Source organism: Caretta caretta, chromosome 4 (assembly GCF_965140235.1).
Source record: "Caretta caretta isolate rCarCar2 chromosome 4, rCarCar1.hap1, whole genome shotgun sequence".
NCBI classification, from domain to species: domain Eukaryota; kingdom Metazoa; phylum Chordata; order Testudines; family Cheloniidae; genus Caretta; species Caretta caretta.
Genome location: NC_134209.1, coordinates 117683482 through 117739219, shown reverse-complemented (window position 1 = coordinate 117739219; position 55738 = coordinate 117683482). Strand labels below are relative to the sequence as shown.

The 55738-nt window shown below is 41.6% G+C and overlaps 2 protein-coding genes, 1 long non-coding RNA gene and 1 other non-coding gene across 5 annotated transcripts in view; 3 read left to right on the top strand and 1 right to left on the bottom strand.

The window, feature by feature from the left end:
- Positions 1 to 7663, top strand: part of ZCCHC4 (zinc finger CCHC-type containing 4) — a 19605-nt gene extending 11942 nt beyond the window's left edge. Inside the window, exons 9-13 of the mRNA XM_048848692.2 lie at positions 1837 to 1958; positions 2180 to 2255; positions 2812 to 2863; positions 3698 to 3842; positions 6542 to 7663. Coding sequence (XP_048704649.2) covers positions 1837 to 1958; positions 2180 to 2255; positions 2812 to 2863; positions 3698 to 3842; positions 6542 to 6683 — 537 coding nt within the window. The 3' untranslated portion in view covers positions 6684 to 7663. The remainder of the gene's footprint in view (positions 1 to 1836; positions 1959 to 2179; positions 2256 to 2811; positions 2864 to 3697; positions 3843 to 6541) is intronic.
- An 8583-nt stretch (positions 7664 to 16246) lies between these two features.
- LOC142071941 (uncharacterized) lies at positions 16247 to 21746 on the top strand. The gene is made up of 2 exons (XR_012668199.1): positions 16247 to 16723; positions 17524 to 21746. It is a non-coding gene; the product is annotated as an uncharacterized LOC142071941 (long non-coding RNA).
- Positions 21747 to 23221: 1475 nt separating this feature from the next.
- TRNAE-UUC (transfer RNA glutamic acid (anticodon UUC)) lies at positions 23222 to 23293 on the bottom strand. The gene has a single exon. It is a non-coding gene; the product is annotated as a tRNA-Glu (tRNA).
- A 4565-nt stretch (positions 23294 to 27858) lies between these two features.
- Positions 27859 to 54749, top strand: ANAPC4 (anaphase promoting complex subunit 4). 2 transcript variants are annotated; one of them, XM_048848689.2, is made up of 28 exons: positions 27859 to 28059; positions 30086 to 30191; positions 31124 to 31256; positions 32866 to 32940; positions 33100 to 33126; positions 33214 to 33258; positions 34854 to 34938; positions 35791 to 35901; positions 36396 to 36479; positions 36706 to 36792; positions 39298 to 39362; positions 39457 to 39499; positions 39597 to 39673; positions 40159 to 40259; positions 40333 to 40384; positions 44657 to 44712; positions 45371 to 45420; positions 47081 to 47137; positions 47343 to 47399; positions 48043 to 48136; positions 49304 to 49401; positions 49929 to 49990; positions 50086 to 50124; positions 50210 to 50311; positions 50927 to 51004; positions 51912 to 52082; positions 52849 to 52972; positions 53436 to 54749. In XM_048848689.2, the coding sequence occupies exons 1-28, from the start codon at positions 27952 to 27954 to the stop codon at positions 53649 to 53651; spliced, it is 2403 nt and encodes an 800-aa protein (XP_048704646.1). In that variant the 5' UTR covers positions 27859 to 27951; the 3' UTR covers positions 53652 to 54749. The 2 variants fall into 2 exon arrangements, with proteins under 2 accessions (XP_048704646.1, XP_048704647.1); XM_048848690.2 differs by having other exon boundaries at positions 27860 to 28059; positions 45371 to 45417.
- Positions 54750 to 55738: the final 989 nt, after the last annotated feature.

The window sequence follows — 55738 nt, the reverse complement described above, 5'->3', positions numbered from 1 at the left end:
AGCAGCGTGTGGAGCCCCCTGGCTGCCCCTACGTGTAGGAGCCAGAGGGGGGACAAGCTGCTACTTCCAGGAGCCATGTGGAGCAGAGCAAACCCCTGACCCCGATCCCTGGCTGGAGTGCCAGAGCGGGGCAAGCCCCGGACCCTGCTCCCCAGCAGGAGCTCAAGGGCTAGATTAAAATGTCTGGAGGGCCGGATGTAGCCCCCAGGCTGTAGTTTGCCCACCCCTTCACTAAGTCAATGGGAGAGAGCTTTCCCATCAGCTCAGTTAATCCACCTCCCCGAGACTATTTGGTGTCTACAGTGGCTTAACTCCATCAGTGCAGCTGCATGAATGCAGCACTTAAAGTGTAGACTTGCCCTGAATATCCCTTTGTAGACAAGCTCTTTGAGTTACTCAAACAGCTCTCTTAAATAAATAAGACCCAAACAGTTTTGTTTTCCTAAACGTGGAATTTCTCTTACCCATTGGGCCAGTGAAGTTTTATAACTTTAAATCCTGGACCAATGAAAAGCTGAAGGTCTGTTTCTCACAACCCATCAGGGCTAGAAATGGGATCTGTATACCACTGCAAACATTCTTTTTGCAAATGCTTGTTCGAAGCGTCAGGGATAAAGCAATGAAATGGTTTTGGCTCCATGAGTGGATAGATGTAATTTGTAAAATTGTTTGTGTTGTACTATATCAAAGGATTTGTATCTGTGAGGTCAATTGTGTTGTATGGATGTCTGTTAGAAATATATTAAAACATCTTTCCTTGTGAAACAAATGTTTTTATATTCTGTACTAAAATTGGTGAACTATGCGTATCCGTTTTTTATACCATTGTGTAAAATGACTTGGGTGTCCTAACAATATTACATTTCTATTGTACTCATCACTATATCATCTGAGTACATCACACTACTGATACATACAATTAAAGCTAGGAAGGTAGAACTCGCCTTACTTATTCAATTAAGCCAGTTTCCTAGTAACAAGGGCTGGTGTTTGCTTCTGCATTGAGTTATGACATGGTGGTTTGGGAAAATGCTTATTTAAATAAACCATGCAGCACGTTTTTAAGATAGAAAAATTCATTCTGAGCTTCATCTCTTGTGAAAGTCTGATGCGTGATTGTAGTCTATTATTGTGAAATTCTGACACTGACTGCTGAGAGCCCAAGACAAGCAATAGTAAGTAGTTTCCAACCTGTCTTAACTTCAGTTCAATGGCCTGAGGAAAGAAGGGAATATTTTTAAACGCTGTATATGTTTATATGGGAAACAGGTTTACATTTTTGGCTCTGTAATTTTGGTAGTGTCCAAGGTGGCAGTTTCTACAGCAAGGAACCAGTTTCCAGCACTAGGCTCAGAAATAGTAATTGTAATTAAAACTTTTTTATGTGGGATGAGAAATGCTTCTTAGCCTGTGAACTTTCATGCTGCCAGGCTGAGCAAACTGGATGCAGTTTTCATTTAAGTAATGGATTATTTTAACAAAGGAGATATATCTCTTTCCTCCGCAGCAACTGTAAAATAACCTTACCCCGCGCAAAAGTGTAATAAAAAGGGAAGATGCACTAGGTTAAGTGATAGGAACCCTGAGTCACCCCCAGTAGTCTAATCACACTAATTAATAATGATGACCTAATATCTGCTCTAGAGTTTATAATTTAATTTTGCTATTTTGTTTGCACTGGGGATGGAGTCTAACTCATAGAAACATGAACCTCTTGGAGGGTGTAGAAAGGGAGTAAACATGCTAAATGCCATTGTCACTTTTTAGCATAGTACTTGGGAGGAAGTTTAGAGGTTTTTTTAATTAATTTGTTCTTCCTATGCCTTCATTTTCTAGGTAGACTATGATAATCATGCACTTTATAAACATGGAAAGACGGGCCGTAAACAGTCTCCTGTTCGTATTTTCACCAACATTTCCCCAAGTATGATAGTACTTCCTGTGGAAGAGGGTTACAGGTAAAGTATAAACGGATTTGCTTACAGTGTATGCGCAAGTGACTCCAGCCAGTATTTAAAAAAAAACAAAAAACAAATTGATTATTCCATAGCTTGATAGTGAGATTTTAAATTTACCAAACTAAATTTGCATTCCTCGTGCAACTTTTTGTTGAGTTGATCCATTGATAAGGTTCTCTGAGCAAACAGCAGACCAATACTTTTGTAACTGCTTGTTTCAGGTTTTGCTCTGTGTGTCAGCGATATGTTAGTTCAGGGAACCAGCACTGTGAGATCTGCAATTCATGTACATCAAAAGTAAGTCCCTCTTTCTGGAAGGGAATTTTAGCACTTGTAAAGTGATGTATTTGCATACTTTTGTTATAAACCCGTCCTGATATTGACAGTATATCTTTCGTGGCAGGGAACTGAGTATGGGAGGCTTTCTGTTGATTTGGGCTATTGATCAGGTCCTGTGGGATTTTCTGTCTCCTCTTTTTGATTGATTTTGGGTTGGAAGAAGGACACCAGAAGTTTACACATTTGCCCTTCACCCTCATGACCCCATTCATCAAAAGCATGCTTCCATGTACCATTTTTCCTGTGTTTGGAAAGGTGGAAAAATATGCTATCCTTTAAGGCACATCAGTTCTGCTAACAGCTGCCAAAGGATGCTCAGGATATGTGTTTTCAGGGTATCTGTGTATGCCAACTATGTACATGCATGTGCCATATTTTTGAAATATTTCAGTGATGTATGCCAGGAAGACTGGGAGTACAGTACAGTTTAAAATTATAGTACATATTTCATTAGTAATGTTTGAAAATATTTGTGTTTAAAATTAACAAATTACTTACAAAATCTATTTCACAGGATGGAAGGCGATGGAAACATTGCTTTCTTTGCAAAAAATGCGTAAAGCCCTGTAAGTACAGAAAATATTTTTCTAAGTAATACAAGTACATTTACTATATAAGTTATAGTCCAAAGAAGTCAAAACAAAAACTAGAAATGAAAATAGTAAACTATAAAAGACACAATGATTCCTTGCAAAAATACCAAACCAAAAAAAACAACTTCCATAGACAGCCCCCAAAATTCAGCTTGTCTGAGTGGATTTCAGCTGCGCAAAAACATTTTTGTTGTTGAATCAAGGCACAGTAGATTCCTTCTGTATTAGTTATAGAAGAACTTAAATAGTCTGATTCCTGTATATTGTAGAATCATGAAAAAATTCTTACATAGATTTCTCAGCTGAATTCTATAAACATATATAAATGGTTCTTAACCTAGTCCCCTCTCCCTGCCAGGTGTTTTATCATTTCAGATACATGAAAACAGCTCAGCAACTCTCATTTGGAGCTGTCTGTGCATACATAGGACTAGTTTATCAATTCAGAGCCAAAGCTTCTTGGTTACTTTAACTACTGTATCATATTTCCAAGATTAAGACTGTCATCCCTGTGATGAGCTTAGTACAATATAGTACTACTACATCAGAACAGTTTTATCAATTTATTGGATTTACTAAAAGAAAAGCAATGAATTAATGGGGAAGTCCCTAGTTCCTTTTTTCTTTTCTCCCAGCACATTTAGTGAAAACAAAAAAATGGCTGGTGAAATAGAAACTAAACGTAAACCTTAAAATACCTTTTTAAATTGCAAGCAATCTGTAAACTTCTTGATGTTAGAATCATGTTTCAATTTTAATATATTTTTGTGAGTCTTTTCAAAATCATAAATCCCTGTTATTTTTCAGCTTGGATTCACTGCAACACTTGCAATCGCTGTGTTCTTCAGGGTCACACTTGTGAGAGTGCTAAAGCTGTCTGCTTTATTTGTAGTGGAGCAGGTCACAAACGCAGCACCTGTCCTAATCTTTCTGTGACTGAAAGAGCTGGCAAGTAAGTTTGACACTGCACCTCTCAATTGTGGGACGTGACTATTATTTCATGAAAATGATTTGATAGAAGTAGGGAAACAGTTGTTCAGTAACCTCAAGTTGTCTGTGATAATGAATAAATTGAGGAAGTTCTGAGAGTGTTTTCATTTCACATGCTGTTTGCTGCTTGCATCCTTTGTGACTTTGGCCAAGTCATTTAATCTCTGTTTCAGCCTTGTCTATAAAAAGGAGATACGACTACTTCAAGTGTTTGTCCACATGGATTGCCTCATGGATTTGGGGTCATATTTTGGCCAACAGTGTCCATTGGGACTGCACATGCACCCTGTCCTTGAGCCCCTCACTCAATCTATTTAACTTTTGTGGGGAATTTGAGAGAGACTCTGCCTGTTTTGATAAAGTGCTGGGTTTTAAAGAAGCTTAGGAGACCCATGATTGGCTGAGCCAGACTTAGCTGTCTACACTTTAACATGAGAGTATAATTCCCAGCTCAAGGAGACATACTTGCACTAACTCTGATTGAGCTAGTGTGCTAAAAATATATGCCCATTGGAGGTGCTAGGCAAGTACTTGGCGCATCTAGCTGCTCACAGTGCCTCAGCTTCATTTTATTTTTAGTGTGCTAGCGTGATCAGAGTTAGCATATGTCTCCTCAAGCTGGGACTCGCACCCCCAGCTAACGTGTAGATGTGACTTTAAAAGAGACAGGAGCTTCTTTCTAGAGAGCTCAGTCTCTCACTTGAAGCACTCTAATGAAAACAATTTTAAATAGATGTGTTTGGCCTTTCGTGGGTATGTTTTGAAAAAAGATCTGCATGTTGAGCATATTCCAGGCACATACCCCTCTCTAAGGTAATAAAGGCACTTTAATATGTCCATCATTGAATGGCCTCGCAGACCAGACAAGTTTCTAAGTCTGGAAACTTAGACTCAGTCATAGTCACTGCCTTAACACCAAGGTAACTATTAAAAATGGGGGGAAAGATTTTAATTTGTCAACAAGCTTAACTAGCTACCAAATAACTAACACTAGGTAGAACTAAACAATAAGAGAAGATACAGAAGTGGTTCTCAAACTTTTGTATTGGTGACCCCTTTCACATAGCAAGCCTCTGAGTACGAACCTCCCCGCCCCCTTATAAATTAAATGCGTTTTTGTATATTTAACACCATTATAAATGCTGGAGTCAAAGCAGGGCTTGGGGTGGAGGCTGACAGCTTGCGACCCCCTGAGGGGTCCTGACCCCCAGTTTGAGAACCCTTGAGATAGAGCGACAAGGACACTTGTGTTCCATCTTACTGTCATGGGTGGTAAGAAGGAACTGAATAGCAGTTGGGACTGTGTTGCTTTTATGCATTTGAGTGAGGGACTCTCATTGGATGGTTCCATGGTCATCAGTTGGCCAAAAGAGTGATTTTGTGTACATGGGGTTCATATTCACCTAGAGATGTTTTGTCCACATGGATCCCGCTCTAAGAACCACAATTACTGTAAGGTTTTAGTTTTTTGAGTTTAAATCCATTATTTTTTGTCCAAAGCAGAGCAACCAAGATGACCATAATAAGATCATGCAGTTACTGAAGTTTAGTAAGGCATGTGCACTTATTAGTGGATGATGTAGTGTTTTAACCTTTCCTTTTTATAGGTGAGATGGCAGAAATTGTGGCTCTATGAGTAGATGCCTCTGTATATACAGTCCAAAAACTATATTAGCATTTTGTGTCCATACTACATCAGCTCAGGTGTAATTTGCTACCTAATATCAATGCAAGGCTTAGCTGAACATTTCTGTTTTCCAATCATTCTAATTATGGATAATATATAGCCAAAATGTAGGGGAAATCCTCATTCATAATTTTTTCCAAAAATATTTTTCCTCAAAGAAGTAAAATCTACATGAAAATAAGTGTGACCTTGCTTTTCCATGAAACTTTGCATGCCGGCAGGTTTTGGTGAGATCAAAGACCTATATCTTATTGAAATACTGTAGTTCTTACAGACCACTGTTTATTATTATTCTCCACATGTTTCTAGTGCATTGAATTGTTGGATTAACATGGGCTTCCTTTGCTAGTTAATGTAAACACCTGCAAATGTATGCAATTGTTAGTACAAAGATTGTGTAGTTTTGAGTTGATAGCATGTTGGATGCCCATGACAGATGGAAAAGAATCCACTTGTTAATTATTTAGGTTTTCATTCCTGTATTCTGTGCAGATTATTATGTTTGTTAAACATTGTGTACTTTTTTCAATAGTAAAGTGAGCAGAGAAGTTCAGTATTGAACATGCAGTATCAACAATTGCCATGTTTTATATTTGATCTGTGATTATATATATATATACACTTTTAAATGTTTATAAGCATTTGGATCTAAAATTATACGACTGAGTAAAGATTTTATTTACATATATATATATATATATATATATATATAGTGCAAAATAAATGTGATCCTGTGTCAGTGTTCGAGTTAAAGTGGATAAACTTATCCCTGGGGAGATTAAACTCTCACAAATCCAATTTCAAAGAAAATGTTCCTTTTAATAGCTGTTTTTGTGATGATACTTCTGAGTTTTTGCTCATGAACAGTCCAGTCTTTTAACTTGTATTTATGTATTTGTATATGACAATGTATAATTCCCTGTACTTTGATAGCATGTAGTAATGGGTTTGTCTATCTTTTTTTTTTTTTCCAGAGCTGACAGAAATCACAGGCTAAAAAAGAACAAGAAGATAAAAATGGATATCGTTAAAAGATCATATGTGAAGCACGCTACATTCTCAAGGAAAAAAATAAAGAACAAGAAAAAGAAAAACAAAAACACTCTTGCCTGTTAATCTCCAGTTACCTAAAACTGTGAATGATTTTACAGCCAACTTTTGCTTCCATTTTCTGTAAATGTTTAATATGATCTTTCAGATAAAATCTGGTTGAATTAAAAATTACTACTTGTAATTGGCAGTAGGACAAAACTGCTATACAAGCTGCTCTTTCAATTTGTGTACATTTTCAAATGCAAAATAGAAATCGGTGTATATACATTGTAAACCATGTCTGTGCTAAAATAAAAAGTGGAATAATATTACACAGGATGATTTAAGTTAAAGGGACAGGGATTTTAATAGCTTTCAGTTAACTTGGTATTGACCTTTATACAATAACACATACATTTTGATCCTTTTTTACAAACATTTTCACTCAAATCTTACACTCTCTCAACACCATCCACTGTGGCCATCTGTCTAACAGATATCAAGTCATCCTTTTGTTATTTATCTAGTGGTATGTTGATTGTCTCACCCGCAGTAATGGAGACCAGTGCTTTATAATTTCTAGATAACTATAGATGTATGTAGTTTTTAAATTTTAGCCACAGTGGACACATTGTAGACAACAAAAATTCAGAGGATGTTCTCCAGCTGTTACAATATTTTTAGGATTTTAGTGATAAACTTAACAATCGATTTATAGATTCTAAGGTGAGGGACCATTGTGATCTTCTAGCCTGACCGCTATAGCCTGTGCTATAGAACTTCCCCAAAACAATTCCTAGACAAGTGCCCCTTGTTATAATATTTTTAAATCAGGGATTTTTAAAAATAGCTAAACTTAAATGTGTAACCTCATTTACTAGTGGTGATGAGTCTGCAGTTCAAGGAAACTCATACAAATTATTCTTGATTCTGTGCTAGACATGAATATAACAAATTCAGAGGAAAATGAAATGAGAAATGCAGAGTCTTTTTATAACTGTACTTGTTTGATTCAAGAAATTGATTTTCTACTTAGTATTAAATATCAAAGATGTCATTGACAATTTTTTCACTGTCTATCTTCTCCCATCTGCCAATACACAAATTCATTGTGCTAAGGTGTGCAAAACAAAATCTTCCGCAGGGATAATTTGTCAGGTTTATGAAATCTTGCAACAGGAGTTCCTCTGCTAATTTCAGACCCCAGTCATCTTGCTCTGTTTCTTGACCACAGTGATTGAAAGAGAAGATGAGAGGGATATAGAAAATGCAGTCATAATTTGTGTAACTTTTTAAAGCTCACTAAATTTCATAGCATATATGCTCAATTTGTCTGCAATTATCTGCAAAATATCTGCAGTTATAATAAATCTGTTGATGTGCAAAGAAGAAAAATGAATTTTACTTGCCCAGAGCTGTGTTGGTTCTGCAGGACTAAAAAATACTAAATCATATGGTGTTCTGAATTGTCTGTTCTGTTTCTGTATTTCCAAATAACATTATTTATTCAAACATTTTCTGATGTGGAAAATGATTGGGCGTAGAGGGGTTGGAAAGGTAATTACTTTTTCAAGTTGATATATAAAGCTTAAAGTATCGTAGAATTTTTGGACTGGAAAGGACCTCGAGAGGATATCTAGTCCAGTCCCTTGCACTCATGGCAGGACTAAGTATTATCTAGTTGCACTGTATGTAAGAGAGCAGTATGATTGCTCAGAGCTCAAGTCTGAAACTGCAGAAAAACCTGAGAGTCTCTAGATTAAGTTTAGAAGTGTGAGCAACAAGGGTGATGTCGTGGTGGGAGTCTACTATAGACCACCGGACCAGGGGCATGAGGTGGACGAGGCTTTCTTCTGGCAACTGACTGAAGTTACTAGATCGCAGGACCTGGTTCTCATGGGAGACTTCAATCACCCTGATATCTGCTGGGAGAGCAATACAATGGTGCACAGGCAATCCAGGAAGTTTTTGGAAAGTGTAGGGGACAATTTCCTGGTGCAAGTGCTGGAGGAATCAACTAGGGGCAGAGCTCTTCTTGACCTGCTGCTCACAAACAGGGAAGAATTAGTAGGGGAAGCAAAAGTGGATGGGAACCTGGGAGGCAGTGACCATGAAATGGTCGAGTTCAGGATCCTAACACAAGGAAGAAAGGAGAGCAGCAGAATACAGACCCTGGACTTCAGAAAAGCAGACACTGACTCCCTCAGGGAACTGATGGACAAGATCCCCTGGGAGAATAACATGAGGGGGAAAGGAGTCCAGGAGAGCTGGCTGTATTTTAAAGAATCCTTATTGAGGTTACAGGGACAAACCATCCCGATGTGTAGAAAGAATAGTAGATATGGCAGGCAACCAGCTTGGCTTAACAGTGAAATCCTTGTTGCTCTTAAATACAAAAAAGAAGCTTACAAGAAGTGGAAGATTGGATAAATGACCAGGGATGAGTATAAAAATATTGCTCGGGCTTGCAGGAGTGAAATCAGGAAGGCCAAATCACACTGGGAGTTGCAGCTAGCAAGAGATGTTAAGAGTGACAAGAAGGGTTTCTTCAGGTATGTTAGCAACAAGAAGAAAGTCAAGGAAAGTGTGGGCCCCTTACTGAATGAGGGAGGCAACCTAGTGACAGAGGATGTTGTTAGCCGACGGCCAAGGATGTTTGGTGAGGTGCCAGCTATGCCCGTTTATACCATCCGTGACTTTAACCGCTAGGACGCACTGTCCCTTTGCGGCAGGCAGCCCGGGCTAGGCTGACGGATGCCCCAAGGTCCTAACCACCTGTGACTTTAACTGCTAGAGCTCAGAGCTTCTTCGCAGCGGGCAGTCAATACTGACTGACAGGTGCCCCAATGGCAGCACTAAGAGCCTCTCCACACCCGTGACTTTAACTGCTAGAGCTCAGAGCTCCTTCACAGCGGGCAGCCAGGATTGACTGACAGGTGCCTCAAGAGTTTGCCCCGTGGAGGCGGCACAACTCAACGCTAGGCTCTTAGTACTCTCACCTAATGCCAGGCTTTAGAGCCAAAACGGCTGAGGTTCTTTAATTGTGTTGGCTGCTTTACAGTAAACCAGAGAAAACAAGTCAGGCTTATGCACAAATGGTTACCAAAATTTATTAAGCTAGATTCTAATCATGTGGTTACAAAATTGCTAGTGCCTACTTATTTAAATGTAGAGATGTTACACACACACAAACAAGTTACAAAACTGAAGCCACAATCCCAAAGAAAGAAAACAAAGTATAGAGCTCTTTTTCAAAATATGTGTACACTAAAGATAGGAGATCAGGTGTGGGTGCTTCTTACCCTCCTTGCATCTCTCGATTCCAGCGGTGCCAAGCCAGGATCGGTCACTCAATTCCGCGGAAAGACGAATAAGGGACAAGGCGTAGGGACCCTCTTAGCTGCAGAAGCCTCGGGAGGCTGTCACTTATCTGACCAGCAGATAGATAGTGAAAAGCACTCAAAAATCATGGTGCTGTAGGTCCCCTACTTATACCTCTGTACTCCTTTATTCTCTTTCTCCTTTCTTATGCCAAATTGAGGCTGGTCTGTCTGGGTAACGCCAGCTTTCGCAAGAGTAGTTTACACTTGCAAGGGAGAGAAACAATAAGTGTCGACTACTGGACATTTCTTTTATCAGGGTAAATATTTTCCCACCTAGGATGTTGGTGTGTGCATCACGCTATTTAGTAGGGGCTAAGAGCCATGTCTGTCACAGGGCCTCTGCCCGCTGTGAGCTTAATTGTTGTATCTGTTCCCAGAGGCACATTGTAGCAGCATACCTGTGCTTTCACAGCTTCAAAGGCTGTGCTGGAATATATGTTAAGTGCCCTGTTCCGGCTTCCTCCTGTGTTTCCAGCAATGCTGGTCTGAGGGGGGGGGGGCTGGCTGTCTGGCTACAGATGTGGAAAAAGCTAATATACTCAATGCTTTTTTTGCCTCTGTCTTCACGAACAAGGTCAGCTCCCAGACTACTGCACTGAGCAGCACAGCATGGGGAGAAGGTGACCAGTCCTCTGTGGAGAAAGAAGTGATTCGGGACTATTTAGAAAAGCTGGACGAGCACAAGTCCATGGGGCCGGATGCATTGCATCCGAGAGTGCTAAAGGAGTTGGCGGATGTGACTGCAGAGCCATTGGCCATTATCTTTGAAAACTCATGGCGATCGAGGGAGGTCCCAGATGACTGGAAAAAGGCTAATGTAGTGCCCATCTTTTAAAAAGGGAAGAAGGAGGATCCTGGGAACTACAGGCCAGTCAGCCTCACCTCAGTCCCTGGAAAAATCATGGAGCAGTTCCTCAAAAAATCCATTCTGAAGCACTTAGAGGAGAGGAAAGTGATCAGGAACAGTCAGCATGGATTCACCAAGGGCAAGTCATGCCTGACTAATCTAATTGCCTTCTATGATGAGATAACTGGCTCTGTGGATGAAGGGAAAGCAGTGGACGTGTTGTTCCTTGACTTTAGCAAGGTTTTTGACACGGTCTCCCACAGTATTCTTGCCAGCAAGTTAAAGAAGTATGGGCTGGATGAATGGACTATAAGGTGGATAGAAAGCTGGCTAGATTGTCAGGCTCAACGGGTAGTGATCAATGGCTCCATGTCTAGTTGGCAGCCGGTATCAAGTGGAGTGCCCCAGGGGTCGGTCCTGGGGCCGGTTTTGTTCAATGTCTTCATAAATGATCTGGAGGATGGTGTGGATTGCACCCTCAGCAAGTTTGCAGATGACAGTAAACTGTGAGGAGTGGTAGGTACACTGGAGGGTAGGGATAGGATACAGAGGGACCTAGACAAATTGGAGGATTGGGCCAAAAGAAATCTGATGAGGTTCAACAAGGACAAGTGCAGAGTCCTGCACTTAGGATGGAAGAATCCAATGCACTGCTACAGACTAGGGACTGAATGGCTCGGCAGCAGTTCTGCAGAAAAGGACCTAGGGGTTACGGTGGACGAGAAGCTGGATATGAGTTAACAGTGTGCCCTTGTTACCAAGAAGGCCAGTGGTATTTTGGGATGTATAAATAGGGGCATTGCCAGCAGATCGAGGGACATGATCATTCCCCTCTATTCGACATTGGTGAGGCCTCATCTGGAGTACTGTGTCCAGTTTTGGGCCCCACACTACAAGAAGGATGTGGAAAAATTGGAAAAAGTCCAGCGGAGGGCAACAAAAATGATTAGGGGACTGGAACACATGACTTATGAGGGGAGGCTGAGGGAACTGGGGATGTTTAGTCTGCAGAAGAGAAGAATGAGGGGGGATTTATAGCTGCTTTCAACTACCTGAAAGGGGGTTCCAAAGAGGATGGCTCTAGACTGTTCTCAGTGGTAGCAGATGACAGAACAAGGAATAATGGTCTCAAGTTGCAGTGGGGGAGATTTAGGTTGGATATTAGGAAAAACTTTTTTACTATGAGGGTGGTGAAACACTGGAATGCGTTACCTGGGGAAGTGGTAGAATCTCCTTCCCTAGAAGTTTTTAAGGTTAGGCTTGACAAAGCCCTGGCTGGGATGATTTAATCGGGGATCGGTCCTGCTTTGAGCAGGGGGTTGGACTAGATGACCTCCTGAGGTCCCTTCCAACCCTGATATTCTATGATCTAGACCGTCCCTGAGAGGTGTTTGTCCAACCTGCCCTTAAAAATCTCCAATGATGGAGATTCCACAACCTCCCTGGGCAATTTATTCCAGTGCTTAACCACCCTGATAAACCACCTTTTCCTAGTGTCCAACCTAAACCACCTTTGCTGCAATTTAAGCCCATTACTTCTTGTCCTATCCTCAGGTCTTAAGGAGAATAATTTTTCTCCCTCCTCCTTGTAACAACCTTTTATGCACTTGAAAACTGTTACGTATCCTCTCAATCTTATCTTCTGCAGACTAAACAAACCCAGTTATTTCATTCTTCCCTCATAGGTCATGTTTTCTAGACCTCTAATCATTTGTGGTGTTCTTCTCTGGATTCTCTTCATTTGTCCACATCTTTCCTGAAATGTGGTGCCCGGAACTGAACACAATACTCGAGTTGAGGCCTAATCAGCATGGAGTAGAGTGGAAGAATTACTTCTTGTGTCTTGCTGACAACACTCCTGCTAAAACATCCCAGAATGATGTTTGCTTTTTTTTTTTTTTTTGGAAAGTGTTACAAACTGTTGATTCATACTTAACTTGTGATCCACTCTGAGCCCCAGATCCCTTTCTGAAGTACTCCTTCCTAGGCAGGCATTTCCCATTTTTTATGTGTGCAATTGATTTTTCCTTCCTAAGTGGAGTACTTTGCATTTGTCCTGATGGAATTTCATCCTATTTACTTCAGACCATTCCTCCAGTTTGTCCAGATCATTTTTAATTTTAATCCCATCCTCCAAAGCACTTGCAACTCCTCCCAGCTTGGTATTGTCTTCAAACTTTATAAGTGTACTCTATACCATTATCTAAATAATTGATTATGTTTATTATGTAAATCCTTCTAAGCATTTATATTGGCAACACAGTAGTGTAATGAAATTATCTGCCTAAAACTGGCAATTTATCTCTGAGGTCAGGAAGAATCCTGAGTTTGAGAGGCTGTTTCAGTAGAGCAAATAAGATATTGACATGCATGTTGAAGTGTAGGTCTGAGGTTACAACCATTGGTGGTGGGTATCAAAGGCCGAGGAAGTCTGATCCTCCCCAAACAGCTTTGTGTAGCCCTGCCCACGCTCCAAATCCCGACCCTTTCCTGCTTCCCATCGCTGTGTTGTAGAGGGCTATTCCCCCCTGTGGCCAGGGCCCAGGCTGGGCTAATGGGGGCTGGCCTGAGCTTTGGGGGTGGAGGTACATGCCTCCCATCCGGCACTCTGGGGCTGGGGATGGGGGAAGCGTGCTGCTTGCCCAACCGTCCAGAACTCAGGCTAGGGGAGGAGGGCCATATTCCCTGCCCACCCACCTGGTGCTCTGAGGCTGTGGGGGGGCTGTGCCACCAGCCTGGGGCTTGGGGTGCTCAGACAGCTGGGGAAGAGCGAAGGCTAGCAGCTGCATGAGGGGACCTCTGCGTTCCGGTGAGAGGGGCAGGGCCCGGGGTTCACCCACCACCCATGGTTACAATCCAGGTTCACTCCACTTTCTTGATTGAAAAACATCAGTTTGCATTTTATACTACTATTTTTTTTATTGATACATAGGTTTAATTATATCAGATATTCACACCAATTTTGTTTTGTAGCAGTGTAAGGTTCAAAGTTGAGTGCTAGGCTGAATTTAAGGTGGTTTTTTTTTTAAAGTTTATAAAGTAGTCAAATACCTTGTTCTGAATGCTCAAACCTTAAAAGGAGAGAGTTATCAAAAAGTAATTTTCCTAGTACAGTGTTTATCGCTCACTCAAATTCCTTCACCTATGTGAACACAGGGAGAATATTATCCTGGGACAGGAAGAAAAAATAGTTTGATAAACAACTAAGCCCTGGTCTACGCTATGGGGTTAGGTTGAATTTAATCGCGTTAAGTAGATTTTTAAAATGACTGCGTCTACACAATCAACCCCGTTCCGTCGACCTAAAGGTCTCTGAAAATTGACTTCTGTACTCCTCCCTGGTGAGGGGAATAGCGCTAAAATCGACCTTGCTGGGTCGAATTTGGGGTAGTGCAGACGCAATTCAACGGTATTGGCCTTCAGGAACTATCCCAGAGTGCTCCAATGTGACCAACTTTGAACTCCGATGCACTAGCCAGGTACATAGAAAAAGCCCCGGGAAATTTTGAATTTCATTTCCTGTTTGGTCAGCGTGATGAGCTCAGCAGCACAGGTGACCATGCAGTCCCCCCAGAATCGCAAATGAGCTCCAGCATGGACCGAAAGGGAGACACTGGATCTGATTGCTGTATGGGGAGACGAATCTGTGCAGGCTGAACTCCAATCAAAAAGAAGAAATGCTAATATATATACCAAAATCGCACACGGCATGGTGGAGTGAGGCTACAACAGGGACACACAGCAGTGTGAAAGTTAAGGAGCTCAGGCAAGCCTACCAAAAGACAAAGGAGGCAAACGGTCACTCCGGGTCAGAGCCCCATACATGCTGCTTCTACAATCAGCTGCATGGCATTCTAGGAGAGGACCCTACCACTACCCCACCATTGTCCATGGACATCTGCAAAGGGGTAGTCTCACTCAACAGGGAGGAGGATTTTGTGGATGAGGAAGAGGAGGAGGAGAATGCACAGCAGGTGAGCGGTGAATCCATTCTCCCTGGCAGCCAGGACCTTTTCATCACTCTGGAACCAATACCTCCCAAGGCAGGATCCCCAACCCTGAAGCCGGAGAAGGCAGCTCTGGTGAATGTACATTTCTAAGTACAGTACAGGGTTTAAAAGCAATAGTGTTTCATGTTTGATTTGCCCTGAAGAATTGGGATGCATTCGCGGCCAGTACAGCTACTGGAAAAGTCTGTTAACGTGTCTGGGGATGGGGCGGGAATCCTCCAGGGACATCTCCATTAAGCTCTTCTGGAGGTACTCTGAAAGCCTTTGCAGAAGGCTTCTGGGGAGGGCTGCCTTATTTCGTCCTCCACGGTAGGACACTTTACCACGCCAAGCCAGTAGCAAGTAGTCTGGAATCACTGCAGCACAAAGCATGGCAGCAAATGGTCCTGGGTTTTGGTCACATTCAAGCAACATTTGGTCTTTATCTTTCTGTGTTAGCCTCAGGAGAGTGATATCATTCATGGTCACCTGGTTGAAATAGGGGAATTTTTGTAAGGTAACAGTAAAAGGACCCTGTTAATGCTGGGTTGTTTGTGCTTGGCTAAAAGGGATCATCCCACAGAATAGCCATGTTGTGGGGTGAGGGGAGGTGTGGACTGCACATCCACCCGAAATCCGCAGGCCCTCCTTTTTAAATGTGAAACCCAACCGGCATTGCTTGCTATGGGAAAGGATGGCGCTGCAGTTTGAAACCATTCCGACATGTTATGAAGGTGGAAGAAGCCAACCCTGAGTACCAAAAGGCTTACCTTGGCTGCCTAGAAACCAAATTCTGTTGCCCAGCCATTTGTGATGTGTCACCATACTGGCAGGTGCTCAATATAAAAGGCAAAATGCGACCTTGTACCTAAAGCACATGTGCTGTGTGCTGTGAATTGCTTGATTCACTGTGAAAGAGTCTCCCTTTTGTTCTCAGAAATGTATCATCTTAAATTTTACTCTCCCTTTTTATCTCCTCCCAGGTGCAAATGTTTCTATGCTCCCCCTATCATCTCCGTCCCTGAGGTTTTCACAGATTAGAAGGTGGGGAAAAAACGCACTCACGATGACATGTTTTCCGAGCTCATGCATTCCTCCTGCCCTGATAGGGCACAGCTTAATGCATGGAGGTATTCAGTGGCAGAGGCCGGGAAAGCATTAAGTGAGCATGAAGAGCAGAGGCAGGAGGTGATGCTGAGGCTAATGGGGGAGCAAACAGACATGATGAAGCATCTGTTGGAGCTGCAGAAAAGCCAGCAAGAGCACAGACCCCTGCTACATCCATTGTATAACTGCCTGCCCTCCTCCCCAGGTTCCATATCCTTCTCACCCAGATGCCCAAGAACATGGTGGGGAGGCTCCGGGCACCCAGCCGCTCCACTCCAGAGGATGGCCCAAGCAACAGAAGGCTGTCATTCAAACATGAAGGGTTAATGTTTAGCTAGTCCACCTGGAAGCAGGCGGGGCACACCCTGACTGTTTCGTAGAAGCAATGCACACATTGCTCTATCCAAGGACAAGGGCTAGATATGAACCATGAGAACTTGATTGTTTGGACAGCAATTGTGGGAGGCTTTCTTAGCCTGGGCTCAAGGCCTGAGAACCAGGATTGTAGTATATAAAAGATGCAACTAAGTATATTAATCAACGTCATACATTCCTTTGTGTATCTTTTTGCGGTAGCAGTGTGTAATGCTTAGGGGGGAGAAATATAATAAAAGGAGAAGGTGGAAGGCGGGGGGGCAGAGAACGCCCATCTCAGCTGACCAGCCTGCCTGCTTGCAAAAAGCTGTGTTCTGTCTCATCATTAAACCGCCACAACTGGCGCCCAAACGTGGGGCCCTCAGCACTCACCTCACCCGGCAAGGGTTTCAGACGCGTCACTCATCCGCTTCGCGGATCCCGGTGAGTATTTTTCATTGTGGTAAGTATGGGAAGCTCCCTCTCTGCTTTGCAAGTGCAACACCGCAATGAGCTGCAGTATTTGCTGCGTAAGGCTCAGCATGACTGCCCGGCTCGAGCACTTACTCTCCTGCTACAGGAGGTGTGTGCCAAGTGCCCGTGGTATCCTGAAGCCGGAAGCCTTAAGCTAGCAGACTGGGAGCGATTGGGCCAGACATTGCACAAAGAGCCTCGGGCGCCCGTGCAGGCTTTACATGCCTGGCACCTCTGCCGCGATGTGGTACAGCGTGTCGCCTCCGACAGGCCCTCCCTCGCGAGGCTGGTGATCTCACCACGCCCGTCTGCTCCTGCAGCCATCCCCCCTCCTGGTGATGCGACACAGCGTGTCGCCTCGGAAAGGCCCTCTCCAGCACCAACAGAGGGGCTGCCGATCCCGCCGCCCCCGTCCGCTCCTGCAGCCATCCCTCCCCCTGCTTCGCCCCCAGTGCCTCTATTACCACCGCCTCCCTGGCCTTCCCCACCGGAGCCGGTGTGTGATCACCCTCCCCCCGTGGGGTCATCTGCATCTGCTCAGAAGCTTTCGCTGGTGCAACAAATGGTTCACGCAGCGAAAGCTCGATCAGATCTTACAGCAGAGGAGCTGGCTGATCTGGTCTCAGTTTTCTCGGTGACCTGGCAGAATGATGACCAGGGCAACCCCGTGGGCACCTGGACCACTTTGTCATACTCGGTGGTTAGAGAGGTGAGGAAAGCAATTCGTGAGTTTGGCCTGACTAGCACCTTTGTGCGTGGTCTCGTTGAAGGGATAGGTACTGGGTACTCCCTAATCCCTGAGGATTGGAAAACGCTGCTGCGCATGATGTTGTCACCCAGTCAGTATGTTATTTGGCTTAGTGAGTATCGGCAGATGGCAGAACGCCAAGCTCAGGTACATGCAGCGCACGGTATCATTTATGAGCAATTGGCAGGGGAGGGCCCGTTTGCTACTATTCAGATGCAGTCTCAACTCCCTCAGGCTGTCTTCCCCATTATTTCCACCTGTGCCCAGCATGCTTTCAAGAAGGTCCCGGATTCAGGCAAGCCTACCAAAAGCTTTGTCAGTATCCGTCAGGGTGCCTCAGAGTCCTTTTTGGATTTTACCAACAGATTGCATGAGGCTATCCTCCGGCAGGTGGATAACACTGAGGCAGCTCACGAGCTCCTGTTAAAATTGGCAGTTGAAAATGCAAACGAGGATTGCCGCCGTGCTCTCCAGGCAGCACAAGCCTCTGGTATTTTAGAGCTCTCAGACATGCTGTGGGCGTGCCAGAACATTGGCACACAAGCCCACAAGGCTGGAGTTCTGGCTGCCACCCTCAGAAAAACTGGGAAGGAGGGGAAGCGTTGTTACCGCTGTGGTAAGGAGGGTCATTTTCAGCGGGAGTGCCGCTCATCTAAGGCAACAGCCCGACCCTCAAAGAAGTGCCCCAAGTGTGGGAAAGGTTATCACTGGGCTAATCAGTGTCGTAGCGGGTCGGGAAACCGCGCGACGGGTCCCCCCCGAACCCAGGGCCAAACGGGGGTGTTTCCTACTCAGGCAATCGCTCCTCTGCCTTGGAATCCGTAGACTCTATGAGGGCGGCGACTCCTGGAAGTGCAGGGCTTGATTTGATCATGCAGGAGGACACTGACTTTCGGCTGCCAGGGGAGGTCTGTGCCATACCTACACAGGTGACGGGACCTCTCCCTGCCGGCTTTGTAGGTCTTGTTCTCCCTCGCTCACATGCTGGGGAAACAGGGCTTTTTTGTCATTCCAGGGGTCATTGATGCTGATTACACTGGCATTATTAAGGTTCAGGTGTGGACTCATCTTCCACAGTCGCTCCCGCGTGGACGGTCAATTGCACAATTGATTTTAGTCCCCTATCAGGTGCCAGCTGCCGAGGATCGAACTTGGGGCGGAGGCGGCTTTGGATCGACGTTGTCTCACTTGCCGTCTCACAGCGCGTCTTCTCCACTTGTTGCTCTGACAATGTCAGTCCGCCCCTCGAAGCCTCAGTTAACACTTCTCTTAGATGATGTTCCTTTTACAGGGCTGGTGGACACTGGAGCTGACGTTACGGTGATTCGTGATTTGGAGTGGCCGGTTAATTGGCCTACGGTTCCTTCTAAAGAATTGTGGGGGATCGGGGGTAGCAAACCCGGGCGCCAAAGTTTGTCTTGGGTCACGGTCTCTAAACCGGGAGGCCGTACCCTTGCTACTATCCGCCCTTTTGTGCTCCCTGTCCACCTCAATATTTGGGGCCGTGATTTACTTACAAAGTTAGACACCACCCTCGATATTAACATTTGATGGCCCAAAACCCTCCCTCACCCACCGTGCCCTCCGCCTTACCCTTGGTATGGCAATCCTTAGAGCCCGTATGGATTGCTCAGTGGCCCCTCCCTCTAAAAAAGCTAAAAGCACTTCATTCGCTTGTGCAGCAGCATTTGCAAGCACAGCGACTGGAGAGCTCCACTAGTCCCTGGAACACCCCGGTGTTTGTTATTAAGAAAAAATCGGGTGCTTGGCGACTGTTACATGATTTAAGGGAAATAAATAAACGCATCCAACCTATGGGCCCCTTGCAATTTGGCTTGCCAAATCCAAATTTAACTCCTCAAACCGATCAACTTTGTGTGTTAGATTTAAAAGATTGTTTTTTTTTTACCATCCCCCTTTGCCCTCAGAATTAGCTGCTGTTATTTTGGCCTTTCAACCTTTTGCTGATTGTCCCTTTAATTTAATTGTGGATACCTATTATGTTTATTAGGTAATTGATCATTTACCCCTTGCCCTCATTACCCCTCAGGTTGATGCAGACCTCCTTTGCCTGTTTTTGTTTTTGCAGCACCTTTTTGCCACTTGTCATTTCCCTTATTTTGTTGCTCATATTTGCAGTCATACCCCTCTGCCTGGGCCACTCACTGAGGGCAATGCACGCGCCGGTCGCGCGTTGCGTGGTCAGGTAAATTCCCTTTTTTCTGACCCCATTGAAAGCCATGCCTTTTTTCATCAGTCTGCCTCTGTTTTGGCCCGGCAGTTTCACATTCCTGCTGATCATGCACGTTCCATTGTTGGTTCCTGCCCCCACTGTGCTGCTGCTGCTCCTACTTTTTCTTATGCCGTTAACCCCCGAGGTACCGCAGCAAATCAGCTGTGGCAGATGGATGTTACTCATGTGCCACAATTCCGCCCCTATTTGTTTTTACATGTTTCCGTTGATATTTCTTTAAGTTTTTTTTGGGCTTCCCCACAACGTGGGGAAGCCACTAACAAAGTTATTCACCATTTGCTGGCCTGCCTTTTTGTTATGGGTCGCCCCTGCCAAATTAAAATAGCTATGCCCCAGCCTACTGCTCTGCAGCCCTCTCCACCTTTTGTGCCCGCTGGGACGTCCGTCTTACACACGGAATCCCTTATAATTTCATGGGCCAAGCCATTGTTGAACGTGCCAATCGCACACTCAAAACCTTGCTAGATAAACAATTAAAACAAGGGGAGCTGCGTCTCCGAACCTTAGGAGACATTTAACAACAAATGCATATCCTCTTGTTTACTTTAAATAATTTAACACTGAATGCAGATCAGCAGACCCCCGCGGATCGGCATTTTCACAAATCTGAGGTACTGGAAAGACCACGTGTCTATTACTGTCAGCTGCCCGATCCACAGTGGCTGGGCCCAGTACCTCTAATCACTTGGGGTCGGGGATATGCTGCTGTGTCTCTCCCTGCAGGACCGTTGTGGGTTCCAGCTCGGTGTGTGCGACCGGCACTTAAACAACATGGCATGGCACCAGGGACTGTCGAATCCCATACCGGAGTTTCAGCTGACCTTGGAGGAGACCGCGTTGCCCCCCGAGTCGACAACGACGGGACGGAAACGGAGGAGGCGTAGCGTCCCAAGCCAGCCCGTGACATGGGGAGCAGTAAAAGCATTGGTCGCCGCGGCTCAACGAAGACTGGCAGCAGATCAACAGCCAGAGACTCCTGAGACTTTGTTTGTGGCGATTCTTGCCCAAATCACTGCTAATTCTGTGATGATTGTGTGCCTTTTGTGCCTGCTATTTCCTGTAGGGGTTGGCTCGGAAGCGCCTCCCCCGTTATAAGCCCGAATGACATATAACATATGGGAAAGATTGGCTTCAATAGCAAATGTTACCTGTGCACGTGTAGTTAATTGCACTAGTACAAAGGTGCCCTTGGGCTGTCGAAAAATTTCTCAACCCCTTTTAAATTGTTCCCATGCTGTTAATGTTTTATATAATTATGGCCATATCATCCTACCATCAGGATGGGTTTTTACTTGCGGTTCACGCACCTTTAATTACATTCCTGCAAATGTAAGTGATGGCACCCTTTGCTGTTTTAGTAGAATGATATTTATATTGCCTTTTGCTGGTGACAATTGTAGTAAAAGAAGTGTACCCCTTTTAGATGATTATATTGCAGATGTTGAGCTTTTGGTTATTTTGTGTTTGTAATCATTGGGCTTACTTTTTGCTGCTGCTGTGTACAATGTATTCTTTCCTTGTTAAGATTTTGTAAAATTTTGCCCTGGAAAGCTCCCCAGGTTATGTCCTTGTCTGTCTGGGAGTTAAATAGCATGCCAAATATTAATAAATAAAAAACGGGGAGATGAAGGGTTAATGTTTAGCTAGTCCACCTGGAAGCAGGCGGGGCACACCCTGACTGTTTCGTAGAAGCAATGCACACATTGCTCTATCCAAGGACAAGGGCTAGATATGAACCATGAGAACTTGATTGTTTGGACAGCAATTGTGGGAGGCTTTCTTAGCCTGGGCTCAAGGCCTGAGAACCAGGATTGTAGTATATAAAAGATGCAACTAAGTATATTAATCAACGTCATACATTCCTTTGTGTATCTTTTTGCGGTAGCAGTGTGTAATGCTTAGGGGGGAGAAATATAATAAAAGGAGAAGGTGGAAGGCGGGGGGGGCAGAGAACGCCCATCTCAGCTGACCAGCCTGCCTGCTTGCAAAAAGCTGTGTTCTGTCTCATCATTAAACCGCCACACAAACAGCTTTGATTTGTAGTGTGGCTACAATAAGCTATGTGGCCTTGTCCTTCCCTCCTCCTGCACCCCACCCCACCTGGGCTACCTTGTCAGTTATCTCACTTTTTAAAAAATTAATGAAGAAAGAATGCATGGTTTCAAAACAATAGTGACTTTATTTCCTTTGCCAGCTGTGATCGAATGGGGGAGGGTGGTTGGCTTACAGGGAATTAAAATAAAAAAAGGGGGCGGGTTTGCAGCAAGGAGAAACACACACAACTGTCACACCGAAGCCTGGCCAGTCATGAAACCGGTTTTCAAAGCCTCTCTGATGCGCAGCATGCCTAGTTGTGCTCTTCTAATCGCCCTGGTGTCTGGCTGCTCAAAATCGGCCACTAGGCAATTTGCCTCAACCTCCCACCTCGCCATAAACGTCTCCCCATTACTCTCACAGAGATTATGGAGCACACAGCAAGTAGCAATAATGGGAATGTTGGTTTTGCTGAGGTCTAACCTCATCAGCAGACAGCACCAGCGAGCTTTTAAATGTCCAAAGGCACATTCTACCACCATTCTGCACTTGCTCAGCCTATAGTTGAACTGCCTCTTACTACTGTCCAGGCTGCCTGTGTACGGCTTCATGAGCCATGGGAGCAAGGGGTAGGCTGGGTCCCCAAGGATAACTATTGGCATTTCAACATCCCAACATTTCAACATTTAATGGACTGGGAACCAAGAAACCTATAGTAATGGCTTTGTAAAGTATGTATAATTCCTGTATGGACACATGTATTTAAAGAACATTTTGTTATTACCTTTTGAGTTTTTGGCTAGCTGTTCTTCAAACTCCTTTTTGGCTCTTCTTCTTACATTTTTACATTTAATTTGGCAGTGTTTATGCTCCTTTATATTTACCTCACTAGGATTTGACTTCCACTTTTCAAAAGATGCCTTTTTATCTCTCACTGCTTCTTTTACATGGTTGTTAATCCACGGTGGCTCTTTTTCAGTGTTTTTTAATTTTGGGTATACATTTAAGTTGAGCCTCTATTATGGTGTCTTTGAAAAGTGTCTATGCAGCTTGCAGGGATTTCACTCTAGTCACTGTGCCTTTTAATTTCTGTTTAACTAACCTCCTCGTTTTTACATAGTTCCCCTTTCTGAAATTAAATGCCACAGTGCTGGGCTGTTGTGGTGTTCTTCTCACCACAGGAATGTTAAATGTTTTTATATTATGGTCACTATTTCCAAGCAGTCCTGTTATAGTTACCTCTTGGACCAGATCCTGCACTCCACTCAGGACTAAATCGAGAGTTGCCTCTGGATTCAAATGTGCAAGAATTAGTACTTTTCTGCTAAAGTTTTTCAGTCAGATTACACAAGGATTCTTTCTTATTTCATAGAAGATTAGGGTTGGAAGAGACCTCAGGAGGTCATCTAGTCCAACCCCCAAAATTTTGCTGTTCCCATACCGGGAGTTGAACCCGGGCCACCTGGGTGAAAACCAGGAATCCTAACCACTAGACCATATGGGAGCTGATATTTGAGGAGTTATATAGTTACATAAGTATATACAATGTAAATGTTTGCTATTACATTGTTTTCACTTATCTGTGTCCTGTTATAATGTATGTAACATTCAGTGGCACAAGTACAGTGGTACAGTCCAATAGGCCATACCAGTAAGATATTTATAGCTGTACAGCGTACTGGAAAGACAAAGGAGAAGCCCGCCCCCAGCCCCGCTGTGACACTGTATTTCAGGGGAACACCCTGCATCCCCATGTTCATCCTAATGACATGGTTATGTTGGACTAGATTGATAACTGGTATATTTCTGACATGGGCAATGTAAGAAAGAGTGACTCCACAGCAGACCCCAGAATTTGGCCTGACCATTAGAAAGAAATATGTTTCTCAACCACCCTGCTGAGTCTGTGCTGATTGAAATTGCCTGTCAGTTTTACAAGATCAGTGTTAATTGTAGAAGCACATCCAGAGACAAAGAGATTGTTCTAAAAGTAACAAGATAATAGCTGCCTTTATGGCTGGTACAACTTTGTTTTCCTGAACTCTGAATAAGATGTGTGAACCCCTCACTCCTGCATGCTTATCTTGTTCGTTTCCTTTTAGATATAATAAGTGGGATGAATAGACTTATTGAAGTCTGCCATGTCCCACTGATTTTAGAACGGTTTGTTAAAGGATGGGTAGATGATAAAATGCAGATGTGACAGGATATACATTGGAGTGTGAGTGTGATTGTATGCATGTATGTATGATTGAATGAGGAATGAAAGATTAAAGGTTGAGGTGCCAGCCTTAAAATAAGATCGTCTGGCTAAAGAAAGCAGTGGACGAGATAGCCTGATAACCCTGAGGGCATACCTGTGCCAAGGACAAGAGGGCTGAAGAACAAGATAACATACTGTCATTTTGTCATTTCTGTGTCATCTGCATGATTGACTATCACCTCAAACATGAGAACAGTGATTGATTATCATTTCAAACATGAAAACAACATGATGAAGCAAACCCTTTAAACTTGTATGAGAATAAATCCCTATAAGAACAGACCCTGAAGACTGAGGACTTTGGGTTTGATTCTGCAAACCAACCCCCAGCAGCATTGGATGCACATCTGACAAGGCCCTGCTCCACCCTCATGTCCAGGCCACCTGGCCAGTGACTTGGCATGAGCAACTCCTAGGCTGGTAACGATAACAACTTTGCAGAACTTGTGTGTGTATGTGTGTGTGTGTGAGTGAATGAGATGTTATAGCTATAACTGATTGCTTACTCTGATTCTTTCTGTATTCAAAATAAACGTGGCATTTTGCCTTATCCCCTTTAATAAGATCCTGCTGGTTTTTATTTTATTGGTATAACAATTGTGTGGTATCCAATGCAAAGTTTGTCATGTCGGGTGTCTTCGGAAGGCTCACAATGCACTGAGCATTGTTGTTATGGTAATATTACAGGTTGTAATTTCATGTATGTAGTTATGAGGCTGAAAATGTGTCGTCATAGCTTAAAACAAGTCCAGGCAAAACTCCAGTAAGAGGGGCAGTTCACACCTCATCAGGGCATGCAAGGGGCAAACCCAGCCCAGCCGCACAGGAACAAAGGACACTGGCCTAGGCAGCAACAAAGGATCTGTTGGACTCTCAAGTGAGTCACCCCCCTTCCCTTGGTCAGTTTGGGACTACGATGAGGTAATGCTCACCTGACCTTGAAGGGAGGGCAAAGCCAAGAGGGAAGAAAGAACATGATAAAAGGGAGAGACGTTTGCCATACTCTTCTTCTCTCTTCCACCTCCATCTACAGACACCACCACCAAACAACTGAAGCACTGATCAAAGGGGAGAGCCTGGCTGAAGGGCAACCAGCCAGCCTGTGGTGAGAAGCATCTAAGTTTGTAAGGGCACTGAAAGTGATAAGATCAGCTTAGAATCCATTTTGCTTTTATTTCATTTGACCAAATCTGACTTGTGCTTTGACTTATAATCACTTAAAATCTATCTTTTGTAGTTAATAAATTTGTTTGTTTATTCTACCTGAAGCAGTGTGTTTGGTTTGAAGTGTGTCAGAGACTCCCCTTGGGATAACAAGCTTGGTACATATCAATTTCTTTGTTAAATTGTTGAACTCATATAAGCTTGCTGCATCCAGGGGGAATAATTGGACACTGCAAGACAGAGGTTCCTAGGGTTGTGTCTGGGATTGGAGATACTGGCTAGTGTCATTCAGTTGCACAATCCAAGCAGCAGCTGGCCAAAAGTGCTCACTCATGTAGCTGGGAGCAGCTTTCATGCCAGAGGCTATGTGTGAACAGGAGTGGGGGTTCTCACAGCAGAGTAGGGTAAGGCTAGCTCCCAAAGTTGAGGATTGGAGTGACCTAGCAGATCACTGGTCCAGATAACAACAAGGGAACATCACACCCGCCCCCTGCCCTTCCATGGAGCTGCGTCTCCTCCATCTGTACAGCATCCCCGCCGGAGGACAGGGCTGGGGTGGTTCTGGGGACGGTACAGGCACCAGAGGAGCTGCCAGAAGTCTGCTCCTTTCCCCACTGGGGACTGCAGTGGGGAAAAAGAGTAGAACACCAGCAGCTCCTCCGGCACAGCTGTACTGCTCCCAGCTCCACCCTCCGGCAGGGCTGCTGTACAGACAGAGGAGACACATCTCAGTGAAAGGGCAGGGGGAGGGGCTGGGGGCAGCACAGCTGTGCTCTCCCAGGAACCACTATGGGGAAAGGAGCAGAACACGTGGCCGCTGGGCAGCCCCACGCCGGCAGCTCCTCCAGCGCAGCTGCTGTACCACTCCCAGCCCTGTCCTCTGACCGGGCTGCTGTACAGACCCCAGGCAGGAGGACTCAGGAGATGCAGCTGCATGGAAGGGCTGGGAGTAGGGCTGGGGGCGACACAGCCATGCTGGTGGAGATGCTGGTGTGGGACTGCCTGGTGGCCCCATGTTCTTGTGCTCCTTTTGCCGCTGCGGTTCCAGAGAGCCCTGATCTCCCGGGAACCGCAGTGGCTAAAGGAGCAGAATGTGGGGCCGCTGGGCAGCCCCATGCTGGCAGCACCTCCGGCGTGGCTGTACTGCCTTCAGCCCTACCCCCAGCCCTTCCACGCAGTGGCATTTCCTGAGTCCTCCTGCCTGGGGTCTCTCTGTACAGCAGCGGAAGGCAGGACAGAGCCCCCCCACCAACCCCTGGTAATTTGGGATGGATATTCATCATGAGAAGACTGCAGGGGCCCCAGGCTGGGGGGCAGGAGGCAGAGGAGTCACGTGGGGAGGTCATGTGCCCACCCCCACTTTGTGTCACTCCCATGAGTGCAGTGTACCAGCAAGAAATGAGTTCTACTTGCACCACTGGTAAAATTCCATTAACTTTCATGAACTTTAAGCACCAAATACACTCTTACACATTTAACAATCACTTTGATCTATACTAATATACAAATGAATTAGCTGGCTTCTAGCTATCCATCTGTAAACGTTCAGTGAGGCCTGGGGGTTTGGCATGAGCTGGCACCTGGTCTGCTAGCATCAAACAGCACACAATCTCTCTGCCACAAAAAATGGAAGATCAGAAATGAAAATACTCATTCCTATTTAGCATTACAGCTACAACTCCAATCTATGACACCACGGGAGCAAACTACCCCACACAAAAGCAAATGATAATTACACCCCCCACTTACACTAATATTTAAGCAAGTGCTTTATTTTAAGCGAGTAGTCTCATTTAAGCCAAAGGGCCTACTCTCATGATTAATGTTAAGCATGTGTACTTGCAGAATAGGGATCTGAGACACTGATTCAAAATCCAAAAATATTGCTGAGAACAAAGTGATCAAAAGCAACTTGGCCTGAAGCAGCTCTCTCTAGTCTCACTGCACTGAAATCTGCAAAATGAGGGCAAACCCTGGGTTATTTTTTGCTGTCTATAGGGGAAAGCTGCATTGGTTTTTAAACGGATACAGTGAAACTGGCACAAACTTCTGTGTGGATGCTCCTGGTGCAGTTTGAGCGGCTTACTTCTGTTCCACTTCTGCTTGTTCCCAGCTGACTCAAACCCACTTACACCGACGGAGGAGCGTCCACACAGGCGGCTGCAGCAATTGCCTAACCCGGTTTACATTCCCCCCTTAGGCTGCTATCCCAAGGCCCTCCCCGAGATAAGGGGCTTTCTATGGCCCGAGCGGCAGCGGAGGGGTCCCCGCTTGGCAGCACGAGTGGGGCCCGCCCCAGGGCCAGGGCCAGCCACCCGCTCGGGCCTAGGCTGGGGCCAGCGAGGGCGTTGGGCCCCAGTCCGAGAGCGGCCCCCGGCGCAGGCCTAGGCGGGAGGCGCCGGCGGGAGCCTGGCTCCCCGGCACAGGCGGCCCCTGAGCGGCGCACGGCCGGCTGGGGAGGCGGAGCCGGCGGCCGCGCAGTGACGAGGGCAGGGCGGCCGGGAACTTGGGAAGGCGGGAGCGCCGGGGCGGAGCTGCCTCTCGTGGGGGCTCTCGCTGTGTCCCGTGGGCAGCCGCCCGGTGAAGCCGGGGTCCCTGCTGGCTCCGGGCGCGGAGGGGGGCTGCCGGGGGAGTGGGGAGGGTTTAAGGGGGACGGAGATCGGCGGTGAGAGGAGGGGGCTTCCGAGCAGGCTGTGCCGCGAGCCCCGTGCCTGAGGGTGCAGGAGCCCCCCGCCATGCCGGCGTTCCGGCAGGTCGGGGAGAAGCAGCTTCCCCAGGAAATCATCTTCATGGCCTGGTCTCCCAAGAGGGATCTCATCGCCCTTGCCAACAAAGTGGGGGAGGTAAGGCGGGGCCGGGGGTAACGGGGAGCAGCTGGTCGGCCCGGCTCAGCCAGCTGGAAATGGTGGGTAGAGAAACCGCCCCCGGAGACAGGGCTGTTGTGATCTCTCCTGCGAGGGGGAGCGGGGTTCGCTGGCTGACAGCCCGTCTCCGCTCGCAGCGAGGGGCCTGCTGCCTGCCCCTCCACGAGCAGTTCCCTTAGGGCTCACCACACAGGGCTCCGCTCCATGGGTCCAGTCCCGTGCCCTGCCTCTGGCAGGGCCCCGTACCTGGTACTCCAGAGAGAAAGAACTCTAGTCTTCCCCTTGGCAGCTGGGCAGTGCTGTGCCAAGGGGCTAGCATTGGTTACCCTCAATGGCCATTACTGACATACCCCAAACACGCCTCCTTATTCCTTGCGGCCTCTTCAGCCACATGAATAGTGGTGCTTGGCTGTCTCCAGTGTTAGCGTGGCATGTGTCTTTTATGAGTGTTTTGTTTTATTTTAAACCCTTCACATGAGAATGACTTGGTAAGTGCCCTGGGTTTACTATCTTGGCAGTTCCAGGGCATTTTTGTTAGCTGTACAGCTAATTTAGCCAGGAACTGTGTTCTTTCATGCTGGCTGTATGGCACAGTTGCCAGCATCAGTGCAGGAGAGACCCAGGTTTACAGTAGCTGCTTGATGTGTTGCAAGACAGAATTTGGTGGAACAGTGGTGTGAAGAATCTGGCACAATGCCTGAACACGCTGTATCTGAATCTGTCTCAAATATTCAGTCTCTGATGACTTTGGGAAGCATCCTGTTTTCCTAAAGTGTATTTAAAAATTGCTTGCTGATTTTCTTCCTGTCTTATGTTCTCTCACAATCCTGATGTTCTTCAGATGTGTTCTGGAAAAGGGGTATCATTTAAATGTTCATCCCGTCACCATAAGATTCTGTACTCATCTTCAAAATGTTCAGGTTAAGATCCCTGGGAGTAAAGAGCAATAGTTGCTGGTGGGGGTGGAGTGGGTATATTGTCTCTCTGTGTTTTTTGCTACGTATGTCGTCCTTTGTCCACAATATAATAGTTTTAGAATATATTTTGTGATAGGAGAATTTTTGCCTTACTCTTATCCTTTGTTAAAAAACAGAATCTAAGTAAATGGTAATTCCCAGCTGAATACCTGGTTTTTTGTGTGTCCCAGCAGAGTGCATGTTTTTGTGTGTGATTTAACAAGTGTAGAAAAATTAATTTATATTTAAAATCATTTTAAAACCAATAGAAGCATCGAAAACTGGTTAGCGGTGCAGAGGCAGACTGTATGTCCTGAAACAACATGTTGTAGATCTCAGTTTATTTCTTGAGGTAACGTAATTCAGAGCTTCCCTTGCCAGTTTGCTACATATTGCTTCTGATCTTACGGCCGTGCTGTCCGCTGATGACAGGGTAGGGGGGTTGCTTCTGTCAGAGAGCATTGTTTTTTTAATGTCTTTTTCTGGTCTCTCTGTCAGTTCCTGTTTTCCTTGTTTCCCTCTCTCCCTCCACAGCACACATTCTTTTTGCTGTCTACACCAATGGTTTTCAACCTGTGGTCCACAGACCCATGGGGGTCCGCATACTATGCCTAAGATTTCCAAAAGGGTCTGCACCTTCATTTGAAATTTTTTAGGGTGTCCGCAAATGAAAAAAGATTAAAAACCACTGCTCTGCACTTTGGTCTCCTCATGATGCATCTGGCTATGCATGGGAAGATCAACTGCAATGCTTCCACAATACGGTTGCTATCTACCATATTATTCCGATTAGCCAGGTTGATGGTAAACTTCAGGTCTTAACCTAAAACCTCTTTTCATTGCTTCATAGTAGACAGTATGCCCCAGAACTCTGTGTGTGTATGTAGAATGACTGCTTTCTTGATACAAATAGTTCTAGATCTGACTTTCAGGATGTGGGATTTTCTTAAATCTAATAAAAAGGAGTGATACTTTAGTGGCTGACTTACAAAATATTGTTAAAGGAGAAGATGTTCAAGTTTCCTACATTTAATCTATCTGCTTTTCAGGTTTTACTTCACCGACTTGCAAACTTTCAGCGAGTTTGGAGTTTGCCACCAAATGAAAATACAGGGAAAGAAGTTACAGCCCTTGCTTGGAGACCAGATGGCAAAAGTAATGTTAAATATATGATGTTTTGTGCTGCAATAAAAATGGTGTTGGAAATCAGCAGATACCTTTCGTGAACACAGCACCACCTGTCTCGAAAAGAAAATACTCACTACAAAATATTAAGAAAAGGGTAGCTTAATTTTATGTAGCAATACTATTAAAATAATAGTGAAAGGTACCCCTTTGATGTGTGATGTGATGTATAAAGAATGGCCAAATTATAGTGGCACTGAAGTAACAGGTGAAATCTAAAATCTGATTGCAATTATGGGAATATTATTCTTCAAATTGCATGGCACAGCTTTCAACTCTTAATAGTGCAGAGATGTTCCATGTCAATCATCCATCTGCATATGAATGAGCAGAATCTCCAATTATATTGTAACCTGACATTCTTTGGGAATGAATTAGTTCAAAAAGATGAATATACTCATGTAAGTTCTTATGCAAATGTTGCCCAATGAATATTCGTGTCAGTGTTCTAATCAAGTAGGGATGAGTTCTTGTGAGAATCTTAGCATTATGTTACATTGCAATAAAATATCCTTGCTAATTGAACAGTGTGTCTCAAATGTATTTTTGGCACCAAATATGCTAAGACTTTAGTCCATGCTTAGCTTATGTTTTCTCCCATGAGTAACAGAAAGCTAAGCATCGACCTAGGTTAAACATATGTGTAAGTCTTTGCAGGATCAGGTCATTTTGTCAGGTGTGACCCAATATGCCATTTTAAAATAAAAAGGTTGACTTCAAGTGTGCTTTTTAGTAAGATGGTTTAAAATTAGAAGTGACATTAGAAAAAGATCAAATTGTATGTAGTATTTGGATTTAATGACTGAAGAATCACATTACATTTCCTAACTTGTCATATGTTTGAGCAGCTGCAACAATGTTTTGTGTGTTGATTATTTAACATTATTCTGTTACTTCTCTAGTTTTGGCTTTTGGCCTAGCTGATACCAAGCGTGTTATCCTGTGTGATGTAGAAAAACCTGAAAGTTTACACTCTTTCTCAGTGGATGCTCCTATTACTTACATGCATTGGATGGAAGTAACTGAAGAAAGCAGGTAGCTCTAAAAACTTTACAGTTAAATAGTGGAATATAGTAGTTAAGCAAAAAAAAAAAAAAAAAAAAGTAACTCACATAGCTCAGTCACTTTTCCCACCACTTCATTTAAAAAAATCCCCTTTTATTTGTTTCTAGTGTAGGTTTTTCATACATTTATTGATAACAGTGCAGTTCTAGTGCTAAAAGTTTGATATTTTTGTTTTCTAGTTATAAGAACAAGAACACTTTTAATAGTATCTTGTGCATCCATTTATTAATTTATAGTTTATTATAGCTTATTTATTTAGATATATGAGCTAGTATTGACTTGCATAATTGCTGCTCAGTTTACGTAACGGTGTTCTACCAATATCAAATGTATTGCTGTAATCTGCTTCATTGTATCTGGACAATGGAAGGTGATAAATTTAAAATATTATTTTTATCCACATTTTCAAGAATTTTAGTGATTTTGTTTATTTTTAATGCATTGATGGAAAACCCAGAGCTATTGGAAGTGCTGTCTTAATTATGTTTGTATCTCAGGACATAAGAGTACCCCCATTGTCTTGCAAGTTGTGTGCCATTAGTCATAAATTCTGCTTCTGTTCACTCTGACATTCGCACAGATCTGATATGAGCCCTTCATAGTTCCACATGCCATAGGGGAAGTTGGGGGCATCCCTGCCCCCATTTCTGTGTCCTCACAAACCAGTCTACATTGGCTGTATTAAAAAAACAAGAAATTCCATAAACAAAAATTTTGTTTAAAAGGGATTAAGGCTAGGTAAGTGTGACATTCTTCCCCCTCCCCATAAACACAAACCCTGAACCAGCAAGGAAATATTAAGCTAGGGGATATCTTTTAACCGTAGACTAATGCCCTTGTGGCCTGTTTCCACACTCAGCATCTTCATAAGTAATTTCCTGCAGAATATGTTGTGGGCTTCCTTAATCTCTCTTACAGTAATCTCTACATAATTTTAATTGCAACCTCATGCTTCCAGCATAAACATGTAATATGCTGGACACTTAACTTGTGGATATATGTTAACCTGAAATGAGGTTGTAAATAAGGCTTTGCTTTAGACTGACGAGTCTTTCTGTTGACTTCAATGGGCTTTGGATCAGGCCCATAGACTTATGCTAGGAATTATTTAAAGCTGTTTAGGGCAGGGGAAATCTTTCTTTTTTTTTTTTTTTTTTTTTTTTTTGGTGTTTGTCAATTGTCTAGCACAGTGGGGTCCTGTGTTCCACGATCAGGGCCTCCCCGCACTGTAGTAATGCAAATAATTAATAATAATGGAAGATTTGGGAAGCAAACCACTGAATCAGCAAATATAAACTTGTTCTTCGCCTTTCTATGTGGGAAACACTAAGCCAAAAGAAGAGGATATAAAAACAAAAAGAGAGCTCTCTAGCCATCTTGTATTGATGTGATTGTGTTTTTAAAAGACTTTACTTAGAAAACAAATGATATGCTTGTGAGATTTGTAACTCTTTGAACATACATGATATGTTAAGTCTAAATTACTACCTGGCATTTAATTTTAAAAAAAAAATCTTTTACAATTTTTAAAGTCTGGCAGCAAAGGCAAAGAAATTCTTAATGATTATTTTTTTTTCAGTGTTCTCACTTCATTTTATAATGCTGAGGATGAGTCAAATCTTCTCCTGCCTAAATTACCTGCATTGCCCAAAAAGTAGGTGTTAAATTAAAAAACCTAAATATCTTAATTTGTCATTTGGTGTCATTTTATGGGTTCTTTATGTTTAAAAGTACACAACTGTTCTGAAGTAAATAAGAAGACATCTTTACTAAAGGCACTTATTTCTCAAACTTTATTTTGACTTCAATTTAGCTACAGTACCTCTGCAAAAATTTTCAGGTAAGAATTGATGACTTCATGTCTTCTTATAATGATGCTTATGGTTGCCTATGGGTTACCATAATCATACCATTTTTATATTTTTAGTGAAGAAAAATCAGATGAGATTATGAAGCTCTTGGGTGATGTAAGGTAAGTATTGTTCTTTGAAATCCATAAAATAACGGCAAGTTTGGATTTAAAATAAATTGTAACTTTTTTTCTTAATGGTGACCTACAAAAGGGGTGGCAGGAAAGTCTCTTGGCTTTTATAAAGTGCAAAGAAGGATTTAATGGACCCAGGTCTCTCTCTTTTTGCTGGAGGACTTCTTGAAGGAATATAGAACTGAAGTGGGAACTTTATTACCCTTTAATTGAAAGAGAGGGAGAGTTGGTTGAATATTTCAGAGAGCTTTCTTTCAAATTGTCTTAATCTTGAGTTAAATACATGTTAAGCAAAACTAAATCGTTCTGTAGTCGGATAAAGAATCCCTTCACCTCTCAGCTGATAATGTTTAAGTTTTTTGTGATGTCATAGTTCAGCTAATTCTCCATGCCTCCAAAGAATCCATTAGCAAAAAAACCCTAAAGCCCCTGACGTAGTTTATAAGCATTAAGCATACAAATTCTTGTAAAACCACCCTTTGTCTCATTGGCAGTATAATTAGAGTCACTTTAAAACTAGCCTATTTAAAACAAATGGAAGTGATGGGTATTCTTTAAAATCATTTTCCCTTCCTTTGTCTCCCCCATTTGCAGCTTGGATAGGTCCTCTTCTTAGATTAGAGAAATGTGCTATCAAACACACCATAAATGCTTAAAAAATAGCTAACTGCAGCTTCCTCCTCGTCCTCTAATATAATTGGGAAAAAAAGATCTCTATTGACCTATTTTTGCAGGGAATGGTTTGTTTGTTACTTCAGCAGGGCCTGAAACCACTTGGAAATATGGTAAATACTTATTCAATTTAAAATTACAATTACAGGGTCAGATTCAGCCCTATCATAGATCACCTACCCCAAAGAGTTTACAATACAAATGGACAGACAAAGGATGGGAGAGGAAACATAGGCACAGAAAGATGAAGTGAGTTGTCCAAGGTTACACAGCAAGTTAGCATTACAGCCAGGAACAAAATGCCACTCTCTCAGGACCAGTCCAGTGCCCTGTCCACTGGATGGGATTCCCTCTTCTGTTGCTGTTGTCATTGGTGCTTGTTCTCAGGTGCTACATTTGTTTTCAGTTTTCATTGCATTTGAAATTGGGTGGGGCAATGCCATTGTGTGACTGCTGGTGATATATTCAGAGTTATATTAGAGTAAAATTAGCTGAATATAAGAGAAGATTTAAAAGAGGAAATATGCTGTTGTCTACTCTTTAGAAAGAAGATTGCTAGTTAGGGTGTATGTATAAATCAAATTTTCTTTCATCATATATCTATACTAATAGCATTGGTGCTAGTAAATTTTTTGTAGAGCTATTAATTTCTCTCTTTAAACAATATTTTAATGTATTTTAAATTTTTGTCTTGTTTTAATGTTGACTATATATTGGTGATAATCTTCACACTACAGACTTTGATTACTTTTAAATATTAAATCCTAAGAATAGGTATTCATGTGGAATAGAAATAGCCAACTAGTGATTTACTGACTAGGTTTGTCATAATCCAGTAAAATTTGATTCCCCCCCGTCCCCTCCCATTTGGACAACTCACTGAGTAATTTCTGAGTCTTATTTGTTATCAGGCTAAATGCCCTTGTTCTTGGAGGCAGTTCTGGATTCATTGAGGTTTATGCTTATGGAATGTACAAGATTGCTACAGTAATAGGGGTAAGTGTTTTTGTTTTGTTTTTATTTTTAACTTCCCTTGTTATTTCTCCTCTTAAAATACACTTTGTTAGTTAAACACAGTTTTTAGTTCATCTTTGGGAGTGTAAAGTATATGCTTAAAACCCAGAGAGAGGAATAGTTGTGTGGTTTTTATTTTGTTTTTTAATTAGTATTCCATCTGGAAATCTTCAAATCCTGTATCATTTGAAACAAAGTGCACCTTAATTGTACTTGTGGTACTTGTGGTACCTTGGAGACTAACAAATTTATTAGCCCGCTTCATCAGCTGTAGCCCACGAAAGCTTATGCTCTAATAAATTTGTTAGTCTCTAAGGTGCCACAAGTACTCCTGTTCTTTTTGTGGATACAGACTAACATGGCTGCTACTCTAAAACCTTAATTGATTAGTCTCCTTAGTGTTGGTATGGCAACCCCCTTTTTTTCATGGTGTGTGTGTGTGTCTGTCTCTATATATCTTCCTTCTGTATTTTCCACTGCATGCATCTGATGAAGAGGGTTTTAGTCCACGAAAGTTTATGCCCAAATAAATTCGTTAATCTCTAAGGTGCTACAAGTACTCGTTCTTTTTGCTGATACAGTCTAACATGGCTACCACTCTGTAATTTAATACTGATTATCCAAAACAAAACAGTATGACACATTTTTGTTTCCCCTCAATAGCTGAGACGTTTGTTTCTCTTTTCAGGTGATACTTACACAGAAATAGAATGCAGTTTCTGTTTGAAATAAGGGCATGTGTTCAATTCATCAGTTAATAGATCAGTGTACTTGTACCTATTGGGCTATTGAGAAAATGAGATACTTTAACCCCTTTACATTGGACTCTTTCAGGTGGCAGGTTCTTGCCTTGGATTATGCTTTTCTAGTGATTTGAAATCACTATCCGTCATTACAGAGGTGCAAGTTTCCCCAGACAGTGTACCGGAGATTACCTATTTCCAGGTGAGTAAAATGCAGACTGCAAACACACAAATAGTGGTGTTTTCTAAATGTTCTGTTAAAATATTTAAACTATTTATTTTTACTACTCATATGAAACAATTCTAATATATTGTCCTCATTTCTATTTACATAACGATAAAAATATTTTTATTCCCACCTTCTCTAAAGTTCATGTAATATTATTTCGTTTTTTTGGCTTCTCCATTTTGACTCAAATTGTTGTAATACGTGATTGACAGTGATGAAGCTCTGAAGTGTTTGCATTTTTCTGAACAGTAGCTGTATTCTAAAGGTTTTTTATGTACTGTCTCCTTTCTGCCAAACTAACAACTAAATAATTTCATTATTCCCTATTATAGTAGGAAATATATTTTAATATTCCCTATTTTAGTGACTGTGGTTTTTGCCTTAATGAACGTGATCGAGGCTATTGTTACAGAAAATAAAAAGACCATCCATCTGATTATAACTGTTGCTTATCTTGCATATTACAGCTGGACACCAGTCTGCTATCGGTTTATTTACCTGAGGTAACTCGAATGGCCAGGAAATTTACTCATATTTCAACTCTCCTACAGGTACATTTTTGTTATGACTTTTTTTTTTAATTCCACAGTTATTACAGGCATTGGATTTTGTAACCCTATTAGTATAAAACACTTGCTTACTTAGGGATTTAGGTTGATTTTAAGTTAATATAGAGCACCGCTTTAGAAATGTAAGGATAAGAGTCCTCTGAGAACATATGTATGTTTAGTCTGAATTTTAAAAAAGTCATTGCACTAACTTCTCTTTGCATTGCAGTATATAAAGTTATCATTGACATGTATGTGTGAAGCATGGGAAGAAATATTGATGCAGATGGACTCACGTCTAACCAAATTTGTACAGGTATTGTGGTATAAGCAATTATTTGGGGAAGGCAGAGAATGAATAGCTTTCTTATTTATATTAAATTATTTCATATCTCAGTTCTGTTTCTTTCATAGAATCATAGGTCTGGAAGGGACCTTGAGAAGTCATCTAGTCCAGTCCCCTGGACTCCTGGCAGGACCTAGTATTAGACCATCCCTGGCAGGTGTTTGTCTAACTTGCTCTTAAAAATCTCCAATGATGGAGATTCCACAACCTCCCTAGGCAATTTATTTCAGTGCTTAACCATCCTGACAGTTAGGAATTTCTAAACCTCCCTTGCTGCAATTTAAGCCCATTGCTTCTTGTCCTATCCTCCAAGGTGTTAAGAAGAACAATTTTTCTCCCTCCTCCTTGTAACAACTTTTTATGTACTTGAAAACTGTTATCATGTCTCCTCTCAGTCTTCTCTTTTCCAGACTAAACAAACCCAATTGTTTTCAGTCTTCCCTCAAAGGTCATGTTTTCTAGGGCCTAATAACATCAGCCACACTATCAGAGGCTCGTTCACCTGCACATCCACCAATGTGATATATGCCATCATGTGCCAGCAATGCCCCTCTGCCATGTACATTGGTCAAACTGGATAGTCTCTACGTAAAAGAATAAATGGACACAAATCAGATGTCAAGAATTATAACATTCATAAACCAGTCGGAGAACACTTCAATCTCTCTGGTCACGCAATCACAGACATGAAGGTTGCTATCTTAAAACAAAAAAACTTCAAATCCAGACTCCAGCGAGAAACTGCTGAATTGGAATTCATTTGCAAATTGGATACTATTAATTTAGGCTTAAATAGAGACTGGGAGTGGCTAAGTCATTATGCAAGGTAGCCTATTTCCCCTTGTTTTTTCCTACCCCCCCCCCCCGATGTTCTGGTTTAACTTGGATTTAAACTTGGAGAGTGGTCAGTTTGGATGAGCTATTACCAGCAGGAGAGTGAGTTTGTGTGTGTATGGGGGTGTGGGGTGTGTGAGAAAACCTGGATTTGTGCTGGAAATGGCCCACCTTGATTATCATGCACATTGTAGGGAGAGTGGTCACTTTGGATGAGCTATTACCAGCAGGATAGTGAGTTTGTGTGTGTGGTTTTCGGGAGGGGGGTGAGAGAACCTGGATTTGTGCAGGAAATGGCCCAACTTGATTATCATGCACATTGTGTAAAGAGTTGTCACTTTGGATGGGCTATCACCAGCAGGAGAGTGAATTTGTGTGGGGGGGTGGAGGGTGAGAAAACCTGGATTTGTGCTGGAAATGGCCCAACCTGATGATCACTTTAGATAAGCTATTACCAGCAGGACAGTGGGGTGGGAGGAGGTATTGTTTCATATTCTCTGTGTGTATATAAAGTCTGCTGCAGTTTCCACGGTATGCATCCGATGAAGTGAGCTGTAGCTCACGAAAGCTCATGCTCAAATAAATTGGTTAGTCTCTAAGGTGCCACAAGTACTCCTTTTCTTTTTGCGAATACAGACTAACACGGCTGTTACTCTGAAACCTGAAATTAATCATTTTTGTTGCTCTTCTCTGGACTTTCTCCAGTTTGTGTCAGAGTAGCAGCTGTGTTCGTCTGTATCCGTCAAAAGTGCCACAAATACTCCTGTTCTTTTTCCAATTTGTCTATATCTTGTGTAATGAACAGCTATCACAGGATAATGGTCTCTGTAAATTCAGAGGCAAGCTGGAGTCCATTAGTAATTAATGTTTGTCAAGTTCTTTGAAGTTGAAAAAGCATTGTTTGAGAGTTCAGTAGTTTTATCCTGTGACTTTCTAGTCCATTGACAACAGTCAATTGGTATACCATCATCAATCTCATTATTTTAATGGATTCATGTTCATGCAGTAGTGATGGTTGTCCACTAATATAATTATTGGCTGATTGCCTTCTTATTAGATTTGTGTTTTCTAACCCACTGAGTATACTTCTGTTAGTGATTGACCAGCCTGTCCATGAAAGTGTACAACTTGAGCAGTACGTTTACACTCTTAATTTGTGAGTGGCTAAAGTTGAATTTCTTTTTTATAAGCAAATAATTTCCTAGCACAGATTCCAATTATCATAACTATTGAATTGGAGCACCTGCAGCTTGGTTCATCTCACTGGCTCTATGTCAAGTAGGAAAAAGTATAGTAGAATATGTATAAGGGAGCTACCAATGAGGTGCTGTTGGGGTGGCATAAATTTTGTAATCCTTGCTAGTATTTAACAAACAAATTTAAAAAATTATTTGGTAACATACATTCTGAATTAATAAAAATAATGTTCAAAACTCTTATCGCTAATGGAATAAATGTGAAAGTAGTGAATATTTTTTCCTATTTTAATCATTGAGTTTCCAGTGATCAAGAATGCATTTTCAATGTTCAATGATGTATTTTGTTTCTCTGTATTTTAAATGAGGTGTTTGCAATTCTAATGTTGTAAATTGGTAATTAAATAAAAATCATCAGTTTATTTCAGTAATTTTTGATTAACAGGAAAAGAACACAACCACTTCTGTACAGGATGAGTTTATGCAGCTGCTGTTGTGGGGCAAAGCAAGGTAGTTGCTGCTTGGGTTTTTATATTCCTGTTTCAACTTGTAAATGCATATTCAGATTAAAGAAAGAACACTTATTTTAATTTTTGTCACTTAGCCTTGAACTTCAAGCACTTTTAATGAACCAACTAACAGTAAAGGTATGGTAATGTTTACTGTCTTTAAATGGTCTATTTCAGTATCTTTCATAAGTGTCGTATTAATATACTATAATGAAGCACGTCTCTTTTCTATCAGGGCTTAAAAAAGCTTGGTCAGTCCATAGAGTCTTCGTACTCCAGTATACAAAAATTAGTCATAAGTCACTTGCAGAGGTAAGTCATATAACACCTAATGAATTACAGAGATAAATTTATTAGTAAACCTTCGTTTAAAAGAAACTGAGCCCAACGAAAAACATAACCACTTCTTGTCATGATCGTGCAGAGTTTAGTCTGTTATTATTTTGTGACATCAGAAGACTATAAAATGTAATTTTGAATATTAACTCTTTTCTCCCTAAAGTATTGTAAGGGAAGAAATATTTGATTTATTTAACTGATTAGAGCTAGAAAAGTCTAACACTGTACAGGAAATGTGCTGTAGCTAATGTTTAAGGACTTGGGACTGTGATTCAAAAAAAGTAGGTAATGCTTTTGGACAGAACGCTTGCTCTCTGTAAAATGAGGATAATGATATATTTGAAAGAACTTTACAAAGTAGGGATGAGAAAGTGCTGTATAAGAGTAAGATATGTGTAAAATATTTGTCAGTTAAACGAGTCTCCACTTGATTAAGAAATTATGCTTTTCTGTAATAGTGGCTCTGAGGCATTGTTGTACCATTTGAGTGAACTGAAAGGAATGGCATCATGGAAACAAAAATATGAGTCTCTTGGACTAGACGCAGCAGGAATTGAAGGTACAGTAATTGGCTTACTACTCATCACGCTGATGTTCGTTGTGAAAACTAAAAATGGTTGCTCTCTTTGCAGATGCTATTACTGCTGTGGGCTCCTTCATCTTGAAAGCAAACGAGCTTCTTCAGTAAGTATTTATTTGGAGAGTTGCAACACAATTTTATTTTCAATAGGGCTGTCGATTAATCGCAGTTAACTCATGTGATTAACTCAAAAAAATTAATCGTGATTTAAAAAATTAATCGCGATTAATCGCACTGTTAAACAATTGAAATTCATTACATATTTTGGATGTTTATCTACATTTTCAAATATATTGATTTCTATTACAACACAGAATACAAAGTGTACAGTGCTCTCATTATATTATTATTTTTCCTTACAAATATTTGCACAGTAAAAATGATAAACAAAAGAAATAGTATTTTTCAATTCACCTCATACAAGTACTGTAGTGCAATCTCTTTATCATGAAAGTTGAACTTACAAATGTAGAATTAAGTACAAAATAAAACTGCATTCAAAAACAAACCAATGTAAAACTTTAGAGCCTACAAGTCCACTCAGTCCTACTTCTTGTTCAGCCAATCTCTAAGACAACAAGTTTGTTTACATTTTATGGGAGATACTGCTGTCTGCTTCTTATTTAAAATGTCACTTTGTACTTAATTCTACATTTGTAAGTTCAACTTTAATGATAAAGAGATTGCGCTACAGCAGTGCTACTCAAAGTGGTGGTCCGCAGACCGGTGCTGGTCCGTGAGCCATCGGCTGCCAGTCTGCGCGCACATTGGGAAAAAAATTGCTGGTCCCCCCACATCAGATAGCTTGAGAAGCACTGCACTACAGTATTTGTAGGAGGTGAATTGAAAAATACTATTTCTTTTGTTTATCATTTTTACAGTACAAATATTGGTAATAAAAAATCATAATATAAAGTGAGCACCATACACTTTGTATTCTGTGTTGTAATTGAAAAAATATATTTGAAAATGTAGAAAACATCCAAAAATATTCAAATAAATGGTATTCTATTATTGTTTAACAGCGCGATTCATTGTTTTAATTGCGCGACAGCCCTAATTTTCAAATATAAAAATGTAACGTATAGCTGAAATGAATGTTTGAAGATTTTTCTATGTCATTTTATGTATTAGAATAATCCCCTCGAGTAACTGTTCTATGACCTCCTTTATTTAAAACATAACTGAAATGATCAAGTGAGATATTGGAATGATAAGTAGGGCAACCAAAATGGATCTTAGGAAAAGAAGAAATATAACTGGTACAATAGAGGCGTTTTATTCTACATTGTGAGGGCCAGTTTTGTAGACACTGGGGTCCTTTGGGAAAAATAGCATGTGATCATGTAATTGGAGACTGTATCATAATGCACAGGCACATGCACATAATGCAAATGCACTTGACTTTGCAACCTGAATAACGGTTAACGTTAATCTTTTAACCGAGCTAAATTTGTGGGTAATATAAAATTTTTGATATTGTTTAGTCCACAGTTCATATTTCAACAAAATTAGTTCTCTTAATGAGTAATTTCCAATAACCAGAGCAGTTTTAAACTTAAGTATATAGTAACTATCTTAATTTTCCTTTCACATAGTTTATGTATGTGCAATTTCCTAGGTTATTAGAAAAGTAAACTGAAAAAAAATAGAAATTCCAATAGGTGGCATCATCTTGATACTCACATGGGTCATCAGCAGAGTTGGAACCTTTAGATCCTCTGCCATTTGAGGTAATGGAGTAACAGCAGTAGTAAGCTGTTACCCTCTGTATGGACCAGCACTACAAGAAGATGAGAAACACATTTTGCCACTGGGATTCACAGATATTTACTGATGAGAGGAATGGTGAAACTTAGGAATTCTGAGCTCCATTCCAAGCTCTGGAGGGGAGTGTTGTCTAATGGTTAGACCCTTCTGTCTGTTCTCCCAGCTGTGATCCCTTCTGCCCCATCCCCTCCAACCTGTCTCAGTCCTTTCTCTCCCCTACCCTGTCTCCTTGTCCCAGTACCTTTCTCTTTACTTCCCAATCACCACTCCTCAGACTTTTCATCCTAGTCCATCTCCTTGCCCAGCCAATTCTAGGCTCCCCCTCTGGGCTTGTTTTTGGAATCCCATTCTTCCACTGACTACCAGTTTCTCCACTTCGCCACACCTAGTGCCAGTCTCCTTTCCCAGCCAGTACCTCTCTACCTCACCGTAGCCCCTTGTTCAATCTCTCTCCCCCTTTCTGCCCTCCAGCTGGGTCTCAGTCTCCTGCCCCCCATTCTGTCCCTGGTTCACTGTCCCAGGCTTTTTGCCCAGCCAGTCCCTGCAACACCTCATCTGATTTGTGTCTTGTTCCTTCCCTGCAATTTGGCTCCCAGCCTCCCCACCGAACCAGTCTCAGTTTTTCCCCACCTCCAAGTCCCAGTTTCTCTCCCCTCTAGACCTAGTCTCACCAAACTCCTTGTCCCAATCTACTCCTTTCCCTCTCTCCTGTCTGGCTTTTATCCCCTCTGCATCTTACTCCTGCGGGCATTCTGCACCAAAAAATTATAAATTCTGTACACAATATTTTTAAATTGACAAATAAAACTTGCAGAATTTTGCACAATAAATCAATGTGGAGGCTCCGGCATGGCAGTGGGAAGCACAGTCCACTGGCTGCACAGAGGTGGGAGATCACCCTGCAGCCTCCCCCTGCCCCCTCCTGGGACACTGATTTGGCAGTGAGGCTGCACCCAACCCTGACACAATGCAAGGGCTGGGCCTGCCCCCAGAAATACCCCAGGGCTCTGCTCCTTCATGCCAGGCACACTAAGGTAGGGGGCAGGCAGGCTCAACCAGGCAGAATCCAAGTTTGGAGAGGCTTAGTGTGGGGGGGATCCAGGTGTGGGGTGAGAGGGTTCTGTGTGGGACAATCTGGATGCAGACAGCTTATTGTCGGGGTCCAGGTGTAGGGGGATCTGGATGCACAGAGGCTTGTTGTGGGGTGGGTTCCAGGAGCAGGAGAAGTGGGACTCTGCAGGGGGTTCCAGGTGAAGGTGGTTGGGGCTCAGGGGGAGGGTTCTGGGTGTACTGGATGAGGCTTGATGGGGGGGTCTGAGTATGGGGAGGCCCAGATGTAGGGGGTTGGGTGGATGGGGGAGCAGCTTCTCATACAGTGACCCCTCCCCCCGTGGCTGAAGAGTGATGGGGGTAGGAATCAAGGGAGGATGCTGAGCTTCCTGCAGCTGGGGGAGCTTTCTGGGGATGGGTCTGACCCAGCCCCAGCCGTTCCTTGCAGGGGAAGAGGAAGTCCTGTCCTCCCCCCTGCCTCCAGCTCAGCTAGCAGCTGATCCCAGCTCAGGGTAGGAGCCACCAGCTGGGGTGTCCCCAGCCCTGTAGTGATTTACCTCCCCACCGGCTGCTCTGAGTGCCTGAAACAATATACCTGCACTGCTAAGGAAGGGTGAGTGACCATTCTTGCAGCTTCCCTTCTCTTCTCTGTCAGAAAGTAATTTTTCTGTAGGGAAGCAAAGGACTTTGTGATGGATGTGAATTTTGCGCACACACACACCAGGGCGCAGAATTCCCCCAGGAGTAGTATTTGAATCAAATGGCTTCCTCCTCCAGTAGGTGTTAGTAGTGGGATTTTTGAGAGCACAGGAGAGAGATTTCCCTGCTCTCAGTTCCAGTGCGTGGCTCAGAGAGCAGCTGGGAGCAGCAATTACAAGAAAACTCTAACTTCACCACTATAGCCCTGGACTGGAGGGAGCATGCTCCACTGCTCTGTGGGGATGGTACATGCACCATACTGTCATCTATAGGAGTTTTTTGGGGATGGAGCATGCTCAGTGAGGATGGAATCTACAGAGATTTTAGCTGTTAGGGTCTAGCAAGTCTGTACTGAGCATTTGTGAGCCATGATCCCCCCCCCCCCCCCCCCGGCTTATAATTTGGCAAAATACTGGGTGAATTCTCATGCAGACAACGAAAGACATACCCCCTGACACAAGTTTCTGCCCTCCTTCCAAATTTCAAGTCCCTATTCCAAAACATGAGGGTGCTACAATGTATCAAAGAAAAGGTCACCAGAATCTTTTAACTGGGAAACATAGTTTTCACTAGCCTCGTTCTCCAAAATGACTGAACCAGTTTGACTGAAATTTTCCAAAACAATTCAGCCTGAGGCAGACATCTAGTATGGGAAAGTCCAGCTCAAAGAGTTAAAGTTTGGCAAAGTTATAAACAACCGAAAGTAGTATTGTAATGGGAAGCGAAAGGCCAACTTAACAAAACGGCATTGCTGCCATCCCCACCTATAATACAGTTAGAACTTCTGCATAAACTTGCAGCTTGTGACCTTTGTTTACATCAAGTCTTCTACCAATTTGCATTTTTTTTTTATACAGAGTTATAGACAGTAGTATGAAAAACTTCAAAGCATTTTTCCGATGGTTGTATGTGGGTAAGCTTAATTATATCCTAAGTATTTCATATCTCCTTTATATTTTAATTATTTGCTTTGATATTCTATGACAATTCCAGAATTAGTGTAATAATATTTGCCTATGGGTTAATCTGTGGAATTGACTTCTAACAAATGTAGTTTGATAAGCTCCTTGATAGCTTTTTAAAAAAGAAATTAAATGATGAAAAGAGCCAGTATTGTATTTAAATACTGAAATGTTGGCAAAAAATAGATTGACTGACTAAATCCAGTTGTGGAGCTGGCGTTACGACTTTCTATTTATTGCCATCCTGGAAATTCATACAAGTTAAAGTGACTTTTTTTCCTTTATATAGGTGATTGGCGGAGCGGAGGGAATCTTTGGCTATGGTTTAGCTCCGGTATATTAACAGTGGCAGCTCTTGGCCAGTCTAAATGAAGAGCAGTCACTTAATTGAGGAATCATTTCCTCCCCTCATTTCAAAACCTATATTAATACTGAATCATACTAATAAATAAAACCTAAGAATCTTGATTCCTTGTCCCCTGCGCTAGTCAATATTGCATCTAAAGAGTAAACTTTCCTGCTCTGTCATCTGTATCTTAATATTTTACCTTAGGAAAATTTTAAGTGTATTGGAAAAATAGCATTTTCGCTGTTCTTATTTTCCCCCAGCCATGCTGAGGATGTCAGAAGATCATGTTCTTCCAGAGCTGAACAAGGTAGTAGTAACTTCTTCCGATTAGATGCTTTTTATAATATTGTAATGTAAAATCTAATTCTGAAGGTAGCCAGTGGTTTAGTGCAGTTAGAAACAAAAACCAACCTTTTAAGGTTGTTTCTTTAAAGTAAATTGCATTTAAAGAATAATGCTGTCCTGCTAGCCCTTTGGGATAGTTAGGGCATGAAATGCCCTCAGTTGCACATTATCGGCTGTAATGTGGTCAGCCTTATGTCTATTACTCTTCTGAAAAAATTCTCACTTTTCTCTTTGAAATTGAGTAAACTATATGTTGACCATTTTAGTGAGTAGGCTGTATCGTGGATCTTTTCACCTCTTGAAGGAGGCTTACTCTCTGCTCCCCTCTCTAGTGGGCACCTTTGCCCTGACTGGGGTGTCTACTTCCACCCCCCACCCCCCCCCGCCCCCATCAGCATTGCTTCTGTTTCTTTGGGTCTAAGTTAATATCACTGCTGTTGCATGATCTTCTCTGCAGCAGTCCTTTAGACACTATATAAAAGCAGTTGCTGCCCATCTAAACTTTTACTAATGTGAAGCTTTGTGTTTGATTTGTTCCGAAGAAAATTGTTGCTTCCCAGTATTCTTCACTAGCAAAACTAGCTCTAACTAGCTCTAACTTATTACCGTATTATCCTCTAGGTGCTTACAAATTGATTGTTTTAATAATTTTGTTCCAGTATATTTCCAGATATTGAAGTTAGGCTGACTGGTCTGTAATTCCCCAGGTTCTCTTTGTTCCCCTTTAGACAATGATATGTTTGCCCTTCGTCAGTTTTCTGGGACATCACCCATCTTCCATGAGTTCTCAAATATAATTGAGAATGGTTCTGTGATTTTTTTTTTTTTTCAACTAGTTTCTTAAATACCCTAAGGTGCATTTCATCAGGTCCTGCTGACTTGAATTCATTTAACTTATCTAAATATTCTTGTTCTTTCCTTATTTTGGCTTGTGTTCTTTTCTCCTGGTTTAATATTATTTGTTTTAGGTATCTGGTCATAGTTTACCTTTTTAGTGAAGACTGAAGCAAAATTTGCATTAAACACCTCAGTCTTCTTGATGATGTCCATTATTAACTATCCTTCCCCACTAAGTAGAGGACATAAACTTTCCTTCCTCTTCTTCCTAATGTACATATAGAACCTCTCTGGATTGCCTTTTATGTCCCTCACAAGGTACAACTCATTTTGTCCTTACATATTTTGTGCTGGTTTTTTTTACTTATCCTTAGCAATTTTTCCATGTTTCCACTTTTTGTACGATTCCTTTTTGATTTACAGGTCATTAAAGAGCTCTCAAGGGAGCCATATTGGCTTCTCTTCTATTCTTTGTATCTTCTTCCTTCACATCAGGATAGTTTACTAATACTTTCAGTTCTTCCTGTTTATTCCCAATACTCTTTGCATTTGTGTGTAGACATCTGAAATGGTAAGCAAAGTCCCCCACTTTGCCCTGTTGTTGCTCTTATGACCGTCTTGTAATTTTCCATTTCTCTCTCCCAACATTTAGCTCTCTGTTAAGGTCACCTTTTTTTTTTTATATCTACCTGTAGGCTTTTGTCACCTGCCTCCTTGGAACCTATTACATTCTATATTTGTTTGAATTATGGTTATTTTATAGTCTTTCCCCTTTTTATTTCCATTAGATGACTCAAAAAGATATCACATTTGTTGCTGATTTTCTTACTGAACACTTCAATGAGGTAAGGTATTTCAGTTTACTGAGGGCTTTTATGCATGCACCCTAATTCTGTCTTCAGACAACTGAACTGGAAAGGCTGGTTAAACTAAATTGTCTTTTGTTTTTTTTTTAAAGTGTCTCACTATGAAAAATCATCTAATTTCCCTTGTCTTAAGTACTGTCAAGTCAGTATTTTGTGTTTAAAATTTGTTTTATATTTGGTTCAGGCACCAGAGCTCTACAATCGTAAAGGAAAATACTTCAATGTCGAGAGAGTTGGTCAGGTAAAGTATCAGGCTGTATATTGAGATAAGAGAGACAAAGTATACAGACAAGCACCAGCTGGGGAAAGAGGGACAGGGGAGCAAGGGCTAGAGTATTAAGATGATGTAGTTACTAAAGAGCACTCCTTCTAACTCCCTTCCTGCTGCTCAACACACACACAGGTGTTCAGAGTGGAGGATACTATTTTATCTCCCTGATTATTAGGGAAAATTAATTGGATTCATATCTTATAAATTATTTCCTTCATTTGTGTGGTGTATTTAAAAAAAAAAAAGTGGAACACGGTTGAAACTAATGTTGATGGAATGAAATTGAAATCTGTTTGCTTGATGTCCTTCAAATCCTGGGGCACTAGTATTAGAATCTAAAATTGCAGTTGCAAAGAGAAATGGTTTATAACTATCTCTGATAAGAAGTTCCACAGCATTTTGAGTAACCTGTTATAATCTGATTTAGAATGGACAATAAAACATTTTCTAAAGATGTGGGAAGAAGGCCCAAAAACTGGGTTATTTATTTTTTAAAAAGGCCAATTAAATGAAGATATTATGACACATATTCCTCTCACACAGTCCTTCAGTGAATGTGTCAGAAGTATCTTGTTCTTAAATGTTTACTGCATGGATCTGTCATTTCTTGCAGTACTTGAAAGATGAAGATGACGACCTTGTATCCCCACCTAACACAGAGGGAAATCAGTGGTTTAACTTCCTTCAAAACAGCACACATCTTAAAGGTATTGCATGCTGTGCAATCAAAGATACATGTGCAGATTTGATGATAATAATCATACCTGGGTAGGCATGAGTGCAAGTAGATTATACTGTGTCAGTTGCGAAGAATATCAGTGGTGTAGAAACAAACCTGCAGATCTCATTGCCCTATAAAGATGTTTCCATACAGGCCCCTGCTCAATCTAGAATAAGATCACAGTTTTGCAAACTGTTTTTCCTCAGGCATTATGGAATCCCTCTCCCTTTTATATTCTTCTCTCACTCATGTAAATTAGACATCAAGTAGTTGATGCTCATAGTAATTGTTTTTGATTGTCTTGGTGGTCTAAAACTCTTCCATAGCATGGACCAAATTATAACAGAGAGACTGTCTTGTAGACCCTTTCTGCCTATTCACAGTCATGTAGCATCCTTATGGCAACTACAGCAATTGTTTATATGACAAAATACACCTAGAAAGTTATGTAATATAATTTAGGTATCTTTCCATTTGATTTAGTGGCTGGAAATAGCCAACACCGTGTAACCAGCCAGTTTTCTGCCACCAGCAGAGAACGCTGCACAGTTTGAGAATGATTGTATACACCAGCTTCTTGTTAGTATCACAAGTCAGCAAGTATTAAGGCATTCACTTGCCTTGTTATCTGCATAGAACTGTAAGCTTGAAGGAGCTAGGAACATAATAAGTGGTTTTGTGACTGATGCTATATTTCCAGTTTTTGGTAGTTTATATTACCTTCTAACTTAGCATATATTTATTTTTCCAGTAAAATCTTTGTAGCGAAATGAATTAGATATACTTCAGAAGATAATTAGTAACAAATAATCTTAAATGTGTGTGCATCAAATGTATCATGTCTCAAAGCAAGGAAATTCTAGCTGAAAATATTTCCATTTTGCCCAGACAGTAGATTCGCTAAGAAGAAAAAAACATTTTTTGGTATACAGGATGCTTCATGACACATGTATTGCTAGCTGTTGGCTGGATGCAAGTCTCCTGTTTCTACTATTGGAATTAGTTGGTGGGGAAGAGAGCTACAAAGGGCAAACAAGACTCCAGTTCTGATTTCTATATCCAGACCCACACTTCTGCTAGAATGCAAACTCATTTAACTGTATCTTTACAGAAACTGTATTTTTCAGTAAAAACCCTAATTATTTGTTTGCAGAAAGTCCACTGCTGTTTCCCTATTACCCTCAGAAATCACTGCATTTTGTCAAAAGGCGAATGGAGGGTATTATTGATCAGTGTCTACAAAAACCAGCTGTAAGTCCTGTTTGTTACAAACTGTGTGCATTTTGGGCCGTCAGTTGCTGCTGTTTTTTGATCTTGTCATTAATTACTCTAAATTGTTTAAAGTGAATTTAGTACTCATTGAAGGTGCCTCATTGCATGCCCTAAGGGCTGAAGTCCCCTAATATACAAGGTGTACCACATGGATGGCTGTAATGCAGCTTCCCCTTCCAGTGTGTCTTGAGCCTGTCATGGGGCTGAGAAGGTGGTTAAATCTCCCTGCCTCTTCAGTTCTTTGCTTCTCACACACACACAACTAGTATCCATTTTTAAATTTAATTCATTTTATTTTCCAAGAAACAGTACAGTGGTTTAAATAAATAATTTTTAAAAGTGTGTCAAGTGATACGAGATTTTGTGATAAGGACATTTATTCAGAAGGAACTGGGCTGAGTCAGTCTGTTTCAGGTAGGTTGTGATTACTTTAAAAAAGTCGGGAGGTGTGTGTGTAACTGAATAATTTCTTCTGCATTTTGGAATGTTTTCATGGTGTGTTTCAGGATGTGATTGGAAAATCAGTACATCAAGCAGTTTGCATGCCTCTATACAAAGGATCTAAAAGGTACATTTTTTTTTCTACATTATGTTTAGTGTTAATGAGCATAGAATTATTGTAATTGTTACCTTCTGACTTTTTTTTTTGGTTTTCTGTTTTAGTGAGGACTCTACCCCTCGATTATTTAAATTACCCTTTATGTAAGTATACTGCTTCTCGTACTGTATTTCATTTACCATGTTTTATGTTTTGGTCTAACTTTTTTGTTTTGTTTTTGTATTTTAGGTGGAATGACAAATCCTCCAACTTACATTATGTTCTCTTCACGATGTTAGAAAGTTCTCTTTCTAAAATTTACATTTTGAGGCGGCACACGGATGTTTCCAGGTAATAAATTGATTGGAAAAGTATGCTCTTGGGGCCTGATTTTGCAGCCAGATGTATCTAGATCCAGTTCCAGGCTTAGGACCTTGCTCTTCATTGCTGGATTGAGTTATTTTACTCTTCTGTGATTGTATGCTTTATTGAAAAGGAAATGTGTCAAGTATTCTCTGCTCCTTCCTTTCAGTGAGCAGTAATGGTAATGTTAAGTGGGCTCTTCATCTTACTTTATCAATATTCACCTTGGTCAACACCTCAAACCTTGTGATAGACTTTGTATACTTATTACAAAGCTTATCACAGTCTGTAAAAATGGGAAGATGATCTCAGTGATACAGACAGTTATACTCTTAATTTCTTAATGCCAGTGGTTAGTAGCGCCTGATGCCAAGGTCTACAACACAATTCTGTAACTTCAGTCCTTTCATCCATATTGTCTTTTGCTTTTCTTCTTCCACAGCCCATCCTTCAGAGTGGAAGCAACATATAGTTTGCCTGTCTGTTCTCATCCAAATAGGCTCTGCAGTCTGTTCCAGTAGTTGGTGTAAATCTTTGGATTCTGGTATTTTGGCATGGAACTTCAAGGACGAGTAACACAGCTAGTTTTCTCCCTCCTTTTAGGTCTGCTGCTAATGGACTACTTGCTGTTGATTTTGGAAACTTTTTGAACAACAGTATAAATGAAAGCTCAGATACAAGGTTAGTATATCTGGGAAACAGGGTCTTTAATAATTTGTCAGATTATATTCCTTCAAGGGTTTGCTTATCCTACTTAATATTTTTTTCAGCTGTTTACACTTAGAGCAACTTGCAGGATCAGGGTCTTTGTGGGCATACCTGGGCACCTGCTTGCATCCTCATAGATCTTCATGAAGTAACTTACAGGATTTTGGGCAGGTGGCTTACTTTGTACTTGAACTCAAGTTCAAGGAAACTGTCAGAATTTGCTAGATGGAAACAAAATTAGTTTAGTTCTGAAACTGCTCTTGCCTAAACATGGAATACTGACACTTTAAAAACAGTGACACAAATAATAATATGCATGAAGTGTGTAATGGTTGGCCATAATTTTCTCAATGCAGTGTCTTTGGGGAATTCTCTTCCCAGGATTTCCCTTTTCTCTGCTCTCCACATCTCAGAAAAGCCATGTCAGGCCAACTTCTCCTTCTAGCAAAGGAGGGCTAGATACGACTGCCTTCAGAGCTAACCAGCCAACACCTGTTTCAGCAATACCAAATATTTCCTGGGGGCTTGCTTGCTGTTTTTTAGTATTCCCATTCCCTGCCTTTTTGTGTGAAGGATCAGACAAACTTTGGCCCTGAACATCTATCGCCTGCACATGGCATTGCCATAAAAACCATGGACTGCCAAGCTTTCTATAAGCTTAGGTTCATGACTGCGTATTTTTATGACCTTTATGATCATTAGCCCATTACCAGGTTAAGAACACGTTATTTGTGGGCTGAGGCAAAATTTGGATCTAAAATGTGAAACATAAATACTGATAACTTACTTAAAGATCTTTCAGTATTTATTCATTCAGCTTTTTCATTTACTGTTTGTAAAACTTGATGGAATACAAATAAACATACCTGTTTTGCTATAGCTTCTACAGTTGTATAGATGCACATTTTTATGATGATGAAACTATAACCGTGGTTCTTAAGGAGAATGCGGAACAAGAAGGCAAAGAGAGAATCTTGGCTCAGTTGCCTTTATCTTCAGTGTATGTTGACGAGGACCAAGAAAGGGAATTCATCTTGAATTCTAGTAAAAGGTATGAAAACATGACCCCCTGAAAATTAAGAGCCGAAAAGCGGATTATACAAGTATCTGATTTGTATACAGTTATACACTTAACACACACGTATTTTAAAGAGGAAAAAAATAACTTTTTCTCTTCCTCTGAGGGGAGATTATTACAATTGATTATAACTTCCAAATCTAATGTTTGTGCATATTTGAGATTGCATGCTATTTCTTATAATAAAACTTCGCATCTCTTTTTTTAATAAATGAGAGAGCCAATTTTGAGAATGTATTGAGGAAGTAGAAACTTTGTCTGCTTCTGTGTAAGAGGTTTTGTGCCTCACCACTCAAAGGAGTACTAGAGACTCAGGAACAGGAGTGAATGCACAAGATCTGCAGTTGCACTGAGAGGGATAGGGTAATAAAAGGTTGAGGGAATATTTCTTCCTCATTCTCCCAGTGGTTGTACCTATGAGTATTATCACTATCTGTTGAAAAAACATAACTAACTTATCTTTGGAACGAAACAGCAGGATCAATGCCTTCCTATACTTATTTATATTGCCATAATGGTTTCAGGGTGAGAAGAGAGATTTTCAGTACACTGTAAAGAAAAATATGTCCAGTAACAGAAATCTAGAGTATATGCAGTAGGAGAATCACAGCGTTTATAAGCCTGTTGCCTGTGGTACAGTAAAATTTTAATTCTGTCATTTTTGTCTGAGGTTACTCAGGGTAGAGTTGTGCTTACACAAACACACACACAATGAATTTCTGTTTTTTACCAAATGTAGGCTGGATGAGCAATCTGATGATATTCCTACACGTACTATCTTTTTGGAAAGTCAGTGGAGAGTACTGGAGAATATGAAAGCTCAGTATGTTGCAGTGAATGGCATTCGGAAAGTTTCTTGTGTGGTAAGTATCATGTTTACAGTCTAGCATATAAATCATTAAGGGAAATAGTTTGCTGGTGCAGTGACTGAAGAGATTGATACTCTGCATCAGTTACTCTTAGGGCACTTAATTTGTTTTGTAAAAAATGTTTTCTATATCCTGTGTTCTACAAGATCCTTAGAAAGAAAGGAGGAGACAACTTGCATCTCCGCTCCAGAGTCGAAAAAATTATAATAATAGAACTTAAATGTTTGCTTGCCTTCTGTGTAGATAGATTGGAACAGGTTAGTTTAGTCATATTTACCTTATTCTTAATCAGCCGTAGCAATGAAATAGGTTTGTCACTAACTTGTTACTTTACTTCACTCCATTTAAAAGAAAATCAGGGTTTTGGTAAGTGCTGTTTTTAAAGGCATTGGCCAACATTTTCAAATAATTTTTTTCTGTTTATTTTGTTAATGAAAACTTCTAAATATTTCCATAGCTAAGTTCGAATCTCCGTCATGTCAGAGTGTTTGAGATGGATGTAGAAGATGATGGAGAGGCAGAGGAAGAGGAGGAGGAGGAAGAAACCACTCAGATTGTGGGTGGTGAACATGAAGAGCTGAATCTGTCTGCAGTTAACCACAGTAGTGTGTGTGGTGGTTCTGCTGAGCTGGCAGATGAAACAGAAGAACATGAATCAAGCCTGGATTCTTGACCTGATCCTTGATATTTGTGCCTTCACTGTAACAAAAAAAAAAGGAGAAGAGACTAAAAGCTAGCTTCAAATCATTGATACTTTTCTTTGTACTGTACCAAATATTATATTAATGTTGTGGATGTTGTAGAATACTACACAATGCTTCAGACAAAACCATTTCTTTGCTCCAGAGTGTGTTTACTGAATGTTCGTTCTGTTACAATTAGTTTGTAACAAACACAACAGTTTCTTCCTGGAGTATTGCAGTATTGAATATATATGGGGAAGGGGTGGTGGAGAGGGCTGCTGGAGTTTTAAAGAGACATAACCAATCTGTGTAGCCCATAAATTTACCTACCTGAGGAGAACGTGTTATAGGGGTCAGATTTTCAGATGTGTGCTTAATGTTTATGTCCAGTTGAGGGGTGCGAACACGCTGTGTCCTTGAAGCCAAGGTTTACATACGTATTTGACTAACACACAGGTTTGCAGACATGCATTGGGTATTTGGCTACCCAAGTTTAGCTAGTGCACATTTCAGAAGTTTGACTTGTGCTTTTGTAATTCTTGCTTGTGTTACTGGGAACCCAAAAATTGTTAAAACAAACCCCCCTGACCAACCCATTAAAGTTGTTAGACCCCAGCTATGTCTGTGTTACTTTATATGCAACAGAAATATATTGCAACCCGTGGTGTGGTGCATGAGACAATTCTTGAACGTTTTCCCCTGTGTATTTTATGATGGAAAATTTATATTATGACAGAGAATATATTTTTCTATTCTGATGTGTTTGTATGTCCCATGTATGCTTTCAATTTTGCCATATTTATCTCCTTTTCTAATTTATGTTTATTGGAATGTTTTGGTGCTCAATGTGAAAGCTAGAAACCTGTTTAAAATCTGAAAATGTTTGCCTGTTGCTGACTAGTTGGTCTCCTTTGTGTTCTGTAACTGCAGCTCAACTCTTTGAATTAACAGTGCTGCTAAATACGTAATTCTATAAAACTGTGTGAGTGAATTTGTGTAACTTGAATTGGGGGAAGTTAGTTCTTATGCATGTGTTCTGGTTCTACACTTTTTTTTTAAATTAAAAAAATACCATAAAACTTGTACAACTATTCTCTATAAATTGCTTTTCTTTGGTTGTGTTGGTATGTCTAATGCCAATGAGTGATTCTAGAAATTATCATTCCTACCTTATCAATATGTAATTTGATTTTTTTTTAAATGGACCCTTATTGGATGTATAATTTTTTAACTTCTAAAGAGAGTGTGTGGACTTTTTACTGGCAGAGAGAGCTTTGTAAATGTAAAGTGATTGGTATGCTCTGAGAGGTTTTAGGCTATGAAGCTCCTTAAAAATCAGCTCCCTCCCATTGCCTGTTGGACTATCTAAAAGTTCAAAGGCTGCTCTCTGCAGAGTGGGCTTGCTCGATGAAACATTCACTACTGCTGGAGAGCAGGCTCAGTCCAAGTCTTCCTTAGATTTGAATTGTGAAATGGCCTAGTTTGAGTGTTCTGGAAAACAAGTCACCTGGATCTGCCTTCTTTTTAAGTGGCTGTAGTGTGTGGGGTTTGAAGCATTGCTTTCTGCTTTGCCACAGTTCGTTTTTCTAAATCTCTGTAATAGGTCCTAAGTCCTGCACTCCAATATGCTCTTTAGAAATATTCAATTATTACTTCCGTTCATCTTCTCCAGTCTTCCTAACCCAATCTATTCAGCACATACATGCACCTACACCCACTGAAATCAATCGGAGCTTTGCTGCCGGCTTCATTTGGTACATGACTGGTCCCTAAATCTCTAGTATGCATAATACAAATGATGTGTCAGTTTAGAAGTATTTCTCAGTCTATTTAGGTTGGCAACTCGTTAACTAAAGTAAAACATTTTCCTGACTCCCTTACATTTACCATGGAAGTAGAAGTACAAAAGTACTGTATAATTTGTGTGTGTGTGTTTGTTTCGAGACATTGACAGAATACATGGCCTCGAAAGGTTAGAGTGCACAGCAATTGGGGAGCAAAATTTTCTTTGTTTAAAATTTGTAATACATTTTTCAACACCTCACAGCCGCCTTGATCATCTTTTCTGACCCTCCTG

Bases quoted from the DNA above. Each gene is read 5' to 3' on its own strand.
- ANAPC4 (XM_048848689.2), top strand. From the start codon at position 27,952: ATGCCGGCGTTCCGGCAGGTCGGGGAGAAGCAGCTTCCCCAGGAAATC. The intron at 45,421-47,080 runs GTAGTAACTTCT...TATTTCCATTAG, and splicing joins TTCCAGAGCTGAACAAGGTA to ATGACTCAAAAAGATATCAC. The intron at 49,991-50,085 runs GTACATTTTTTT...TTTCTGTTTTAG, and splicing joins CTATACAAAGGATCTAAAAG to TGAGGACTCTACCCCTCGAT.